Source organism: Sceloporus occidentalis, unplaced genomic scaffold, assembly GCF_023333645.1.
Source record: "Sceloporus occidentalis isolate IW3139 unplaced genomic scaffold, rSceOcc1.0.p SCAF_82, whole genome shotgun sequence".
NCBI lineage: Eukaryota > Metazoa > Chordata > Lepidosauria > Squamata > Phrynosomatidae > Sceloporus > Sceloporus occidentalis.
In genome coordinates, this window is record NW_028317062.1 from 1692280 (window position 1) to 1764368 (window position 72089).

At 39.9% G+C, this 72089-nt stretch overlaps 4 protein-coding genes across 4 annotated transcripts; 2 read left to right on the forward strand and 2 right to left on the reverse strand.

Annotated features, from left to right (window-relative positions):
* Positions 1–3861: 3861 nt before the first annotated feature.
* Positions 3862–8462, reverse strand: LOC149285235 (tRNA (guanine-N(7)-)-methyltransferase-like). Its single transcript, XM_089495599.1, has 6 exons — positions 8335–8462; positions 7696–7862; positions 6572–6756; positions 4859–4972; positions 4202–4303; positions 3862–3996 (listed from the first exon to the last, which is right to left on the reverse strand). Exons 1-6 carry the CDS (start codon positions 8460–8462, stop codon positions 3862–3864), a joined length of 831 nt encoding a protein of 276 aa, XP_089351725.1.
* Positions 8463–23261: 14799 nt separating this feature from the next.
* On the forward strand, positions 23262–26700 carry LOC149285236 (EEF1A lysine methyltransferase 3-like). Its single transcript, XM_089495600.1, has 3 exons — positions 23262–23426; positions 24429–24540; positions 26318–26700. The coding sequence occupies exons 1-3, from the start codon at positions 23262–23264 to the stop codon at positions 26698–26700; spliced, it is 660 nt and encodes a 219-aa protein (XP_089351726.1).
* A 2340-nt stretch (positions 26701–29040) lies between these two features.
* On the forward strand, positions 29041–33516 carry LOC149285237 (elongation factor Ts, mitochondrial-like). The gene is made up of 5 exons (XM_089495601.1): positions 29041–29229; positions 29905–30033; positions 31890–32012; positions 32138–32216; positions 33098–33516. The coding sequence occupies exons 1-5, from the start codon at positions 29041–29043 to the stop codon at positions 33514–33516; spliced, it is 939 nt and encodes a 312-aa protein (XP_089351727.1).
* A 3543-nt stretch (positions 33517–37059) lies between these two features.
* On the reverse strand, positions 37060–55937 carry LOC149285238 (advillin-like). Its single transcript, XM_089495663.1, has 19 exons — positions 55872–55937; positions 54125–54199; positions 53813–54009; positions 52893–53001; positions 52447–52557; positions 51488–51693; positions 49966–50044; positions 49555–49653; positions 48545–48698; positions 47670–47770; positions 46888–47025; positions 46041–46199; positions 43698–43877; positions 42513–42658; positions 40268–40412; positions 39404–39592; positions 39192–39260; positions 38276–38407; positions 37060–37173 (listed from the first exon to the last, which is right to left on the reverse strand). Exons 1-19 carry the CDS (start codon positions 55935–55937, stop codon positions 37060–37062), a joined length of 2469 nt encoding a protein of 822 aa, XP_089351789.1.
* Positions 55938–72089: the final 16152 nt, after the last annotated feature.

Consider the following 72089-nt stretch of genomic DNA (forward strand, 5'->3'; position numbering starts at 1 on the left):
ATCCTAAACAGCACAGAAGTATTGGTCAAAACTATTTCTATGGCTTACTTTGGCAGTGATTGGTAGACAAATGCTCCTGATGATATACTCTGGGGTGTCTGCGTTACAGAAATATATACTTTTGTGGGTATGTTTGGGTTCTTTGTTCAAAATTAGGGTTGCAAACCCAGGATACTAAATGGAAAAAAATCAATAATGTGCACCTTATGATATCTGCGCTATTTTGAGGAAGGGGCGTAACTAAAAACCACAGGCCCTTGGTGTGAAAATTACCCTGGGGCCCCCCAACTTCAACAGCTGGTCTGTGCCTCCCCCCCCTTCTAACATACACTTTGAGACATATATGTTAACACACTAACTCATCCTCACTAACACACGCGTACATACATGTTCATTCTAACACACACTCCATCTTAACTGACATTTGGCAAAAACAGGCGGTAGTGAAGAGGATAAACAAATACGGCACCCGTATTACATGCCTGGTACACCTTATTTTGCAGGCTACAACTCCTATCACCCTATACATTGGGCATATGCTCCTGGGGTCCATTATGCCAAAAATATATGATGTATGATAGTCTAGAAGGAACAGGCCACTCTAAATTTTTTTCATGCATCAATGCCAACGTGCATTTTTAGTTAGAAAATGAGACTTCGGTTTTATAGAACGTTCAAAAATAAACCAAAGTTTGGACTTGTCATACATATAAAACCGCTCAATGCTTCATTAATTATAAGAAAAATGTCACAATGCGCGTGTATGAGAGAAATGAATGTACATGTAGGACGTGCAGAGGGAACATGGGTCAAAATAGTAATCTTTCTATCTGACCATGACTTACAGAGGCAGGTGTGTTTAATGTGCAGCAGGCACCTGGCTAAATATTTGAGGAGCTAAACTTTTTTATATATATTTGTAAAATGTTTAATCTATCTATTAGAGTATTAAAAGTAATTCTTCCAGAGTCGAGATTTTTTTCCCCATTCTGAAGCACAATTGGAAATGGCTTCATTCTGGGGTTATTTTGCCGCCTTCTGGCTCAGCAGCAACGGTTGAGCTTGTTGGACTTTTTCAACGTAAATCATGACCCCTCCACTATATTTCTAGGTTAGGTTATTTTGAGGATCTTTTTATTAAATATCTGATTCGCCAACCACTTACCAGTCATTTCAGTTCATCAGATAGTGCCCTGGCACTGCCTAAACCACCATCTTCATTTACGTACCTTGAGGCAGAGAGCATGGGACAATTTGAGGACTGAACACAGAATTGGCCCTGCAAGAGCCTGCAAACTCTGGGCACAGCATCAGTCAGTGACCTAAAGAAGACTCCATGATCAAATTCTGGGGTACGCTTTGTGTTATGAGCTTTCTGATGATCTATGAGAAATAAAGCATTTTTAATTTTGTGTATTATATTAATTAGAAAGCGAGTTTCAGGTGTGCACCGACATAATATTTTCCTCCCCGGATGCACCACCGCATTGTCATCATTCTCCCAGTTTGTTTATATTTTTTATGAAACGGGCAGGTCTGTTGCCAAAAGTGCAAGTGCTTACAGGTTGTAATGGCTGGAGTTTCCCTTCAATAACTGCAGCGAGGTGTATAGGCCAGAGCAAGTCACAACAAGACCCCGCCAAGATGGCACAAGCAGGAGATAGGACATACTTTTGGATTGGTGTTAAACTTAGATATAATCTATAAGAGTGAGAAAGACCAAAATCATCACATACAAACCTGATGTGCTGTGAGCAGAAAAAGTAGCAAGTAGCCATGAATATCCAGGCACCAGGTCGGGTGGACATTGCCAGTTCGGCCCTGCTTGAGAGAACTATTATCCAGTGGGATGGTCTACCTTCTAAAAGCCTTATTTATAGTACTCAGTTTATGTTAACTTCAGAAATCCAGACAATACCCCATTGTGCCACATATCTGTAAATAATTGTTTTCTGCAGTTAAGGTATTTGCACAATTACACTCACGCCCATCGAAGACAAAACAGTATATAGCATTGATATTAAGCACACAAAATCCTTCTGTCATCCAACACAGTTTAACAAATGAAAAAGGAAAGTGAAAATTTAGGTGGAATGCTGGCCTTTTTATGATGCACAGTTAAGTGCCTGCAATGAAATGTTTCATCATACCGGAAGTAACCCTACAGTCTCGAGATACGTGGAAACTGAAAACGTATTTTGTTCATGACTCAGAAAGGGGGGAAAAAAATGTTCCAAAAAGTGTTTTGCTTTCCCATAAATTGATACCACAACTGTCTATGTCATGCAAAGGGAAGCACCTGGAAACCGTACGAGCTGCTTCACACTCACTCTCGATGTGATGATGATGATCATTTTTGATGCGATTTGACTTTGTACACCCAAAACATGGCTGGCAACTTTCAACAAAGAAGATGAGCTAAGCCACATAGCCTCACATTATAACAATTCTGTAGGCACAGCATTTATCCTCCATGTACAGCAAATCTTATTTCTTAAACAGTAACATACTTCAACAAGGTTATATGGACATTTCTGACAGTAAGAAATCATAAAATGCCTGATTATTACATTTAAAATACAACCTAACAGCTAATATTTTTAGGGAAGGAGCTTTGTACAAAAAATATATATTAGGACAAAATTTTGTATTAGATTAAAAACCCACAGAATTGGGAATCTTCAGTCCCGTTTATTCAATAGCAGACCGGGCTAGTGGTGCATTAAAGCACTCACTTTATTTGCAATCATTATAAAAATGGGTCAAGTGGTCACTGACTGCCAAAATAAACAGTCTCTGGAAAAGCAAGACTTATTTAAGAGCCCAAGCCTTTTCCCCACAAAGATATCAATATTTACAGTATCTGTAAAACATGACCACTTACAATTCCTGCATTCATCACATATTCAAGCAGAGGCCACCTCTTTGACAAGTGGACAGCGCAACCTATAGAGTCCATGGGCAATGTCTGCTAGCACAACATCCTACCATATAATATGGAGTCCAGGAGAGACCTTCAAGTGTGTATTCCATGGGAAACTGAAAATTCTTACCTGAGAATTTATTTTCCTTGTCGTTTCACAGTAACATGTAGTATTCGATATCTCCACCTACCTCCAGGTAGGGCAGGAAATTATGAAACGTTCTTAACAGCCCTGCTCCTTACCCTCACTGAATAACAAAGCCAGCCTCAACTTACACAGCTTGACTTTTCTGATTGTTTCTTATGATAGACCCAGTGCAAGAGAGGAAAAAGACAAACCAAGAATAAAAACGGAATTTTAATGCATAATTATCTTTTTGAGTCCAAGTCTTCTATTTGATACCTGATCAGATTTATCATTTACACTTGCATATGGCCACCATTGGGGGCATATAGCAGCAGAATACCAATGAAAAGTATGCTCAAAAAATACAAATGCTGAAGACTTGTAAAATGTAAAAGAATGGTTGAATGCACAGAAACGAGAGCCAGAAGTAACATTTTATCAACCTAACCCCCAATACATGCAGAGCCACACATATATGATGGAGACTATAGAAGGTATGTGGCACTTGGTTCTTATCACACATATTCAGAATAACAGGTCTAAATATCGGCTGGGTGCTTCATTCCTCCTACTGAAGCTTAAATATAGAGATGTATTCGTAGAGAATTTGGAATACCCAGGCATCTTCCACACAAAAAGGAAGGCCACTTGAAGCATGGAATTGTTAATGCAGTTGAGGAAGTAAGTAATAAGTTACTCTATCCACGGCCGTTTACCTTCAGCATTTAAAGTAACTGTCCACTTTGTTGCAATAAGTCCTTCAGAAAATGAAAGACTTGGATGAAAACAATGTTAAACCAAAAAAAAAATACTAGGAATCACGATCTTTAAATGTCCTGTTTTCTACTCTGGAAAACACTGCCAGGAAATTCTGGCCTTTGTTACGCTGGACCTTCTTTCCTTCTTCTGTGGAGGTTCCCAATTTATCCACAATTATATCACCTTCCTGGAGTTTCAGCAAAATAAAAAGAGAGGGAAAAATAAGTAAACATCCTTATATTGGCTTGTAGTAAACAATAGAATGTTGCACACAGCCATAGGGGCATCTGACGAATGAAGGTCTGTGGGGAAGTGAACTCCATTTTTACTTCAATGCTTTGTATTTCAGTACTGGACATTCTAAAGAGCGACAAAGCAATGACAACACTTACCAGCTGTTCTTTTGAAACCCGCTCAAAGAGTGGATGCTCTGTGAAATGCTTCACCATCCAGTCATGGACCTCTTCCACGTCTGTTATAGTGTATACCAGGCCCTGCAACACATAAAATGGGGATTCTATGTCAACGGGGGGGGGAACCAAATGGGTTCAGAGAGAAAAGTCTGCTTTGGGTGTCTCAAAATGTATTCTTTCTAGAAATCAGACCTATTTTACAGCGTGTACATAAATCTGCTCTTGTTAGTTTTACATGTAAAGTGCCATCATTCAGTCTGTGGCATCACTGGTTAACAATAATGGGGATGTTGGATAGAAAAAAATGTTAGGTTTCCACTCACAGCAACAATGTAATGGCAGATAAGAGTCCATTGGCCTATATGGTCCATCCCATTTTGTATCTGCTGTAACACCTCAAACCTTTGTTTTGATGCTTGGATTTTTGTTTAGGATAGCCTATGCATGCCAACATTCCCCCACGGTATTAATTCAAACACCTCTGTTGGAAGCTTTTATGAAGCAGATGAAAGAGGAAATATTTTTTCTTTTCTATCAAAAATGAAGGGCAGAATACAGTAGAATAGAAGTCCTACATGAACACAAAGCCGATGGATAGGAGGAAACATCAAGAGAATGGTGGAAAAAACCTCTCACCCCTACACGCAGCACATAAGCATACTCGGCTAACAGGGTAGGGCTGATAATCCTCCATTTGTGCTTTGTCTTCTTGAAGTGAGGATCAGGGAATAGGAAGAACATCTTGCTCAACTGGGGGAAAAAAAACAGAGTTTCATTACAGAACGTGAACTGGCTGGTGACAGAATAGGTGATGGCTGTGAAACCTGCTGTCCTACGGTTATTTTTCCACCCGATTAACAACCGGAAGGCTGAAAAGGGCGTCAAATACAGTTATCCAGTCTTCGGAGGAAGCCTTTTTATATACATTTAGGCAAGTCAACTGCAACTGCATGGGTTGCCAAGAAAAGCCAGCCTATTAAGAGTAACGGTTTTAGGTTATTTGGTTAACGCAGGACAAGTCGTATAAGATAATGCCTTCTCCTCACCCCTCCCTGACAAATGTTACCAGAACTAAAGTTCTGCATAAGCAAAGGGGAGGAACAATAATGCAAACCCAAACAGAAATTTAAGACACCTGCTCCCATGGAAAACACACGTCTGGTTCCTAACACATTAGCAAAATAACACAGGTTTACTACATGTACTGACCCGCAGAACAATTATTTTGAGACGTGGGGAATCTACTCAAAGGAAAGCCATCTCACGGTTTACCATTAGTAAATAGATATGCAGCTTGTGCTTTTTGTTGGCTAGTTTAATTGTTTTAGGACATCTAGTTTAAATGTTAACAAGTAGCCTGTGTCAGAGCCAACATTGTCTAAATTATTTCTGGTCCTGAAGTTCTGTCCTTTCACCTCATCCCAGCTTTTCAAGGGATCACGGAAACAATCAACAGGGCAGAGGTAACTGAGGAATAATCATGCAGATCCTGTAGGAAAACAGATAACTCAACCACCCCGACCTTTGTTGTCTCAATACATATATGGCTTATTTTTATCGGTAAACCATATTACACAGGTTTATATACTGTATAGAACTGGAAATGTGGATTGTAGGATTCGAGAACAGAATAGTGTCAGTTGGTGTTTATGTTCAGACTGTTGTTCACTCTGAACAGCAGTCAGAAAATAAGTTCTGTCTAGCTTTCCCACCTCTGGGTATAATGTTTAGCTAACCGAGATAAACAGGATGTATTTGAGATCCAAACCAAGAGCTGATCTTATAACCACAAAGTATCCAAGTGCCTTTTTTATTTTGGAAATCACCTTATATTCTGCTTAATGTTTTTCTGATGCTGATAAGCATTATTATTGGAGTTGGGATTTTCTTATTTTATAGATTTTGGAATTACCAAGGGGTGGTAATTGTCACAATGACCCAAATCTCTCCAGCAAGAAGACAACAAACTGGGGCCAATTCACTAAAGAAAGAGACAGCAGGAGAGTTGCAGTTGCAAAAAGCCAAATTGTATCAGGAACTAGCTTTACAAATACGTGTTTCCTATTTACTATTCTTGATTGTATTTTTTGAATAAAAAAAATCCACCCAAAAAAAGCAAGCAAGGTTCCTATTTAAAAAAAAAAAAAAAAGACCAGATTTGTTCTTGATGCGTCCATCTGGCATCATTCCTAATGATCACAAATGAACAGTTCAACATACTACAAATATAACAGCTCAAAGCATGGAATGGGAACCGCTACAGTCACAGCACTTCTTCCTCTACCTACCAAACTCATGTGAAAAGAGCAACTAAAACTATACTACTTCTTTGTACTTGTCACTAAGTACCTGGGCCTTCTTGAAGAAGTTAGGCAGATACTTCATGGCGTTGCTACGGATGCAAGCAATGTTCTGGTATTGGCCAGGATGAGCGATCCTCAGCGATTTGATCCGGTCTCGCACGTAATCAGACACCTTCACACGGATTTCCAGTCCAAGCATGAGTTTGTTTGGGAACAGGGGAGACAACTCAACTGGAAGCATAAAAAAATAAAGATATTCAACCCACAGCAAACCGTCTAACCAAGAGCACCATCATCTACATATCATTTACACGTCAGACAGAAAACTCAGGGAGCTGCTTACAATTCATTTTTGTGAATGCACTCAGTTATAGAAAATAGAAAGGTTAGGAGCCACCAGCAAGGTCATGGCTACTGTGGATTTACCCACTGGTGTTCTAAACATACCCAAAAACTAAACTATGAAAAGAATACTACATTAAAATGTATTGACCCCCCCACATTAACAGTGGCTGACGGAGTTGTGGGATATGCCAAGCGTCCACACATGTCTAACGCATAAGATTCTGATTCATAGCAAATAATGGGCCAATCAGAAAGATCATTCCATTTTATGATGATAAAAGTAGTTTTGCAAATTTATTTTGTTACACTGGGAACATGAAACGCAGTGTATATAAAAGTATCAATGAAGGAACCAACACAAAAAAAAAAAAAAAAAGCTCTAATCCTCCTACATGGATTGGACGGGGAGAGCGATCACAATCGCCCAATCAGATTTACTCCTTAGCACCAAGGCCTGTAATATAGTCTGAATGCCATGTCATAAACATATTATTGATCATTGAAAAAGAAGATATTCTACACTCTATTTTGTTTCTATTTTTTCCCCGAGAGAGAAAAAAAGGCTTTTTGTTCCCCAATTTGTGTCCCCCCCAACATTCTATCTCAAATTCCTGAGTGCTGACAATCTATTTCTTGTTTCCGTGCATTGATAATTGTGGTTTGGAGTAACCCATTATTTGTTGAGCACCACCCGAACGTTATTTATATTTTCTAACGACTGAGCTCGCCCATTTTCATATTCAAAACTGGGACAGGACCCAAAAAAGACTTCCCAAGCAAATATAGCATGTAATCCCCCACCTATCAGCACATAGTCAACTGTACCTAAAAGACCACCATATCCACATCCGATGTCTGCAAATTCCACCTGATGCTCTTGAACCTTCTCTTCCTCCAAATCCTTTGCATCATCATGACGGCCATCAGAGGACAAAGGCTTGAAAAACTCTGGGTAGTATTCCGACCAATCCATTAACTCGGGTTTCACCGGACTGCAAAAACATTAAGACAATGAGCACCTAGGCGTAGCTACAGACAGAGGAAAACTAAACTCTTTGGGGTTTATTCACTAAAGGGAGTTGTGGTTTAAGCTCCGTTCCCTTCACTATTCATTAAGTGCCAACACTGACAAGTTCCTTCAGTATGAAGGGCTGAGCTGGCCCTGTATAATGTATGATTGAATGGGTAAAGAGACTCTTACTGATTTAACTATTCCTTACACAGGGCCAACCAAGCTCTTCCTGCAGAAGAAGCTCAGTGGGGTTTAGGGTTGGCCATTCATAATGAGCAGTGAAGTGAGGAAGATGAAATTACAACGTTCTCTTTAGTGAATTGACCCATTTTCATCAATTACTGAATGGATCCTGGATTGTTTTGAAGGCCACTAAGAACATCTAATCTTTCGAGCCCCCGCTCTCCAAGTTGGTATCAACGATATCCCCACAGAACGTTGCTGACACTCACTACTCAAACGTGTGGTCAGCCATAGGGTTAGAGTGCGCTCTCTGTCTGTAATAGCGCTTCTGAGGCAGCGAGACGGCCATCTCCGGTTCAGCTGCTGCATTAGACCGCTGGATCTCAGCACTAGACATGATCCTACTATCCAAACTTCTGCAAGGAAACAACGTGGTGATCAAACCGGCATGCTACTACCGTACGTCGCACAGAGCGCGTCACCTCGATCACGTGACCTCCATTGAGGCAGTTTAAGCAGCCCTTTCTCCCATAGTTACGGTGAGGCCGCCATGTTTGATACTGGCAAAGGGACTGACAGCTACGGAAATATGTCGTTAGTTTTCAGCACTGCTGCGGAAATACATATTCTTATGGAACTTAAAAAGAAAGCACTTACTTATACAGATAACATTTAAGATAAAACTATAGAAAACTATTTTGGAATTGACGTTTGTATATGATTTATGCAGTTTATGACATAAGTGAAAAAAAACTGATTCTTTTCACCACAGCAACCAAAACTTAGCCATGCTATTGGTTGTCATGGTGTTATGTTGTGCTTATGTTTTAGACATAACACAATTGTGTGTCTAGTTTGAAAAGCAATCTGTAGGCGTACCATAGACCGCAATGATGAACCACTCCTTATAACTAACACACAACTTTTACGAACGGTAATTACATTGCCTACATAGAACCTGACCAGCACCCAGATTACACAAACAGATTACAGAAAAGAGGGAGCCAATTTTGTCCCCAAACAGCCCAGCGTGAGCCAACTTTGTCCACAAACAGCTCGCCCTGTGCCATCTTTCTCCCATAAACACCCTGTCTGTGCAATCTTGGTCCCCAAGGCTTTGCCTTTCCCTAAATCACATCCATGATACACATATCCATTAATGCATTCTCACAAATAATTCAAGCAATTCATCCACACATTCATTCATTCATTCTCTCACTCATTCACACAATTCATCCACACAATTCATTCTCTCACTCATTCGCACAATTCATCCACATATTCATTCATTCATTCTCACTCTTTATTTCAATATTCTTACTACTCCCTTTCTCACTATTTACCCCCCTCCCCCTTCTCACTATCTACCCCCTCTCATTCCTTCTCACTATCTACCCTATCTCATAATCTACCCTCTTTCCTCTCCTTTGTAGTTCACTTACCTTGCCGAAGTCCCGTGGTGGGAGCACAAGGCCTCTGTTTCACTGCTCTGCCCCGGTTCACACAGCTTCACTGCTGAGCGTAATATAACGTAATATTCCGGTGCTCAGTGTGAAGCACAGAGACAGAGGCCTTGTGCTCCCACCACCGCAGTCAGGGCAGCGCTGAAGCGGGTGGCTGCAGGGAGCCGAGGAGACAGAGGGGCGCCGAGCGGTTGCTGAAAACTCATGAGCAACAGCTTGGTGCCCCCCTCTCTCCTCCGTCTGGGTGCCGTACAGCGTTTCGATTGGGGGGGCACAGCATGGCCCCCCTGCCGACGCCACACGGGGAGTACACTCACATGTGCTACCTTAGTTTTGGGTTGGTTAGGGAGATCCATGATTTTCCCAACCAGTCCTGCAGGATGCAGCTTCTGATTGGGCGGCTGTGCGCCCCCTCGCAGCTGCATCCAAGGCGAGTGCCTCTCTTCCTCCCTTCCTGCAGGCCACGGACCCCCCCCCAGAAGTTCATGGCGGACATTTTCATAGTGGCTGGACTCAGCAAGGACACTATAATGTTTTATTTTTTTTTTAAATAAAAATAAATAGTGCCCCTGGGTTAAAAGTGTTAAAGTGAATCAGTCTATTTGGTAGAATGTGAAAATATACACATATACACAAACACTCATCTACCCCCTATCTCATACCTTTCTCTCTTTCCTTTTTTCTTATTTTAGTCATGAGCGCAACGTCTGTTTCTTCTAAGCACCAGGATATGTTAAGTGCTGGGTAAATTGTTGGCGCTATATAAATAAAAGATAATAATAATAATACGATGTCATATCCTGGTGCTCAGCATCAGTTGCCTGCACACAGTCTTAGGCAGTGATGAAACAAATGTCTGATGGGATAGACTTCACATAAGTTTGGGCCCTCCACCTGACACCCACAACTGTCAATTTCCCCAAGACCAGTCCTGGGACAAGCTCCCAAATCCTGGGACTCTCCTGGGAAAAAAAACAGGACACTTGGTGACTATGCCAGTAAGCACTAATGTGGGATTTTGCAGAAGAGTTAAATGTTTCAACTGTGGTATATCATTTTAAAGTAGGGCTGGATTATCCACTAGGCATGTGTCGAGATGTGTCATGTGGTGCCAACTGTGGACAAAACATTGTCTGCAGTAGTCCTCAGGAGGCTTCCCATCTTCCATTAGCTGTTGCTAGGTGGAAATCCCTTTCCCTAGAAGAAATGAGGTTTGCAGATCATGGATTCCTGCATACACTGTTAAATTTATAGGAGTTTTGGTCTGGTCAAAGTAAGAAGTCGGCCTCTTTCTATGCGTTAATCTGGCAGGAAACCAGTTATAACCTTGTATCATCCATTTCAAATATTTCAATGTAGATTAAATAATCAAGGGTCTCAGAACACTACTCTTTGGACTGCTTTTAAGATATAATTAACGAGAGAGACTTTGTTAATGTTTCAGTGAAGTTTTTCTCTGTATTGCATTACTGCAAGGATAACTCCAGGGGTTTGCAGTTATTTATTAACACCATGGTCAGTATACTACTGTAATTTACCGAATCATATTGGACACCTGTTCACACTCGCCTATCAGAGAGTTACCTATTTGCTTCTTCTTGATCTCAATATAATTCTATGCACTCTCATACATTGTTTAAGTTGTGTAAAACTGGATTTTAGGGCTGGTTGTGCACCAAATGTCTCCCTGAATGAAAATTAGAGTGAGTTCACAAATTTCCCCCCGTTAGAACTAGGAGCACCAAACACACTAAGAGGTAAGGCTCAATTGCCCCCTGGGCTAGTCCAAAAGCCTTCAGAAAGGGCTGGTCCGACGTGGACATGGGAAGGCAGTGGTATTACTTGTCCCTTTGAATACTTGAAGGGTAAAAGCGAGGCTGCATGCACACTGTGTGAGCAGATAGAGAGAAAGCGGCGAGTGAGGTAAGGGGAGTAAGAGAAGAAGGGCGTGAGCGAGAGGGTTAGAGAGTATGCAATGTATGAATGTACGTATGGATGTTAGAGTAAGAGTGTATGTATAAGTATGCGTGTGTGAACATGAATGTGTAAGTGTGTCAGTGAGCATGTGTTAGCATGAGTATGTAAGTGTCTAAGCATGATGGTGTAAGTGCGTGTTAGTATATGTAAGCGTGTGTATTTGCATTAGCTTGGGTGTGTACATATTTGTGTGTAAGTATGTGTGCCAATGTAAATGTGAATTACCGCTGTGGGGGGGCAAGAAGCCGATGGGGCCACTTGGCTTTATCTGTCTCCAGGGCCAGAAAGTGCCCGCCCTCCTTTGGTCTCCTGAAAACATGAACAATTTTTGAGGGCCAAACATTAAACGAGGGGGGAGTTAAGCCAACTTGGTTATAGCTTATACCTCTCTTCACAAGCTGGTGTATAGTCAGATTGCTTTGCCGTTCCCCAATAACCGTATGAAATTTCTGCACCTGGACTGCTGTACATTCATAACCCAACATGCCTGCAACAGTTCCACTGTTATTGAAGGGACATGAAGTGGCAGGGAGTACTGCGTGCAGTACTGTGAGGGGCTTGGGACCCTCAAGAGGGTGTTTCAGGCATAACCCTCTTAATGGTGGGTATAAATTCTGCTACTTACAATTTACACTCACTGTCAGCCCATGTAGGACATCTTACCATGCTTCCTGGTTTCCATCTGCAGTTTGTGCATTAGTACTAGAATTGTTTACAATCATGTACAATTGTTTACAATCACTTGTAAAGCTATTATCACAAATATCTTTGTGAGATGACAACACACACATAAAACACTACAGAAAATAAAGTATATATTCATATTAATACTTAATGTAATGGCATAATCCACTGTAGGCAAGTAAATCAGTATTGACTATAAAGGGGGCCCCTAGACCATGAGGTCCTGATTGGTCAAGTGTGGGGTTGGGATAGGGTTATATGCTAAGGATCTAAGCAGTCATGTGGTCTGTAGATACATATTTTATTCTGTCTCATTCACCCTCATCCTCATAACAGAATGTAAGCTTACAAGAGCTGTGCTCTGTTGATTCTGTATCACGATGTAATTGCATATGTTAATGTCATTGTCAATTTTGTATACTTTTATTTTCACACTTCCCTATTGTAATTGTGCTACAGAATCTGTTATACATCTAACAAAATGTTTTTTTTAAAAGTTGTTTAATCTGATTAATGTATGAACCTAAGAAGGATCATATGTGATTTCTTTCTTGACACTATTATCTGGATGTGGGAGGGATGGCCTTAAATATTAATGATAATTTTTTAAATATTAGTAAAATTAATAATTGGTGTTGTGTTTGAACACAAGAACTGGATGTAATTGCCACAGGAACTGTACAATGGGGAGAGAGGACATAACATGTAGTGGATAACACGACAAAAATCTTCTTCTCGGGAACATAGCCAAGCCTAATTAAACAGTAATTTCTCTGCTAACCTTGACCTGACTCTAGGATTCCCTGGATGAGTTAGCACAAACCTAGTCAGTGCCAGCTAAGGTCTTCACATAACAAGGAATATAGGAAACAGGATTATTCATTTAGGGTTGCCCTATCAGATAGTGATTTGTAAAGAAAAAAACGCCATACTGTATATGGCCTTATTATTTTACCGCACTGTATACATTCAGGGAATTAATTATTAAGTTATACATTCTACATATTGCAGGGAAGCACTTAACATGTGCTTGTCAGCAACACGTCATTAACATATATATGTGTCCTGGTAAAGATGGCCAGTGTGGCTACCTTATATACTACTTGACAGTCTTGTAGGCCTGTTGGTGGGAATCTACCCACCAATGACATGGAATCCAAGGGAGGGCTGGCACCTTCTGGTCAAGTAAAGCCAAGTGCCCCCAATAATTATCACTAACACTTCCATACATTCACTCTAACACACCTCGTCTGTAGTCTTCCTTCATAGCTGCTCGCTCACTGTGAGCTGCTCCGCTAATACCACGGGGTCAATAGCAAGTCATTTTATTATCTCCGTATAAATGCACATAACTGCAATGTTAATACTGAAACTAAATAATTTAAACATGTTGCTGCCGCCGTGCAAAGAAATGAAGTGCACGGTACCCTGTCTGTGCACAGGGTAATCATAGTTTAGTAAGTGTTAAACAATAAAGGCAATTTTTCGCCGGCGTTCTTTACACATATTTACCAAGGGTGTCAATATAAGTGGGGAAAATGAAATAAAAACAAAAAATATTTTGGTATTTGTTCTGATTTTGGAAACAACTCAATGCCTGGTATTTTCATATATCTTGGTAGTTACATGGCTAAATATGAAAGATCACTGCTTCACTGTTTCCATGTGATATTCTGGGAGTTGTGCCTCAACAACGGCTACAAAAACCCCAAATTCTGTACAAAACTATATACTTTTGGAATGTTGACAACCCATTTTAGGAGGGGCATTTTAACATTTTTTATTGAACCATTTTAGAACTGATAATTGCAGTGAATTTTAGGTTGTTTCCATTTTTAACAAACACATTATATACCTAGCAATATTTCAGTAGATTTATTTTTCAGGGCATGTGCAAGCACAGACACAACTGTGGCTCCGAGTACAGCAGTGCCCCACATGCATGGAAATGGCATGTTTTTTGATGTTGCTGGGTCAAAATTGGAACTTGTGCATTAGAGATGGTACTTTGAAAGATCACTCTGATAAGTGATCAGTTAGTAATAATGAATTATGTACCGGTATTTAAATTTTTTTTTTTATTTTTTATTCATAGTTTGTGGTGGGTTTTTTTATGACTATTGTCACATATGAGAGGTGAGAGGCATCAGGTGGTTGTAGTATTAAATCAGATCACTTCTATTAGTCAGAAGTGATCTGATCATCAATGACCCACTCGTGATTGGCTCTGCATCCCAGGCAGACAGCAGCAGCAATGCCCCCACAATCGCCACAATTAAAAAAATTATCCATACTTATCTAGTTAATTGGTCAGCACAATATAGATTACTTTTCAATAATTACAAAATGTCTTTTTGGAATATTTTCATTCTAGTTCCGACTGACCCAATTTTCTAAGTCTAACACCTGCTGTCAAGTGTCTACCTATATATATCTATATCTATATCTATATCTATAGATATAGATATATATAGTAATAAATTTGTTCAAACAATGCCTCTGCCCTCTTCTAGACTGACTGTAGGCTCATTAGAGCAAGGCCTTATGTTTGTGAAGCACAATTTTTTTTTTTTTCCTCACTGCCTTATATGATGGAGCTGTATAAATCATTTAATATTAACCATTTAATTTTTGCTAGTTTTGCCTGGAAATTCATGATAGATGCAACAAAAAAAATCAAGCACATGAAAACTATACCAGATGTTTGAAGTAACACCATTTCACATACACAGAAGGAATTTCTGATACAGCCGGTGCTGGGCTGTGTTTCACTTCTGATCTACTTGTTGAGGCAGGATGACTGCAAGTTATTCATTAAGTTAAAACAGTGCTGACTGATACACTATTGTACTATTACTTTCATTTAATGCTGATTTAATATGTGGTATGTGATGGCCCAGGGTTAATAGGTGCTGTCTGTGGTAGTTATTGTCTGAATTCTGTATGTCCCAATGGCATACCTCCCAACACTTCAAAATATGAAAGAGGGACAGTTTTTTTTTTTAATCTCACCAATACAAGCAAATGCACTTTAAAATGTCGCCCTCGCATCGCCATTTAAAACACGCATTCATTTTTGTCAGCACAGTCATGCATATTAAAAATAACCAACACATTGAATTTAATTCCCATACGGCTCAGCCAGACATACTACTTCCATGATGCTGGCTGAGCATCATGGGCAGTGCAGCAACAGTAAGCTGCTAGCTGTGAACTAAAATTCCTATGATTCTCAGCCAGCCAGGTGTCCACCATAATGCTGGCTGACCATCATTGGAAGAGTAGTCCACAGCAGCAGAGATTTTTTTTTTAATTAAAAAAGCCTAATGCTAGCCTCCCTCCCAGGACCCCTACACACTGCCCTTACACACACCTGCCCATAAACACACATATACACATACACTGCCCATACACATATACACGTACACTGCCCTTACACACACATATATACACGTACACTGCCCTTACACACACACACACATACATGTACACTGTCCTTATAAACACATACACTGCCCTTACACACACACATATACATGTACACTGCCCTTTGATTTTGGATTTAAAACATTTTCTACTGTAAAATATTTTAGATGAAAAAGTTCCATTTTATTCAGTGGAACAAAACAGTGATCACATTTTTCTTAATGATATTCTTGTAAGAAACTTATTTCTTTATTAATTGTAAACTATTTTTCATATTTAATAAAAGCTATGATTGAGAAATGTTTGTTTTTATTTCCTTTTATTTGCCAACCTGCCCCCCCCCCAGTTATGCACATCTACTTGCCACTCTGCCCCCAGAAATGCCTTATACCCCCTATAAGACACTCTGCCTCCCTGATATGCCTTATACCCTCCTATATGCCACTCTGCCCCATGATATGCCTTTTAACCCCCTATATGCCACTCTACCTCCAAAAATGCCTTATACCCCCTATATGCCACTTTAAGGCCAGTGGCCGCATGTTACATTTTCATGCTCACAGAGTGTGCGACTGGGCATATCCAGTCGGCAGCCACACGCTGCAGCACCTCATCTCTGCTGCATATTTTTATATAATTTTGTTACTTTCTTTTAATAAAGTTTAACAAGCACACATAAATTCTGAGCAGGATCTGTCCTCGAAAATTGCTCAAATCAAAACATACTAACAACCACGTAAACCATGCTTAAGACTCAAGTTTGGATGTAAAGCTCTTGCAAAACAAAGTCCTGATTTTATTTTTTGTAAAATAAATTAGTTCCTTTGAATATTATTAATATTTTGTCTTTAATAAGGGGTCTTTTCTTTAATTAGAGCTACTATAGGACTATGACAAATCTTAACCACTGCTTCAAAATGTATTAGCAAAATATATTAGAAAAATTGTAAGCATAATAGAATTTTTTTTTAATTCATAATAGTACTATTTGTTTGTGTGGGTTAGCGATATTATAATTAGATATATACAGAGACGTGGAGTGTGGCCATTTTGCTAATGGAGTGGCAGAGAGATACTAAGAGGCATCTCAAGAGCTCTGAATCTCCTGAGGAAAAGTCTCTTCAACCCTGCATTCACTTTGGCTTGGTTCTTCATCAACATACCTGGGAATTTTCAAAGAGACTCTTTAAGTGTTAACCTTTTCATAGCCCAATGTGAATATTCTATGTAGTGATTTGCCAAATGTATTACTCAAACAGTGGGGTCTACAGGGGTCGCAGCAGTCGCACTTGCGATGGGACACTAGGGCACCCCTTGTTCCTGTCTTCTCGTACCAGTTAAAAATTGTTTTAAAAGGGCCCTTCCGACCTGGACTGCATCAATCTAGGCCGGAAGGGCCATTACTAAACTACCGTATTTGCTCGATTATAAGACGACCCTGATTATAAGACGACCCCCCAAAATCTGAATATTAACTTATGAAAAAAAGAAAAAGCCTGAATATAAGACGACCCTGTAGGAAAAAAGTTTTACCAGTAAATGTTAGTTCATGTAAACTATGTGAACAATTGTTTGTTAATAAAAGCTATGATTGAGAAAAATATTTTGTTTTTATTTCCTTTTTTTTTTCAACCTGCCCCCCCAGTTATGCACATCTGCCCCCAGGCTTGCCACTCTGCCCCAGAAATGCCTTATACCCAATATATGCCACTGTGCCCCATGATATGCCTTTTAACCCTCTATATGCCACTGTGCCCCATGATATGCCTTTTGACCCCCTATGTGCCACTCTGCCTCCAGAAATGCCTTATACCCCTTATATATGCCACTCTGGCATTTAGGGGGTTAAAAGGCATATTATGGGGGAGAGTGGCATATAGGGAGGTAAAAGGCATTTCAGGAGGCAGAGTGGCATTAAAGGGGTTAAAAGGCATTTCACAGAGCACTCTGCTTCCATAAATGCCTTACCCCCCCCCATTTAACACCCTGCCCCCCCCCCCATAACACAGGAGGATCCAGGTCCCCTGCATCTGATCCCCCGGTGCTTAGTCCGGGCAGCATGTAGAGCTCCACGCGAATCGCGTAGAGCTCTACACGCTGCCGGACTAAGCACCGGGGACTCAGAGGCACCGGTAAGTTGGAGAGGGGGGAATAACACAGGAGGATCCAGGTCCCCTGCATCCTCCTGTGTTATGCCCCCCCCTCCAACTTACCGGTGCTTCTGAGTCCCCAGTGCTTAGTCCGGGAAGCGTGTAGAGCTCTACGCGATTATATCGCGTAGAGCTCTACACGCAGCCCGGACTAAGCACCGGGGACTCAGAAGCACCGGTAAGCTGGGGGGGGCATAACACAGGAGGATCCAGGTCCCCTCCATCTGGGTCCCCAGTGCTTAGTCCGGGAAGCGTGTAGAGCTCTACGCGATTGTATCGTCTAGAGCTCTACACGCAGCCCGGACTAAGCACCGGGGACTCAGAAGCACCGGTAAATTGGGGGGGGGGATACCACAGGAGGATCCAGGTCCCCTGCATCGCTGCGGGGGATCTGGATCTTAGTCTCATAATCAAACCTATTTGAGGTCTGATTATAAGACGACCCTGATTATAAGACGAGGGGTATTTTTCAGAGCATTTGCTCTTGAAAAAACCTCTTCTTATATTCGAGCAAATACGGGTATTTTGAACCGGCATGGTGAGACAGGATCGTATCAGGGTCACGTGACGTCACACGACCCCACGAAGAAACAGAGGCTGCTCACGCAGTGTGAGAACAGCTGGACAGAAAGCTACAGGAGCGGTGAGAGGTAAGCAAGGGCGGGTGGGACTTGGGATATATGTGGCATTTGTATATATGTATGGATGTTTAATTGTGTGTGTTTGTGAAAGTATAGATCTGTAATTGTGTGTGTGAGAATGGATATGGAAGTGGTTGAGATTGTGTGTTAGAATGAATGTGTATGAGTAAGTGTGTGTAATTTGTGTGTCTACATATGTGTGTTAGAGTGTATGTTGGAGGGGGGGCAATGATAGCACAGACCAGATGTTGAAGTTGGGGGCCCTGGGGCAATTTTTGCACCAGGGCCCTGTGGTTTCTCGTTACGTCCCTGTAGCCAAATGCCTCTGATACGGGTCCTTATGGAAATCTTTACTTAAAACTGAAATGGTAAATATTGCTTCCAAAGCATAGTAGACACGTGAGCTAGTGGTGACCTGATAGATGTGAATGTTTAACAATGAGGAGAATGACCAGGGCATGCAAGCTGTCAAATGTTATACAATCATCTAACCTGGAATCTGTCCAGAGCCATTAGTCCCCCAGAAGGCAAAGTCCCAAGTCTCTATTTGAGCTGATTATTATCCGGCAGGTCTGACAGCTCTATCCTGCATTACAGACAAGCTTAATCGCTGTTCAGGTTGATAGCCTCACATTCTGTCTTAAATGGCTGGGTGAACATGTAACTGTAGTCTGACATGGCCTCTTCACCTTTAAAGGGAAATTATCAGTGAAAAATACTGTATTAGGAGAAGAAGAATATTTTACTTGTCTTTCTCTGACACTGTTGAATGCTTTGCATACAGAAAGCATGCTTGAGTTTTTGAAAATAACCATTTTGTTTCTCTAATAGTGTTGAATTTTCCCTTTTTGTAAATACCCATTTTTTAAACATGCCATTTTTTCTTTTTTAAAACATTTTTATTGAGGTTAAAAAGACATTTGTTTCACAACCATAAGGAGAGGGTAAAAGATAAATGACATGTAGCCAAAAACATCCCCACACCAGTACTCCCCAGTAGCAGTCTTATTTGGTCTTCAACAACCGGTAAAAGGGCCAATGCAGCCATTTTTTTTTCATTATTTTAACCTTGTATGTGGTACATTACTTGGGGACCTGACACGACCCAATGGATTACAGGAGCTGTCAGTACCTTTTACCCTTTTATGTTTTATTTATTTAGCAGATGTTACAAACCGGATACATATTTACAAAACGAGGTAAACCGTTTTCATGAATCTGCAGAACATAGGCAGAAATGGGTCAAGCTACTGATATCCTCTTCCCGTCACATGAAGTCCCTTAATAAACAGCACATTGGACCTATCCCTTGTTTACTTAATGGGGAGTGCCGACTAGCTGCAATGGCCAAGCAAAAAAGTCACTTATGCAAAGAATTGGATTAATAAATAATACACTTTGTGGATTATTATTTCTCCTAATAAACATCACTGACAGACCCTTCAGATTGTAGTCACGGGCGTTATTTTTTAAAGCCGGTGTTACTTCAGAAGGAAATAAATATAAAGTGCTCTTATAGAATGCCATCTAAGGGCCTAGTAACAAACCGACATACAGGTTCACCCTTTGGTGATGTGCAGATGCCTACATAACCCATCGGATAAAGTTCCCCTTCGGCCAAGCACCTTCTCTTGGTACTCTTGGAACACTAGTGTCTGTTTTTCTCATCTGCAAAAGAAGCGCTTATTTAGTTCTTCATTTCCACAGTTTTTAAAATGAAATTGAACTCAGACTACAGACCGTACTATATCAGCTGATATTGTATTAAATTATAGCATAATTCCATATGAGACACAGATCAAAAATAACCTTGAGAGACAGGAATATATCTGAATTGCAGCGGAGATTTGCAGCATTAAGAGAAGCGCATCTGGTTTATTTTGACTTAAGTGGACAAATAATACAATTCTGATGCACAATCTCCTTAAAAGCAGCCCTCTGCCTATATAGTGTTTGAATGCATGTAGACTACCATTAAATCTCATGCGCTCTTGTCGATTCGTTACCTTTCACATCGTGTATTTGTTGTCCTAAAAATAAGCTGCGCAGATAGCATATTGAGTTTACACGGCCCTGAGCTCATGTACTGTGAATCGTTCAAAAGAACATAATTATATTAAAAAGACATTTCACTAATTCCAACATTGAAGAGCATTTGAATTCTACTTTATCAAAACAAGCGAGAGCCACTAAGCATCAAGAGGCTTTAGAGCGGAAGAATATATTCTCTCTTTTATGAAAATAGAACTGAATAGCCAAATGTCTGTGTGCCATCATAAATGGAACTGGCTTGTTTGGTTCCATTAGATTTTTAATTAATCTTTTTATAAACAACACAATTCAGCTGCCATAATGTCCTGTAGATTTGGGCTACAGTATTAAAGTTATGGCATTATATAATGAACAAGAAATCATTTTAATTATGTGTTGTCATTAATTCATCAGGATATTATTTTCTAACGAATGTTTTAACAGAAAAAAGTGACACTACAGTGTTTTTACTTTTAATCAGGGCCAGCCTTTGTTCCAATTCAAAAAACTTTGAGAGCTGCAATGAAAACAGGCTCAGGCTCCACACAAGGTGGATGAGTGTTAGAGTGAATGTATGTGTAAGCGTGTGCATGTATTTATGTGTGTGTTAGTTACGCACAGGGGGTGGGGGCTACTTGGCTTTACAAGCCCCTGGGCTAGAAGGTGCCATAAGAGTACCTCTATCACTACTCAGTGTGCCCTGGAGATGAGTTCCAGGGATCCTGGGCTCAATCAACAAGCCATCTAAAGCTTAAAATCGAGTTAACGGTGGTCTTCTGTTTTAACTGTTTCTGTTTTGCGACCATGGAACCTAGACAGTGACCGCTAACAAAGTTACATAGAAATAAATAAGAAGCAATGTCACCTAAGGGGTGCGCGGAGTATTAAAAAATTTGAAATCTTAAAATAGATCTAAACAAATTTAATAGACCATAGAAAAGTGGAACAAACACCCAGCAAATGCTTGGAGAAGTTGAGAAACAGTAGAATACGAGCAATGTAACCCTTTCAATGCTGTATTAAATTCACTAAAAACAAATAGTGAAAGACACACATCTGAAACCGTTTTCCTTTGTCCTTTAATATGGATATTGATCAAAGAGATTTGGTCTGGGTTTTCTTCTGCTCAATTAAATTAATTTTCCAGCCAACATGAGCGTAAGCCAGCAGCACGGGCCCTCACTCCAAAAGAAAAACCATATCATCATAGCATACCTCCAAAATGGAGGTCTTCCCCTTTACTAAAACATGCTAATATATTATAATCCCAAAACATGCCAATATCCTCAACACTACTGAAACCTTTAAAATTTTCCTTTTTCACTTTAGCCCTTTCAGTACCGTGGGTTAGTTACTTAAAGTTTCTCAGTTTCTTCACGCTGATCAATCCACCATAAATGCTGCTGCCAGACTTATCTTCCTCTCCCCTGGCTTTACTAACACCTCTCCCCTCTGTCAGTCTCTTCAATGGCTGCCTGTGCACTTCAGGATTCATTTCAAAATCCTCACTCTTACTTTCAAAGCCCTTCACAGCGGTTCCCCTCCCTACATCTCCTCACTCATCTCTGAATACACTCCTAACCGGTCTCTCCGCTCATCCAATGATCTCCTTCTATCCTCTCCTCTGATTTCTGGCTCTCATACAAGATTTCTCGAGGGCTGCCCCTATCCTCTGGAATGCTCTCCCCCGGTCTATCCATCTCTCCCCCTGCCTTTATTCCTTCAAAAAATCCCTCAAGACCCACTTCTTTAAGGATGCTTACAACATAGCAAACTAATACCCACTAGTAAAATTATTTCAGGAGAGGGACTAGGAAAGGTGAGCTAAAGGAGTATGTCCTTTAGCTCACCTTTCCTAGTCCCTCTCCTGTAATAATTTTACTAGTGTGTCTGGTCCATCCCTAACAACGGCACTTTTACCTATTGTGTAATACACCCTAAATCCCTCTAGATTGTAAACTCGTTTGAGCCGGGCCCTCCTCACCTGTTGTCTCTGTTAGTCAATTTGTTATGTTACATACTACTTGTTATGTCCTGTCTACCCATTGTACAGCGCTACAGAATTTGATGGCGCTATATAAAACAATAAATAATAATAATCTCCCCCCTACTGACCACACTTTGATCAGCAAGCACGGCTCCATAACCTTGAAAAGACTGATTGTAATGTGGGCGATCATCCAGCAGGGTCTATGTATGTATGATTGTTAGTATTTATGTCTAATTGTCTGTGTGTTTGCAAATGTGCCAGAGTGTATGTTGGAAGGGGGGGGGCACAGACAAGTTGTTTGGGGGCAATGATAGCACATACCAGCTGTTGGGGGGCAGGGGAAATTTCATTCTCACATAACTCCTTTCAGCAAATGCCCATTCTGTATGGCGACTGTTTTTTGGATTGATGGTCAGTCTTACCTGGGCCCGGCTAATATGTCTGCTTTTGTTACCATTTTACCAAACTTACAACAAATGATACTTTGAATAACTATGAATAATTTCTCCTGTAGGCCTACACGGTGCTTTATTATATATAATCCATGAGGTCCTCCTTTCTGGGAACACATCCCTCTACAAACACCAGCAACTTTAGGTCCACGCGTGGGAGCCAAATAGTGCAGCCTGGAGACACGCAACATATACTGTAAATAATTAGAAAGCCGCTTTCCCGATGGCTTCCACCCAAACTTATCACGTGACGCGCCAAAACACACGAGATGCCACAAACTCTGCGCTAAATACCGTGTCAGTGTTAACACTGGAATGACGCGGTGAGGGCGGCGGGTGACCGGTAACTGTGCGCACGCCACACCCTCCACGACGCACAGCCATGCAATGGGAGAGCGGCCTGAGCGAGGTGCTGCCGCGGGACCTGGGCTCACTCTTCTCAGACACTTACACGGAGGAGAGCTGCTACAAGTTCTGCGGCCAAGAGCTGCGCATCACCCAGCTTTATGGCGCTAACCTCGGAGTGGCAGCTCCCGTGTGGGACGCGGTGAGTATTGGGGCTCACTGGGCTGGAGTGCCGTGAGCACCGTGCAGCGATACTCCGACGTCTCCCTGGGACGCGCGCTGCTCAGCCCGCAAAGCAACGTGGCGTTTGTTGTTGAGCGCGCTCTCCGTGTGTTTAGTGAGCCGCTCCTCCAACACGCGGCCAAAGCAGTTCCTGCATCTACCCCGCAGGCACAGCCGCCGGTCACGCACAGTGTAGCCCCGAATTAAAGCGCGTTTCACGTATGATCGCTTGAGAATGTGCCGTTATTACTGTAACCGCACCGGGAATGAGGCTCCAGACATCGTATGCGAGTGATGTGTAGGATTTACATATATACTCAGCTGCATTAAGGACCCTTTATGCATATGCGGGAAATACGCCCGTTCATTACCATTGGAATGATTTCCTGTCGCTGATTGGCTGCAATCAATCACCAATCAGTGGCAAGAATTATTTTATTTAATGTATATTATAAAGATTCCTATGCATTCTTACCAGCGATGTCACGGACTATAAATTGGCCCTTTAATAACCCTCTTAGTTTCAGGCCATATTTTTTTAACAAATTGTTTCTAGATACTTAAGTTTTTTTTTTCAGATTTTATGTTAAAATGAACTTTAAAAAAGTAAATGGTTGTTTTAATGCACACACTATAATTTTCCTGCGGCATGAATATTGGGTGGTATGTGGCTGAATTGCATTTGTTTCGATCATCTGTTTCTTCTAGTGGCTTCAAACCACTTACTTTGTACCACAAATGTTTGGATTTCACCTTGATAAATAAGGCCCATACTACTGACTCATCTACAACAAACCTAATAACTTTTGGCTAACTGGGCTAATCTACTACCTTGTAGACTTCGATTCTACTGCAAGAATAGATTACAGCCATGGCCCACCCTAACAAAACTCATGTGTAGAAGTACATTGTTCTAAAACTGCCTTCTTAATGTAAATGGCCAGTGATTGTATTTGGGCTTCATTCTCTTTTTCTTCCCCAGGCATTGTATCTCTGCAGCTATATTGAAGAGCAGAAGTTGAATTTTAAAGGGAAGAAAGTAATCGAGTTGGGTGCTGGAACTGGAATCGTGGGAATTCTGGTGTCCTTGTTGGGTATGTTGGCATCCGCCAAAGTATACAGATTCTCAGTAAACAAAGGTTTTGGACAAATCAGTCCCTATTTATTTTCCAAATGTACGCGTCTGTTATAAGTTTGTGAGGGCAAAACGAATTGTTTTGATGCAAACTAAAACTTGTTGCCTTTAAATGCTTGGGCTGTTGCTGAAAATGTAATACTTTGTATCAGAATTACATGGGAATTGTCTTGATAAATAAGGCCAATATTGTTCGACTGCTGCTCTTAGGATTTATGGGGCCTATGGCAATAAATACTTGTTGCAGCCCATTGGCCCATCTTCACAGAAAGTATTGAGTTTGGTGCTTCCCAATTTCTGCCCTGTACATATACTACAGTATACACACACACACTGACTCCATCACTATACATATACACTATGACACTACAGTGTGTACACACACACACTGAATGACACTATTGTATATACACACTCCCATACACTACTCCCCCTCTCACCCTGTGGAGACCAGCCACGCCGCTGCCATCGTTAATCCCGCACCCTATGCTTTCCTGTGGGGTGCTGTGCCACTTTTTAAAGTGCCACCTCAGACAATGTGAGCTAGTCATGAAAGCCTGCCGGTGACAGAATCTAACAGATTATGTGCCCAATGTATTCATAGCTAAACGAGGTGGTAACGTTTTCTAGGTTGTAATATAATTTGAGCAGAGCCCTTCTAACCTTTTTCCAAAAGTCTAAATTGTTCTGTGATATCCTGTTTTCCCATTGTACAGCACTACAGGGCATGATGGCGCTATATAAACGACCAATGTTTTCTTAAAAAAATGCTTTCATTGAACAAGAGTCTGAACCCTTCAAGCACCCCGGAGATACGCTAGGCATAATTTGGGCTACGTGTTGCACAGGTTAATGTTTGTAAGCGTCAACATTTCCCTGCTGGGCAAAATGACCTAGTAAGGGCCGGCAGCATAGCGGTGCCAGCCAGGAACTGCCATTCAAGCTGTAATGAGCGAAAGCGCTGTTGTTGCTGTTTCTATGGCTGCCGCCAGCAGATGTATTTGAAGTGTAAGTGCCTTTTAGCTAAGAGCCCGGCTGCCATTATATTTTGTTCTTCTGTTGCATTTTTTTATTATTTTATATATAAGAAAAGCCTAAACAAATCATGAATCCATCCGCGGTACCTGTCAGCAGCTCTGAATAACCTGAAAAGACCACAAAGACCACCTTGATGTTAATTCCAGCTACAGTACATCACAAAATAAACAGACCTATTAATTGCTTAAATGGATCTGTTACTTTATGCAGTCGTGTTTTATATGTTTAAAAATAATTCATGGCGATAATAGGATAATGAGGAAGTCTGTCATGCAATGCATAAGAGCAGAATGAAGTTCAGTATAGCCACTAACTTATTTCCTACTCCTTTATAGCCATAATTCGTGTGTCTTGAAGCGTCTAGCACAAGGAGGTTAGATTTTATTTATGGTTTCATATAGTATGTTCATATTCCGCAGAGCTGTGCAATGGGTAAACCGGACATAAAAAGTTATTTGACTTACAGAGACAAGAGGTAATGCCGGCCTTTCTGAAGCCAGTTTACAATCTTTTAAGCGCATTGTTTTAATAGCTGATATATATCTGCTCGATATGCCGCAAACCTGAATTAGATTGTTTGTGAGATCGGCTCTGTGGCCGATATTGATGAGCTCGTCATGAGGTCCCGTCAAATTAAACGCATTGTATAAAATTATTTGTTTTCCTTTAATAAACATGGTCTCAATTTTCCTGTGTAGGTGGGGATGTGACTGTGACAGATCTTCCGCACACACTGCCACAGATCGAGAAAAATGTGCTTGCCAATGTTCCACCAAACCAAATCCCACGCGTCTGCGCTCTGTCATGGGGCCTTGACCAAGAGCAGTTTCCTCAAGACTTTGACTACATCATTGGTGCTGACATAGTATACCTAAAGGAGACATATCCCCTCTTGATTCAGACTCTTCAGCATCTTTGTGGACCTCACACAACTGTATTGCTGTCCTCAAAAATGCGTCAAGAACACGGCACAGTGGCCTTTTTCCAAAATGTCTTGCCCCAGCATTTTGCTTTGGAGCTTGTTCAAAGAGATGAAGATGAGCACATCAATATCTACAAAGTGACCCGCTGTCAGAACTGAATGAAACGATCTAAGCTAGGTTCGCTGCAATTTCTGAAGCACATTTCTACATAGGGTTGTAGCTCTAACGAGTGGGGGGGAATTAGTATTTTTGTAATCCCTCTTAATATGGCCTGTTTCCCCTTTATGTATCAAGCCACCTAAATCTGCCATTAAAAGAGGGATATATTTTAAAAGGTGTTTTTGTATTTTGGGACCAATCTAGGGCATCAATCTCAGTCGCTTCTCCATGGTTGGCCAGGGTTCAATAAACAGCGTGCCAGGATATGCCAGCACAGCTTCCATAGTGTAAATATGCCTGCCTAGAAGATCAAAGATCTCCCCTGTAACCGGCCCACTGGGCAACAGGACACAGGGGGCTTGATTGGCCTAGGCCAGGATACATTATTCCTTGCTGTGCGTTTTCTACTGATGATCCAATAATCTAAAAGACAAATTTGTTTGGAATTTATTATGTAAAATAGTGAGTGAAGTTACCTTTTCTTATGATGTTACAAGAAACTAACCACATCTTAATCCTTTTTACTACCCAGGCCCTAGTTTTTGCTTTTCCAGCACCCATAGGGACTTCAGTGTACCAGGCTGGGTGAGATTTCATTAGAGGCGATATGTCAATAAAATGTCTACCACAATTTATTTAGGAAATTTATTTAGATAAACTGGAAATATATGGATATTTTATAGAAGATTTCCAAAATGTGAGCTTTTTATATGTTTCTTAACAAATTGAAAATTAAATCAGTATTTGCTCATTATTGTTCTTTGTCATTGTTTTTGGTTTATGTAAATGTTCTTATTTGGAACATCATGTAGAATTGTACCAAATGTAATTGCATTTTGCAACCCTGTACACGTTGACGGTTGTTCAGGATAGTTAAAGCTCAAGCTGTCCACCTACATGTTGATACCAACCACTCAAAGGACCGCTCCAGTTTCATGTAAAATGCATTGTGGATTGGATTTTGCGTGGACTCCAAATGTATTCTTTGGGACTCTCACTTTCTTCTTTACATGCTCAGCAGCTCTCCCATCAATGGCACGTTTTTTTCTTGGGTTTTTTTGTCAGTAACTGCAGAATGTATGCAGTAGAATGCATTGGAGTTCGTGTAAAATGGAATGCAATGGGTACTAAAAAGGAAACCCCCATCTGTTTTTCTAGGCTTTCTGTCTTTAAGATTTTTGGGAGTAGGGGTCTTATTTTTGTCCCTCTTGACATATCACAAGCCGATGATACACAAACCAGTAAATGTTTTCCCGCTTAATGTAGACATGTAACCTAAACTACGTAGAGGAACAAGGAAAGGTTTGTGTATAAGGGGAAAAACAGACAATTTCAAGTCTCTGTATATGGGTCGCTAGGAGAGGAAATTCGACTTTCACGTATATGACCAGCAAAGGATAAAGGTTTTGCAGACAGTGAACAGAACCACACTTAGAATAGTTAAGATTCAGGCTTATTAGATTTAGGATAAAGGAGGACCTTCTAAATTTTTTATTTTTGTACTTCCACTGAGCTGACTGTGATTACTTGATTATGATTACTGCTACCCACTGCAAAGCAGGAAACCAGAGAATGTTGGGAGGTCCTGCTAAAATTGGTACTGTCTCCTTAAAATGGGACAGTTGGGAGGTGTATTACCCCCCCCCCCCCCACACACACAGACACACGTGCTCTTCTCCATGCCTAGAGCAGAGCATGGTGTATTATACCAGCACAACTGGCCACCACAAATAAATAACTAAAACACCATTTACAGGCGAATAGTTAAGTGTCCCTGACTTCTCTCTCTCAAAATAGTCAAATAACGTTGCATTCTCGTTTTATTTTTAAAAATAAAATACTAATAAAAACATCATGGGTTCCACAGAACTGTTGGATAAATGACACAGGATACACATAGAACCCGTTCCCATCTACAAACAATTTCGTACTCATTCAAACACACCATTGATATGTAACTATGTAATGGTTGGACTTTTTTCTTCTTCTCAAATATAACTTTATTTGTAAAGAACATGTTCACATTGCCTCAGTCTCTGACAGTAAGGGTGATGTCATCAGCCGGCGCCTTGTCATTCATCACCCGGTGAAGAGATAGCATGGCTTCGCTGTCCGGATTTCTGCGTGCCAAGGTGAGAAGGGACAATCGTAACGATATTGCTAGTTCGGTACCGAGCCGTACTGGGAGGCAATGCCAGACTGTTTTGTTCGGTAAAGTATTGACTGTGAATAACCTTGAAGACAACTCGGGTGCGTAGGAGGTTCGCGCGAAGTGTTTAATGCTCGTACACGTTACAGGTATGTGTCTGGTGTATAGCCGTATCTGTCACCGTCGTTAAATGCCGGTGTTTTTGTGTTCTCAGCTCATCTTCTGGCAGCAGACCGGACTCTTCCACTCGGGTGTCAGATTATTGGCAGCGGACAAGGACCTTCTGGTGAAACTAAGGAAGAAAACTGGCTATTCGTTTATAAACTGCAAGAAAGCACTGGAGAAGTTCAGCAATGATGCCAAGCAAGTAAGAGGATGTGTGGAAGTGAGACAAACCTCGCAGAGGAGCCTGAAAAGATTCCTAGCATGAAGCGAGGCTGGGGGCGCTTTACGCTGCTTTTGCGTTGGCAGCCGTGGTTTTCCCCTTGACTTAGAACTGCGTGAGTTTCTGCCCAGGTGATTGCAAAGTGTGGTTTAGTGTTTCATGAGTTAAGCCTTAACCTTTTGAGCCCCCCCTGCTCCTTCTACACAGATCATGTCTGAGAGTTTTTGGAGCCTTTATAGACAATCAGCTTGCTGGGTTGTGCATTTTGGGCCACCATATTACTTGGCCATTTGGCTAGTATTTTAGTTTCTCTGACTACTTGGTAGCTGTACTTCACCTACCACCTGATAGGAAAATTAATATTTAATACTTATTCATGTTTGCATTGCTGCTTATAGGCAGTTTTACCAATGCTTGCTATAGAGCTGCATTAAAATTCTTCCCCTGCATTATATTTATTGTTGTTATGTCTTATTTGTATGGTGCCAATGGATTCCTCAGCACTGTACAATGGGTTATACTGACAATCACAAGAGACAAAAGGTGTGGAGTGTCCTAATCATTACAAGTTCCAAATATATAAGAAACTTAATATTTAAACAGTTTTAACCTAGGAATTCTTTAATTGGTGTACATACATTAACTGTTTGTCAATTACACCCCCCCCAGGCAGAAACATGGCTACATCAGCAGGCTCAGAAGGAAGGATGGAATAAAGCTTCCAAACTACAAGGAAGAAAGACTACAGAAGGCCTTGTGGGACTGTTGCAGGAAGGGAACACGTCTGTGATGGTGGAGGTTAGCATTTACCAGTTTAATATTTTTTGAGCCATGAAGCTGGCAGATTTCCATCAGAGCTGCCGCTCTGTTTCATACCTGGCAGACGTAGAAACAAAGTTAAAAAAAATTAGCTTTTAGAAGATTATGTGTGTGTGTAAGGCCAACAGAATCCAACATTTTTAGAAAACCATTCTTTATGGGGAATCATTTTGGGGGCAGCATCAAGTAGTAGAAAAGCAGTTTATGTGTAATGATTGGGAAGATGGAGTGTTTAAAACGAGAACCTAAAGATACTGGACTTTCCCAGTCAAGTTCTAGACAACTATACAATTGGGATTATATTTCCATTCAACCTGACAGAGCTTCAGCATCTGCAGATGGTAGGAAGTGGCATTGAGTTCATTGCTTTGTACCTGTTTGATAAATGATGCATATAGTGTTCTTCAGACAGCACTATTAACCCCTTAAGGACAATGGGCGGTTCCTAAACCAGGGCTTGACAAATTTTTTTAAATCTAGGAGCCAGCTAAAAGAGTTAGGAGCCAGGACTTTTTTTTGCCCCCAGCACTCGCACTTTGCCCCCAGCACTCGCACTTTGCCCCCAGCACTCGCACTTTGCCCCAGCAATTTGCCCACACTAAAAAGCACCAGTGCATACTTTTTATTACCATTAATTAATCCCATTAATTAACTCTGTCCCCAGTTTCCATAGGCATCTTTGTCACTAAATAGCTTCCCATAGTCCCATGTTTATTGACAAAGATGCCTACGGGAAACTGGGGACAGAGTTTGCCTTTGCCCCCAGTCTCCCATAGGCATCTGGGGAAAGAGTTTACCTTTGCCCCCAGTCTACCATAGGCATCTTTGTCACTAAACATTAGATTATGGGAAGCTATTTAGTGACAAAGATGCCTATAGGAAATTGGCGACAGAGTTTGCCTTTGCCTCCAGTCTCCCATAGGCATCTTTGTCACTAAACATGGGACTATGGGAAGCTGTTTAGTGACAAAGATGCCTATAGGAAACTGGGGACAGAGTTTGCCTTTGCCCCGAGTCTCCCATAGGCATCTTTGTCCCATCCTCCCACTGCCAAGTATGCCCCCAGTTACTTCCACTTACCTCACCCCGATGTGCACTCCCGCTGCTGCTGCCGGTGGCTCCGCCCACCCTCCTCACTGAACGGGGTTGGCACCGCCCAGAAAGGTCAGTGAGCAGTGCTGGTGCCGCCCACGAAAGTTATTGAGCGGCGCTGGCTGACTCACTTCTATTTTGAATCGACAGGGGTGATCCGAAATAGAATTGAGTCAGCTGGCCAGCGCGACTCGGTGACCTTGGTGGGCGATGACAGCCCCGTTCAGTGAGGAGGGTGGGCGGAGCTGCCGACAGCAGCGGGGTTGTCTGCATCGCACAGACGCCCACTGCTGCCAGAAAGGAGGATCCAAGTCCCCTGCAACGCCGCGGGGGATCTGGATCCTAAACCCAATTATAGGTTTGGCTCACAAACACCTAGGCGCCAGGACAAAATTATCAGTCGCCATGGGATTTGCCGAGCCCTGTCCTAAACCCATTGAAAACAATGCATTTTGATCCCGTACATGTACGGGCTTTGTCATTAAGGGGTTAATAATGAGTAATGGAATTCTGTATGCATGGTTATTTTATTTACACAAGCATAATATTAATATAAATACGAGTAATGATCCATAATCCCCCTCAATGCTGATAAGTAATCCTTTGTTGTCTACTTCATAAGCACATTGTTAGGCCTTTTCATTTATTCACACTATTAGCAAAATTCAAGTGTAAACATTAGCAGATTATTAGTGAAACGTACCCCCGAGAGCCAGAAGTAATAAATCTGTAATTTGTTTCAGGTGAATTGCGAAACTGACTTTGTTGCCAGAAATGTGAAGTTTCAGCTGCTGGTCCAGCAGGTGGCAGTAGGAACACTGAGGTACTGCCAGGGCCGCGAGCAGAACCTGTCTTCCTACCTAAAGGTGAGCGCTGCTGCCTTAGATTTATGGGAATTATTTTCCATGTGCTTGACTATGTTTTCCGGGTTCTGAATACACGAGTGAGAATATTAAAGTGTTTAAAAATGTCTTCCCTTTATTATTTACAGGGGTTTTTGAGTGCCGATGAGTTATTACAGATGAAAACAGATGAGACATTAATTAAAGACCAGCTGGCTATGGCAATAGGTAAGTGTTTAGGTGTTTCCAGTCTCCAACGTCTATCTTTCTATGTGATTGGCTGCTGCTATTCAATGGCAGCTCAGCTCCCAATTGGCTAGATTGAAAGTTCTACTGACCGTGTATAAGAAGCATACTGCAGTATGGTCTCTGTTTTTGGTAGAGGCAGTTGGGAAAGGAGTTAAATGAGCAGAAGCAATGGTATTTCCACTGTATCTGTATTATATCTTTCCTAAATAAGACTCTGATCTTCTTTTTTATAACATTTAGTGTATCCCATCAGGTCCCACAGACTTTTCTGTTTTTACTTTGGAACGTTCAGGTAGAACTTTCTCTGTAAATATACATTTGTCTCCCTGTTAGTCTTTTTTGAGGTCCCGTTCCCTTCACCTTCCTCTGTAAAAGCTGAACAGAAGTACTTATTTAGGCAGCTGGCTAGATATTTATGATTACATTTCATTTATATAGCGCCAGCAGATACAGTATGCTTTACAATCAGTCGGTTATGCTGCCCTAGGAGAGGGTATCAGTATACTGTAGAGATCCTATTTATTAAACTCTGTCTTTTTTGTGCATTCCTCTAGCGTGCGAGCCTTATCTATGGATGTCTAGCATGTATGAGCTGAATGTCTCTCTTGTACATCGTGTATAGTGTAATAACCAGCCATTATACCCCTATGTAGTATTCAGTGATTATTAATAGCTGTGATTTGATGTGTTCTTAAAAGTTTGTAACACAGATTTTGGGTTGAGTGGATCTTTTTCTACCAGGAAAATATAATCCCATTTTTCGTGTAACAAGTATGCATCCTTTAAAAGTGTGCTAGTCTATTTCTGTATACTTATATTTTCTGTATAATTATGTTTTTGACCCTTCTCATCCTATTAAGGAAAGCTTGGAGAAAATATGGCGGTGAAGAGAGCTGCCTGGGTGATGACTCCTTCCAACATTTTCATTGGTTCCTACATGCATGGCACCCTACCCGTGGACGTCGCCTCCCTGTCAAACATGATGTTTGGAAAATACGGGGCTCTTGTTTTATACCAGGCAGCTGACAGCAGTGCCAAAAGCAGTATCTCTGAACTTGGACGCAGGCTTGGCCAACACGTAGTGGGCATGAGTCCTTTGTCAGTGGGATCCATAGAGGATGAGTCAAGTGGAGAGATGGAGACCAGGATGCTGGCCCAGCCCTACCTTCTAGAGCCCAGCCTCACTGTGGGACAGTATGTGCAGCCAAGAGGGGTGCAGGTACTGGACTTTGTGCGTTTTGAATGTGGGGAAGAAACAGAGCCTACAGAAGCCAGATAACTTGTTTACCTGGAGGATCCGTGAAAATATTTTGAATACTTTTTGCAAATGTAAAATAAAGTTAAGATGAAACAATTAAATTCTGCTTTTCCTTTGTTTGAAAACGTTTCATGGGGCAATAGAGTAACTTCTAAAGAAAGGCACCACAAGAAAGTCTAAAACAGGATCTATTTATAACATAAGAGAGAAAAACTATTCTATCCTGAAAGGTCTTTTCAACTTGTTACATTAAAGCTATTACATTAGTGGGAACACTTAAAAGCTAATGGGTTCACCGCACTTTGTGCACTGTAAGTGTGTGGTGTTTTGTGTGTTAGCACATGTTATTAGAGTGAAGGTTTGTTAACCTATGGTGTTGAGTGTTAACATAAGGCGTCAGTGTGAGCGGGTGTATGTTGGCGTATGGTTTAAGTAGACTCTGTGGGTGTTAGAGTGAGTTTGCATGTTAGTAGGTTTTAGTTTGTGTGTGTGTGTGTGTGTTGCTTCCAGGGGTAGGGGGCACCCAGGCGCTAGTAACATTAGGCTACACACTGACAGACTTATTTAGACAATAAGTGTGATAATAACTTGATACATAAAATATATTTGCGAGACAGTTTACAATAAGCAGGAGTTATTAGCGCAATTGGACACCCTGGAAAAAGGGAGAGTTAGGCTGATAGGTAGGACTGCCTGTTCCCAGTGGAGAAAAACATGAGAGAAGGAGGGTGGTTGGGGAGACATGCAAAAAAACCATGAGACTTGAAAAACCATAGATAACATACGTGGCACATAACACGGTGGCAAGTTTAAATAAAAACAAAATATTGTCTGACACAACTGAACACTGAAAGGATGATCATTACAGTAGTTAATATGAAGCAACCAGAAGAACAAACTACTCCAAAATATCCAGGAAATTAATCAAATTTTCTTTGAGATATGGGGTATAATTACAATAATTTAGGCAAACACACATGGACCGCAGCTGGTTCTGAACAGGAACAAAAATGGTGGAAAGACGAGGTTTGAAAATCTAAGCAGGTCTGCGACTGTGAAGGGTTCAGAATAGAGAATATTACATATTGCAACAGCTGTAAAAGAAACTGGATGTTCTAGTTTAGGGCAAAAATACTAGCATGGTGACACTACGTCTTATTTTTAGTTTTTAGACAGTTTATTATAGCGTATATAGAAAGTGGTCTGCTTTGTGATCTATGTAGATCTGTGCTGAAGGTTTGGGGTATCAGTATTGCCTGTGTTACATTGTCCAACTAATACATTTTCCTTTTTCTTCTCCAGTCGGCCGCACATTTCTTATGATGTCACTTAGGGGTAGGTGAAATTCTACTAGAGAGGAACTGGAATTGAGCAACATATTTTTTTTAATTTTTTTTTTTAACAATTCACATTCCTTTATTTGAGCCTTTTCCTTCTCTTCATGTTAAAGAACTAGAAATGGGATATATCCAATTAGATTAACTGAGAATATTATTTAAAAATGACAGATCATAACCATATAAGCCGTGTAGCTTGCAAATAGCCATGTCTTGTAATCATTCAAGTGGCGAGTTTGAAAATAAAATAAAAAAGGCAGAATAACCATTCCTTTATTGGAGCATTCTTCCTGGTTAAAAATTCTCGTACATTTTGTGCTGTGATTTAAAGCACTTCAAAGAAGCATTGAAACAAGGCTTAAAAAAATGCAATAGATGAATGTATACAGAAAGGCTTCTATTACACATAAGTTTGTTTCATAACACATTCGAACACAGCCTAATCCCCAAGTTATATTTTTATTACATTTTTTTCAGCATTTTGGAGTAAATTTTACATGGAACCCAATACATTTTACTGCATGCAAATTTTGTTATTGGAGTTAGAAATAAGACTTCTATCCTATTTAACGTCTCCCCTGCCTCTATTGGAGCTCAGTAGCACTCCCATTGGTCGCAAAAGCAGCAGCCAATCACATACAAGCTTGCAAAACCTCATTGTTTCGATAGATATCATACATGTGATTGACTACCGTCGCTCCAGTGGACTTCAATATAAGCTCTACTGAGCGTGTGTAAGACGTGTGCTCAAATACACTCTGCTTTTCAGTAAGGGCGGCCACGGCAGGACCTAAATAAGACATAATTCTCATTTTTTCACTCTAATAACTAAAGGATGCCTGCAGAATGCGCTCTCATATGTATAAGAGATAGAACCGGTGCTCCTTTCAGTGACAGTAGATAAGGGCATATTCGATGAAGAAAACAAAGTCATTTTCTTGGAGAGAGAGAATGCAAATTTGATAAAAAAATATATGACCCTGGTGCATAGTTTTACAAGTGGTCTTATCACTTTAGTGGTTGCTATAGTGATAAGACCCCTTTTTTCAATTACTGCACCAAAGTTACTTTTTCTCATAACGCCAAGTGTTCTCAAGATATTTGTTGCAGGAGCCCAGAAATACATGTGTTATGTTTTGCATTAATTTGGCAGTCGTTATGTATTTCACTGCAAAAAATGGCATGGCGCCTATACATACATACATACCGATCTGGAATATTCCATAGAAGCCCACCGATGGCAATGGCAATTTATGCAATATATGTTTTTCAATTGGAATAAGGCACTCTACAGCTGAATGTTATTGGCACATCCAACCTCATAATATCCATACCCAGCGGTTGCTTTGTCCTATCCAATCTACGTCCACCGTGCACCGCAAAATCTATCCAGTTTAAGGCTCAGAACTACACAAGCTAACTGCCGGCAATTTTTAGCATAACCGTGAGGCTTTCTTAAAGTTGTCATACCCTAAAACCATTTGGGTTAAATACACTTAAATGGACACTCCAACCATCATGTGCACTTTAATGCATATAATAGGTGAGTGGGCCCTTTATATTTTCGTGTGGTTTCCCTTCTGCAGACGTATAGAGGGACTCTGCAGAACCCCACATTCTCAGGCTTGGTCTTCATGTATTCCTGACAGTGCGGAACACTTTCACGATCTCCTCGTATGAGCATTGGTGGAACTAAGTAGCGTTTGGTTCCAAGTTAGCCATGGAAAAACAGGAGACAAGTTGAATCAGGCAGACACCTTTATTGGCTGAGCAGAACTAGTTAAATTAAGCTTTTGACACAATGTAGGTTGCTTGACTGCATCTAAAGAGACGTACATTGTCTCAAAAGCTTGCACTCTAATTCTGCCATACCCCAACTGCTAATGGATGTTGCCAGAAATGTTACCATTCTTATCTTGTTTATATTATTCAGGATTTGTAGTAGAATGTATTACATGTTTATGGGTGATTTGTTATGGGCTATAACTTCTGCGCAGAGGATTTGTTGATGAATTGCTATATGAAGCTCAGAAGGTCACGTCAAGCAGGTGTAATATTGGCAGGGGGATCTTGCACACAGAATCTGACTCGTGCTTTACCTGCAACGTCATCCAATGCAGCGCCATGCCTCATGACAGTAAAATGTTTAATTATTGGCTTGATATTAATAAAAAACAAATACAACATTTTGCTAATGCCCATGTGGATGTGCCAAATGCAGGATCTTTTAAAATAGTCCTAGCTGTTTTTTGATGTTCAGTTGTTTCCAGGAAGGCAGTGCATAAAACTCTCCTCTGGTGATTCCAAAGGCAGCGAAGAAGTCCCGATCAGAGAGGAAACTCTGTAACAGAGACAAATAGTTCTCAGCTGTTAATTTAATCAAAGAACATATTTCTGTTAAAACACACAGTTTAAGCTAGTTAGTATATACTTGAGAAGAAAACATAATTTATCATGCCATGTGTTTTATCTGCAGAAACAATTAGTGCTCTACAAAATTCTTTCATTCCAATAGGATGTTTGCATTGCTATATGTACATTCTAGAAATCCTGGAGCCTTTCCTGGCCATGAGCCATTGTGTCTGTGTTAAAATGAAAGCACTTCTGTTTTGCCAAACAGAGCTGGAGTTTTGGTCTGGTTTTGGCAAACGCCATCATTCAGCCAACCTGTTTACATCTGTAAAACAGAAATCCATTGTCCGCCAAAAACCTTTCTATCCGATGCTGTACAAAAGGCTGGTCCTATAGGACCAAGTCCTACCTCGTATGTCATTGTTGCTGCACTGATCACGCATATTTAGAATGCAGGTAAATATGATGCCTCTTGGTGGCACAGATTCTTACAATCAAATTAGCCCAGGGACATATCACATGTGTTTCCATATCCCACAACATTTCAGGGGTCCAGATTGGGGCACGTGGTGAACGTGTGGCTAGAGGCAGAAGTGGAGCGAGGGCAGAGGCAATACCCACTCTCTATACTGACCATAGCTGCAGAGCGTTGCATGACGGTCATGCAGCAGTTGTAATGGAGGTTTCTACCGCAACTGCACAGACCTTCGTTGATTTTACAACTCCCTCGTAGGTCAACTACACCCACAGTGCTCAAAAAGCAGGAACGTCCCACAAAACCAGGACAAATGGCTCGTTCTATGGTATGCGTACCCATTCAAGTTCAGCCAGAGGGACAAGGGGTACTTCAAGACGCATATAGAATAATAGGTGGTACATATTACAAAATGGTTGAGAAATACATACCTGGGGTTTTTCAGCCGTATTTTAAATTATTTGAAGATATAAAAGATGTTTATTGCATCCTGATTGAGTTCTCATTCTCATAAAACATGGTCAGATGGATAATTATGTCAACAAGATGCTTTGCAATGTTTTTACCACCAATTCCACACGTTCTATCCATTTTTGCCCTTCTCGTTCCACCTCACCTCTTTCCTTGCGGGATCCACGCCCTCGGGGAGCTCATGTTTCTGTCTGCCTTTCAGGGCTTCCAGGGGAAAACACTGGTAGGCGCTGCTAGGGATGGGGCTTGTTGGAGAGACAGACACACCGTTTACATCCTATAATAAAGATGATGTGGTTTCAGCTGTCAGCAATGATTATTTAATAGTGAAGTTAATTGTTTAAATGAAGTCAACTTAGGTTAGTGAAACATAATAAAGCAAATTTGTATTTAGACCAAATGCTCTATTGAACAGCTTCATATCTCTATAGGAAGTAAAGTATGGGACTATATAGTCTTCACCTTCCAGATAACTGGGAAGTATTAATCCCCTTCTTACCAATTCTACTATTTCTACTTACCAGTAAAAAATAATTTATTGTTTTATTTAAACAATAGTCACACTTTATTAAACGGCCAATCAAGGTTCTTAGTCTTTAATTGATTTACAGACCTCTAGTAAGAAATATGGATACTGCCATATTGATCAAAGACAAGAAGTCTTTAAATGTACGTGATATCTTTTACTGGGACAACATAGCATATGGGATTCTATATCTTTTTTTCGTATTGAAAAAAGAAGGTGAAAAGAAAAGGTACATTCAGCTAAAAAATGTGCTGCTGCGATATATGATTGATAGAGAAAACGCTATGTTAAATAACCCATGGGTGCAAAAGGCTTTGTATGACATCGACACCTAGTAAGGTTATAAACAGGCATTTTTAGGTTAGTAGAGGCAACATGTAAAACTTCAACACGATTATTTAATTAAAGCCGTGAGATTATAACTGTGCCATCTCAGCAATTTAGGCATTGGCGAGTTGAAATCCTTCTGCTTACCACATCTCACCTGCCAGTTCACAGTTTAGAGAATAAAACCTGACATGTTTCTGATCTTTACCTGCGTAAGCCTACTGATGGCCGCAGCATCTCCCAATTCCTTCTTCAGTTCTTCATAAGTTTTTCCACCCTTTAAAAAAAAAAAAAGAGAGATATTCCTAGAATGTATTAAAGAAGAATGCAAACTGTTTTTCTTATTTTTTTTTCCGCAATTCTCTGGAATTGTGTGCAGAATAAAGATTCAAATATGGAATTGCAGATTGTGTGACTTACACTCCATTTTTGTGGGTCCCAGGCCAGAAACCACCCTGTAAAGTTTGGTGGCTCAAATCCCTGCTTGATGATGATTATAGGAGTCTCAGGGTCTCTACCGCCGGGGTGGGTCTTGAGATATTCCTGAGAAATCACTGGTGCCTCCTTTTTCTCTGTTTCGTTGGCTTCGGACCCAATCCATAGAAATATCTTAAGGGAACAGTAACAATAACGAATCATTTTTTGTAATCTAATCCCATTTTAATTGTTCTGGTAGCTGTTTCATGTGCATTGTGACTAATATTGTATGAATGCAGGCAAATGCTCTGCCATTGCATGCAAGACTGCTGGGGGCTGCAAGATAAGCTTATTATTATGAGACAATTATCTATTTTACTTGATGTAACAAGAACTGTAGTTCTATTGTGCTTTCCCGTACCCATGTTTCTTTGATGAAAAACATCTCTCAACCATGGAAAAGCAGAAAACATTGTAATAAGGTACAAACAGAGTGAGGTTGTCTTTCAAGTCCCCAAAATACATCAACAAAAGTGGAATGCTCATAAAAAGCTATAAAATCTTTACTCGACAAACAAAATTACACCAACAGATGTGAAGGCCTGCTTTGCTATCACCATACTGGGGAACTTCAGAGGAAAGGGTGCTTAGAGCATACTCTTCCTGGAGGTGTGGCTTCACATAGGGGTGGGGCTTGCCAGAGACAGCCTTTATTAGGAGGAAGTGGCCATGGAGTGGGCAAGGCCACACAACGCTCTCTTGGCCAGAGAAAGAACCAGAGCCCAACCCACAGAGTTCCAAGGTATGCATATCACTCACTATATTGGTGTAATAATAGTCTTAATAAATATTTCATTTCTTTGTCACCTGATCCCAAGTGTCTAAAAGCATGACATCTGTCGGGTCCAAGTCTTCTTGGGTGAAGTTGGTAACTTCAGTTACAATAAACCGTCCAGTCTTGTTGGAGCATTCAAACAGGCGTGGGTGGATATCTGCCTCCTCCTGCTGAAGCCTGGAACAAAATCCATAAATTTACCATCAGTTTAGCTACATATGTGTGTGTGATCTGCACAAATCCACACTTCTGTGTATAAAACAGCTTCTGCACGCACCTCGTGGAAAAGGGCTTTCTAATGTAACATACTATTGTTTTTTTATGGAATAAACCTTTATACTCTGTATGAGGTCTGTCTTCTCCTTTTCATCTGCTTTATTTTGAAGGTTTCCCATTGCTGTTTTAAGGTGATCTGTGTGATCACCCCTAAAACCTCATCCCAATTTCTACACAAATAGAGCTGCATAGCTCTGCGTAATGTGAGTGGGAATTTGTCTTAAAAGAAAGTACAACTATTTTACTTAACACGGAAAGCACTATGATGTGTTGATTTGTGCAGATCACTTTGTTTTATTTTATTAAATATATGTGTTGTGAGGTGTCACATTTTTTGGTTTTTTCTGTACTTAATTGATTAATTAATAACTTGAATTTCCAGTGCTTTTTCACTTATTAACTATATACACTCAACGGCCACTTTATTAGGTACCCCTGTTCAATTGCTTGTTAACACAAATAGTTAATCAGCTTATCACGTGGCAGCAACTCAATGCATTTAGGCATGTAGACATGGTCAAGACAACTTGCTGAAGTTCAAACCGAGCATCAAAATGGGGAAGAAAGGGCATTTAAGTGACTTTGAACGTGGCATTGTTGTTGGTGCCAGATGGGCTTGTCTGAGTATTTCAGAAACTGCTGATCTACTGGGATATTCACGCACAACCATGGCTAGGGTTTACAGAGAATGGTCAGAAAAAGAGAAAATATCCAGTGAGCAGCAGTTGTGTGGATGAAATTGCCTTGTTGATGTCAGAGGTCAGAGGAGAATGGGCAGACTGGTTTGAGATGACAGAAAGGCAACAGTAACGCAAATAACCACTCGTTACAACCAAGATTTGCAGAATACATCTCTGAACGCACAACACATCAAACCTTGAAGCAGATGGCCTACAGCAGCGGAAGACCACACCGGGTGCCACTCCTGTCAACTGAAAACTAAGGCTACATTTCTCACAGGCTCACCAAAATTGGACAATGGAAGACTGGAAGAACTTTGCCTGGTCTGATGAGTCTCGATTCCAGCTGCTACATTCAGATGGCAGGGTCAGATTTTGGAGTAAACAACATGAAAGCATGGATCATTCTGCATTGCATCAACGGTTCAGGCTGGTGGTGGTGTAATGATGTGGGTGACATTTTCTTGGCACACTTTGGTATTGTTGCTGACCATGTCCATCCCTTTATGACCACAGTGTACCCATCTTCTGATGGCTACTTCCAGCAGGTTAATGCACCATTTCACAAAGCTCACATCATCTCAAACGTGTTTCTCGAACATGACAATGAGTTCACTGTAATCCAATGGCCTCCACAGTCACCAGAACTCAATCCAATGAGTAACTTTGGGATGTGGTAGAACGGGAGATTCGCATCATGGATGTGCAGTTGACAAATCTGCAGGAACTGCATGATGCCATTATGTCCATATGGACCAAAATGTTTCCAGCACCTTGTAGAAAGTATGCCACAAAGAATGAAGGCAGTTTTAAAGGCAAAAGGGGGTCCAATGCGGTACTAGCAAGGTGTACCACCTAATAAAGTGGCCAGTGAGTGTATGTGCTGGAGATTCTGTGGAGATAATCCTCTCTCTTCTCTATCCATTCTCTCCTTTCTTTTTTTTGCTCCTTTCTCCAGTCTCTCCTTTCTACCTTATCATTATCATTTTTCCTCTCTATCTTTTTCTTTCTCCCACAAGAGAAAGAAGGAAAGTGTTTTGGCAGTATTACTATAGTGTTCCTTGTTTCTCTTGTGGGAAAAAAAGACCATGAGATATCCAACATTTCATCTGCCTTTATTCACTCATTTTAACACAATTCACCCATTCGGATGCGTCCTGTAAAAAGTGATTTCTGCATTACAGTTCACAAATCCTATATTTATACTACATGGAACATCATACTGAAGATGTAAAACAGGATCCACAGTATAACCAAGGCATGTTCACTGTATTTTCACTGCTTAGTAAATCTATGCTATTGAGTACTTGGTTTCCATTACCTCTTGTCATTAGCGTATGGAGCCTTTCCACCTAATAGTTCCCAAAACTGCACAGTCTCTTGTCCTTCTGCCAGTGTCTCCTCAGCACCATCAGATAGGATGGCAGCCAGCTGTTTAGACATTTCACGTTCATCTCCACTTGAACCCTTTTATAAAGACAAGATCCCACATAGAAGTGTTTATTTATTAAAGTTGGAAGCGTGCAGGAGGGCTGCAGTCTGAACTAAGTGACCTCACTATGCATTTCGAAGGGCCAACCCCAACGAGCTTCCCAGTGCAGCACTTTATATGCATACATCTGTGCAAGGGAGATCTTGTTTTAAAAGCCATCTACTAATCATTGTGTGGAAAGCATTGTGTCTCAATAAACATCACTCTTCGCAGACACTTAGATAAGCCGCAGAATAGTTATCTGTGACAAAGCCATTGCATCAATAGGCTCCTGTGTTTGTCACTTCGTTAAATCTCTGAATTTCTATTGGATTGCATATTACAAATAATAATGAAAAAAATAATGGGGCACAATCACAGTGATTCAGCAACCAAAAGTATCAGTTGTACTTCACTCTGCCTATCTATCTGCTTCACTTTTTACCATCAAGTCACCAAGCAAAAATATAATCTTCTGTTGGACGCTCAATAACTTAGAATTAATTTCACAAATATTAAAGGCATTTTTGAGGTTGCCTGTATTTAGAACTGTTGTACCTAAATGCATTGGAAACATAACTCCTAGTACTGTTAAGTGACATAACTTTTCCAAGAAATAATTAATCAATATCATGTAGATTTGCTTGGAGCACTTAATTATTATGTAATACCAACGAATTCACTGGCTCTTGCCATAGAAACGGAAAAGCTTCTTAAACATTTCTGTGTTTTTGTGAATAAGCCTTTAGAGGAAAGATTAAAATGATAGCTCTGCGAACGGTTCTTTGCTCAACATTCTGGAGAGTGCAAGTAATATATTGTCTATGTGTAACAACACATTTAAGAGTAAGTTATGACATTAGTCCATTCAGTTGAACCTTTTGAAAATTTATTACCATTAAATGACATTTCAATTTATAGCATAATGTAAACATCTTTACCACTCATGAGATATTTTAGTGACTAAGCGTTCTCTTCATTACTGGAGCATGGCGTTCATTAAAGAACAAATTACCTTATCCAGTTCCAACTCACCTTCCCATACCACAGGTAATGTTCTGACTGTGTCTTGAGCAGGAACACATCATTGGAATTTAGGGATGAGGCGAAGGCTGGAACCTCCACGGCTTTGGTGTTAGATGGTTCTGTTCCACGGATCTGAAAGAGCCTCACTGGTGGTTCAGGCTCATCGTTCCCTTTTCTTGAAGTGCCTCCCTGAAAAGAGAAGAAAGCAAGTAAGAGATGATAAGAGAACATGAGCATTGATTTATGTTTTTGTGAGAACATTTTTATACCAGAGATACAACACCCGGAAATTGTTCATACAAATAATACAGATAAGGCACATGCAGCAACGCCCATATTACCTTTCCCTTGATTTCAATATTTCTTTTTAAACTTGGTTTATTCACTAAAGGGAAAGTTTGCAGGGAGACACTGAGAGAGAATGTAGAGGAGCATGTCAAAGAGAAAGAGCGAGGGAAAAAAATTAACCAGGTTCAAATGAAAATTATGAGCTTTCTACTTACTTTTCATTTGTTTTGTTGGAGGTTCCGCCTCATTTTTGGACATTTTTACTAACAAAATTGCAGAATTTCAGTTTGTACAAATCGGAATGCACAAATCTATGGAGTAGCCTTTTTGACTTAGATTCCTAAGCAGCAGTCACAGTGCTGGCCCTTACTTTGACAGGGGAGCAATTTGCATGTTCTGCCCTTCTCTTTCTCAGGAAATCTATCTGCACTATTCTGGCCCCTCGGTGCACTTTTGCATGGGGACTGCTTTCAATGAGGGGGGAAAGGGAGTGTCTGGAAGTGCCGGTCTATTGTGGAAGTGCACTGGGAGGCCAGGTTCCCACAGAAGTGAGAGAAAAACAGAAGAAAGTAGATCAATAAAAGGCAAGAGAAGAAACAGCGTTGCGAGAAAGGAGAGAGGGACACGGCAGCAGTCGTGGAGAGCGTAGGAAGACATTGAAAGAGACCGTGAATGGAAGCGTGAAAGAGAGAGTGTGAGTGAGAGTAAATTTATTAATCATCACGATATAAAATAATGGATGTGGCCGTGGTTTTGGTGGGTGTGTGGGGGCAGTATTTTCTCCATGGACCCAGGCAGCACAATGTCTCGGGCCAACCCTGAGCAGTCAGCATACCATACATTACGATTTTAAAGAGTCCAGCACTGCAGCAGTTTTAATGCAGTATGCCTTTCTTAGTGCTATACCCATGTTCAGTGTTTAGTAAATCAAGTTATAATATATGACCCCCGAGTCATGACACTAGATATAATTTATGTAATGTAACTGGATTGTTAGACAACTAATTACACCATAATATCTTTTTTTTCAGCTAACAGAGAGCTTTTCCGTCACTGATCTAATTTACTACACATTCTGTTAATGGATTTTCTGCATCTGCTTCCTTTGTGATCATATCTAGAATCTAGTGATAAGCATACAGCTTAGGAATAGCCGCCCTATCGTGTAAATCTGAATGTACCAAACAGACAATGAAAGTTACACATTTTAGTAGAATAAAGCAAAAAAATGACATCTAAGTAAATGTAATCAGATGTATTTGTCCATTTTTGGGAGGCTTTCTAAACTGTGCTGGGATTGTGTAATAACTGCTGTTGAGTCAGAAAAAAGTACTTACTGGTTATAAATTGTATCAATGTGGTGTGGCCCTTGCATTTGCCCATCCCCCAGCTATTTTCCACGCTGGAGATGTGTCCGTCAGCTCCAGCTTGGTGAGGTGAGCATTGAGAGCGGGGGCCTATTGAGACCCCCATGTGAATGCACAGAAGGTACCCCTACCGATTTCAATGGTTTTTTTAAAAAAAATTTCATGTTTAAAGATTGCATATTAAACTACTTTATTATGCATTCTTCTTTAGTGTCTGTAAAAACCAAACTACTGAGCAAATATTAACTAGGCAAAGGTTTGCAGAATGGTTTCATTTAGTGTGTAGAAGAAAAAACAAAACACTTTAGTTACTTGTTGTCTCATCCCTGGTCTTCAAAACACAAGCCAGTCTCCAACTGTACAGGAGGTAGTTGTGTCCAAAAACCACCCTTTGTTTCTCAATGTTGTAACGTATTAAGCACCCAACAGATTGTAAGCTTGGTCCTCTTATCCTTCCGTACCACTATGTCTTATATGTGTTCATTTTATTGTTAATTTTCTTTATTGACAATTTTAAGGTCATTGTTAATTAATTTTATATTCTCCCCAATTGTAATAGGGGACCCTATAAATAAAATGTAATCCCCAGTTGAGACCCCCTCTTTGACACCCATACCTGGGAACTCCCATCTTATTTTTCTTTAGCAATTGAAAATGTTATGTGTGAAACCCTTATAACCTGTGTAGTAAAAGTTACCTCAAATATGATAAGCTTTCCTTTGAAGATGGCCATAAAATGACGGGGCTCCTTGCCCATACAAACACGCACTTGTACTGGCTCCCCGTTGAAATCCTGATCAAGCTGAACCGCCAGGTATGCCGAGGCTGCCAGCTCATCTTGAGAAGCATGACGCCCCTGCACCAGAAACAAGTGACATTTGATCACTTGACAGACCACACATTACAAAGCAGTAATCAGAAAAAAATCTGATTTTTTTTTTGCTGTATTAAAATGTTTAAATTGTTCCACACTTCTCAAAAGGTTTATTATAAATGGATTTGCCATGATCTCACAAAAATTTTTATTTCCCAGCACACACCTGACTGCCTATTCCCAATTTCCTCATTAATATCTGTAATTTTCTTTTTTTAAATTTAGGGGAATATGTTCAGAAATGTAGCATAATTTGGAAGCTATCTTCCTCCTCCCTCATTCATCTATTAACCTGATAACCATATCAGGGAACCTTCCTGGTTTGATGCGGAGTCTCTGGGTGAAGCTCTGCTTAACCAGGTCTCCGGGTCACTTTCAGGTCACTTTCTCAGGTCAGGAGATTAGTGTTTGGCCATGCCAATTCCTTCCCCTACTCCTAGTAAATTCAAGGAGATATGGGGCTAACCCTGGCCCTCATGAAGTTAGCCATGCCTTTACACATAGCTAGTTCCATCTCTTGGATACCTACATACTGCCTCCACATGAAGCCAAGCTCCCAGAAGAGGGATTGTCCAGGAAAGTTGTATGCTGGGTAACCCTATGTACTACTAGAAACATGGGAATGGATTTCATACAGGCTGCTTATCATTGCCTCATTTGCCAGACTTACCTGCCATATGTAGAGAATATAGTGTGCTTTCCTATTGACATGGTATGTGTACAGCACCAAGTAACAGTCTCCTCCATAGAAAAATCCAAGCCACTGAGACTCCACAGGAACAAGCTCAAGGTTCTCAATTCTCCAAACCTAATACAATACACATTTATGTAGTAAATCATACATATCCCTCTGCAGAAAGGACAGTACACCTCTTTGTGCCCCAAAATGCCCCCTTCCCACCCCCTTCTTTTATAGAGACCCACAATGTTTGCTGGCTATACTATAAAATAAATGAAAATGTGACTAAATTGTATTATTCCTCTAAGTGTCTCAAAGCGGGCCATTAAACTGCATCCATTACAAAGCATTTTTCTTTGTTGAGAGGTATGCTACTGGTACAACAGTAGAATTATTATTGTCTGCAAGATATATTTCCACTGGTGAAACAAAAAAGTAGAGATGTGATTGAACAATGTTACATTTGCCTAAAATCTAGCGGGCATTTTTTGGGGGGGAGAATAAAAACTCCAATTATAAAGACAGTAATGTGACAGAAGCTGTGCATTACTGATAAAGACTTTTATCAAAGCTACACACTCAGCAACAGTGAACAATAAATTTAACTTAATTAATAAAAGATGTCTTTGCTCCCTCTATCCTCTATAGCGCCTTCCTTGAAGAACTGTATTTATTTTTTTTTAACAGTGTACGTTTTTATTTGCAGATATCAATCAACTATAAGTAGAGGTGATATCTAAGAACAATTTTTTGTGTGAAATCGACATTTATACCTCTACACTGCCATTCCCATCATCCACCATTCGCTCCTGAGCAGCCACAGCAGGCTTAGCATGGAGCAAAGACGCATCAAACTTCTCCTGGGTGATCTTTGCTATGAAGAGAGATTGATATTGGGTTAGAATGATGGAATTAGTTACCAGTTTAGTGAATTTAGTGAAAATAAGTTGGTATTCTAGTTCTTAGGAAATAGGTAATAGCTCCTCGGTTAATAGGAAAGGTACCAATTCAGCATAAAATGTAACACTTCAATAACTAAATGCACCATTTGTTATGCCATTCCTAGTACAGCTGGATTCCAAAACTGTTAAATTATTTTATCAGGTAAGATTTTGCCTCATTCATATATTGCTCATTCATAAGGCAATACTTGATGGGATGTTGCCATAGAAACAGGGAAAAATCTCTAAGGTTTCTGTGTTGTTTTTAAAGTGATGAAAAGAGGAAACAATAAATTGTCAGATCTGCTAAGCTTTTTTCATAAGCATGTCATAGAGTTATTTGTCTACAAAACAGCAAATGAAAATTCCAAAAATTTACTTATTGTATGCATTTTTTTTAAATGTATATGTTTTTGACAATAAGCAAGAACAATCCATTAACTGAATCAAATTATTTTGCATTGTTAACCCTTTTTTAGATTGGGTTATTATTATTATTATTTATTGTTCTATTTATTGTTCTATATTACAAAATATAGATTTCCTTACTATAATTGTCTCTATAGCAGAAGCAGAACAAACAATCGGTCTCTGTTTTTCGATGTTCTATAAAGATATATTATAATATGCCATCTTACTAAGTAGCAGAATTAGTATTTCTAAACAGTTCCCTACAGCTAATAGTGAGCTGAGTTAAATTTACTTACCAATCTTACTGGCACTAAAGGTCTTTCCCATGCCCACAGACTGGTCTTTTATTATCCATTTCTGAAAGAGCTGTTTGAACATGGCTGACTCTGCTCCATCATTCACTGTTTCCACATTGGTGCTGTGTGGATAAGCTTTCATCTTTATGAACTCCTATGATATTCAAAACAGACAAAAGCAACTCATCATACGGTGAAGATAATTAGATTTATTTCTGGTAAAGCAAGAGGAACTTTATCCCAATAGACACACTGACTAGCAACACAATGTGATCAGCCTTGGGAAGACTACTGAAAACATACCTGGGTTATATTGTGCAAATCAGTATATGCTAATCACCCTCAGCATACTAAGGGCTGGATCAAAAATTTTGCCACGTCCAATTATTACCATCTCCTCCCTGAAAACCTGAGAGGAGAATGATCAGGGTGGAAGACATGGCCAAATGTAGGTAGGAGTGTGGAAAACCGGGTGACACAATGGTAGCAATAGAAGAGGCTAAAATCCTTAAACTCATGTGATTCCCCTTTAAAGAGTAGGGCTCTAAGAAAGTGCCTATTCTGCCTTAAGGTGAATCTGCTGCTGGTGACAACCAGCAAATGCGAAGTTCTAGATACAACAACGTGCACCAACAAATACTATACATGATTATTTGGCACATATCTTTGTGCCTTGGTTGTGCACTTGTGTTTAAATATTAGAATGCTGTGTAGTTCCATACAATGAGCAAACAAATACCAATGGGTCCAATATATTGGCACATACTGACCAAAATTACCCAAATATGACCTGCCCAGTGTGAAACCAAACTAGGCCAATGCCCGGAAGCAAGGGGCATTTTGCCGTTACATACCAGTTAAGCCAATTACTGAGAGTCCTACCAAGGGTCAATGATCAATGCCTTAAAGCAGCTACGGTCAAAATTTTAATCGGTTGTTAATTATTTAAAGGAAAACCTGCAAGGAAATATAGTTTGTCAGATAAATGGAGTTTGTATTGATTTACTCACCAAAGCTTTAGACATTGCCGTTTGCTTTTCTGCCTTTGTGGCTCCTTTTCCTTTCCAGACATAGATTTTGGCTCCCCCTTGATCCAGAATATAGCAGTCCTAGCAGAAACAAATGACATAAAAAAGATGACTTGCAGGGAATAAATATCATTACCCATTTACCAACCATGTATTTTTTCTCCAATTTGCTTACATCACCAAATTAAATATAGTACATTTCAAAATTACGCAGATCGCTATGTAAGAATGTGTATTTGGAAACGATTTATTGTGAGCCCCTATGTGCAATTGTGGCCCTTTGGCACTGGCAGTTAGGATGATTTTCCTGTATTTTACAATATGTTAATTATTTATGTCTGACATTTTGAGATGTAGACATTTATGGCACACAAACTTATTCTAACCACTTACTTGGTGATTCAGAAGATCCTGAACCAAAGGCCGAGTTGCTACTTCCTTCACCTCCATTTGCCCACCAGAATCAGAGACACTGAAAGGCATACATTAACGTGTTCTATTAGGCTGTTACACTATTCTGTAGAGTTTGAAACAAAATGTGACGATTATGCACTAAACTAGGAATGCATTAAGCCAAGGGTGTCCAAGTTTTTTCTGCAGTGGGCCACTTCATCAGAATTGTATACGTGCGCGGGCCGCACTCATTTTTCACTGTGAGAAAATATGGCCTTTAATAAAATATGCAGATTAAAATAAAGTAAATGACACAAAACATTTACTTTTCCTCTCACTGATTTCTACAAATTCAGGATAATTAAAAATGAAATATTTCTATTTATTCTAGGGATGCACCAAAATGGAAATTCTGGACCAAAACATTCACGGTTCACTTAGCCAAAACCGAAAATGACCCCCCACCTTTAAAAATAATAATACATTTTTTTTTATTAAAAGTAGGTAACACACCACAATTGGACAAAAAAAAATTAGCAATATGACTTGACATGACAGAAAATGCTGGTGCCTAGGCATGATAGGACTGTGCTTGCTGTTAGCAATCACACTCCTATCATGCCAAGTCAGCCAGTACATGCTGGTACAGGGTGGCTGTAAGTGATGTGCAAACCTCATACTGCTGGCAGCATTAATACACAAGGGGGGCAGCTTGCCAGGTTTCAGCATGTGCTGGCTGACTTGGCATGATAGGAGTGTGATTGCTAACAGCAATCACAGTCCCATCATGCCTAGGTTCCAGCACTTACACATCCATGCTATGACACACACTCATTCATTCATATACTCATTCATTCACAGATTCATTCCCTCAATCACGCACACTCATTCAAACACCCTCCCCACCCCCTTACCTGCACTGCAGCTCCTTGATGCCGCTCACAGACTTCAGCAGGGGGCGCGGCCTCCCTCTGCGTTCTCTGGTAAAGAACAGAGGGAGCAGGAATGGAGCAGAGTCATGTGATGTCACGTGAACTCTGCTGGGTTCCGCTTCCTCTGTGCAGTACAAAAGACCCTCCCACAGGTAAGTAGCAGGGTTCTTGTTGTAGCAGGGCTCGAGGTGCGGCCCTGGCTGCCGATCTTACGCGGGCCGCACCTCGAGGTCTTGCGGGCCGCATTTGGCCCGCGGGCTGCATGTTGGACGCCCCTGCATTAAGCGTATTGATCGTGAAAGACCCCAGAAGACTCAGTTTTGTACCCTTAAAGACAGAACCACTATAGACTGCCAAGTGGAGTCCACAGCTTCAGAAGGGATCTGGACCTGTAAACACATCCATATTTTGGGGTGTTACTGCTGTCAGTCCCTATACATACCTCATCATGTACATACAAATGATTTACTACATCTACAGGGTCCTTAACAATTAATGGCGTAGAAGAGTGAGCACAGAGGCTGTGATGATATTCTTTCCATATCTCTAATAGACCCTTCTCTGCCCACATAATACTGCATGTTGCTTACTGGTATAACATGATATTAGCTTTCTGTGCTTGGTCTGCAACTTCGTCGGGAGTTCCTGGTCCAATTTTGTGTGTTCTCTCTCCAAGTGTACTTATCAGGAGCTTCATTAGCTCTGGTGAAGCCTGCTCATTATCTCCTTCAATCGCACCAATCTCCGCTCGTCCTCCCCTCTCTCGGTCACGTATATCTTTAGCCAGCAGCATTGCCTGATGACGAGAAAGCACCTGATGGTTAGCAGTACACATGAATCACTGTACCAGTTTACCCATCACAATGGAAATCACCCATCTGAAAGCACAATGGCTCCGAAAACCTCAACTTGTCCATCAACCTTCAATCCAAATAAATGTAGTCTCTTCCCTACAACAAGTCAACCAGCAGGGAAGAGCAGAGGAAGAGAACAAAAAATGAGGACATGCCTTGACACAAATTTTAAACTAAAACATATCTGATCAGTTCTGAATAGCAGCATAGACAAATGAATCACAGAATAATATCTAATATGTTATGTACAAAGAAGTCTTTCTATAGTCCTGGTGGCAATAATGATATCTTATTGATTCTAATGTCTTGGAAATTCTAATAATCTTTATATTTCCATAGGTTCATCAAATTCATTATGAGATGGCCAATTTTATGGACAAGGGAAAATTTTATTGCTGTGAATACCAGCATTGGGCATTCTTTATCTGCCAGAACCGGTACGGAACAACTGGAGCATCAGCATTGCCTGCCGGTTCAAAAGAGTACAGCTACAGATGCTATGGAGCCCTGAATGTCAATGCTTATAATTGTGGGTTTACCCCTATTTAGTGAGGATAAGGAGGGTTGAGCTATATTCACCCTTTGTGGATCTTGGATTACAACTGGAAAAAAACAGATTATAAACCTGTGACATAAGTAAAACCATTAAATATTCAGCCAAATATAAATGTCATTAAATCAAAAAGAATAGGCACCTTCATTTTCTCTGATGTGTTGCTTTCAGGTCCATTCCACTGTATAATAACTCTGCCAAGATCCAGCAGAAACACATCTCCAAGATTAAAACTGAGCCAGCTCAATTCAACCTGTTGAAGTAAAAGCCCTGTTATGTAACTAAAAGTGAAAAGGAACACTTTGATTACAGTATATAGACAATAATGTTCTATAAGCCCAAAAGTGATACAGCCTCTGAGAAATCTCTGGTTTGTTAGTGGTGGCAAAGGTTGTCTCCAATAGAGTAGGTTATATTCTCTAGCGTTTGTTGCAGGAGAAACTAAACACAGATGGCCCAGCATAATTTATCATTAAGGTGGAATGCCCCATGCCCCCCAATTCCGCTAACATGCCATTCATGAGAATGAGGTAGCATTCATTCTTTGTTTTCATTTGTATCATTCCTTGGATGGAGTATGGGAAGTACCTCAGTAGCTGTGACATTCCTCTTGCCCTTAACATGTAGAAGCCTCTTCACATCATATGTGTTAGTGTCAATATGTTTCATTCCCGATGCAACACCTCCTTTTTTGTAACTACAAAGAGGAAATTGTTAAAGAGGACACAAGGGGACTTCTGTAGTAGAATTAGTCATAACATTAATATTATTTCCATTCTGGATATCAACTGTTCGCTACTGGTTTTTACATCAACATTCAGGGCCACGCCGATGTGGGTGCACGGGGTGCATGGCACCCAGGCGAAAGAGATCGGAGGAGAGAGAGGGGTACCGAGCTGTTCATTCATAAAAAAGTTTTCAGCAACCTCTTGGATCCCCTCTTTCTCTTCAGCGCTGCCCTGACTGCGGTGGTGGGCGCACTAGACCTTTGTCTTGGTGGTGGTGCTGGCGCTTCATGCAGGGTGCCGGAATACGACGTCATTTCCCAGAGCTCAGCAGTGAAGCCATGCGCATCACGACAGTGTAGCGAGACAGAGGCCTCCCACCACAGGACTTCAGCAAGGTAAGTGAATTAGAAAAGTAGAGGGTAGATAGTGAGAAGTCTGGAGAAGTAGAAAGTGATAAGGAGGGGGTAGATAGTGAAAAGGGGGTAGTAACATATAGGGGAGAGATGAGGAGTAGAAAGAAAGGTGGCAGTTCCTCTGAAAAACTCTGAAAATCAGCATCCACTAAAAGTAACTGACTGGAGTAATATGCAAACTTCATAACTTCTCGTGTGTTCTCTTTCTTGAAGGAGCAACTTAAGTTTATCATAACTGCACCTTTAAAGACACAGATATTTTTTTTTTATTTTATTAAAGTATTTTTAACATTTGTGCCACTAACAATATATTTTTTCACTCTATTCTGTTCCACATCCTTACATTTTTACAATTTGCTGCACTCACATTATACCCTGCTTAAAATAGCCTTTGAAGGTGTCGGACTCATGGCCCTGGACTTCCCGATGCTGCACTGGACTACCCCCTAGATAGTCATCTAGCTGGATAGTGTAAATTGCGGCCGAGCCTTGCTCATCCTGTGAAGAGTCATTTCCAATCCAGTAGTGGACATCGTACACAAGGGAACTGCCAGATTGCTTTGTCTGAAGTAGAAGAACAAATAGTCATTGTGTACATTTATTTACAATTGTATCAAAAGTCACAAATCAGCCTTTTTTTCTGATAGCTCAGTACTTCCAAGCTTGTAGGAATACTTACAGAGAGTAGGAGGTAACAATCACCTTCAAAAAAGTTTCCATGGGCTTTTGGTGGCACTAGCGCTAGGTCCATTTTCTATAGGGTACAAAAAAATGACCAAGATTATTAGTAAATAATCAAACACTAAAGGCATAAAAAAGTTATAGTTACTTGTCTTATTTTTTGAAGTTGTTAAGTCTCCTTGATTATGAATAGAGTTGGGAATTTAGCACGGTTAGTGTCTTCATTGTTCGGTCAGGGGATCATTATCAATAAGTCCATTCTCTGCAAGGTTTTGCCCTATCCTACCCAGGCTCTTCCTGTGCTTGCCTACTGACCACCCATGCCCCACGGCTTTATAGTGTAACTGGGGCTATCCCAATCCCTATGTGCAGGCCCATCCCTGTGCAGGCCCATATACCCTTCCTGCACCCTAAAAGGAGCAGAGGAGGGGGGCTAAGGGCAACCAGCCCCGTGAAGGTCCCTGATATGATTGTAAACAGTATGTAAAAACTGCAGAGCACTGAAGAGCACACAGGCAGAATTTCACATGATGTATATTTTATACACAACAGATCATTAGCTAATTAAAATATTTTTTCTAATAACTTAATAAATTGATAAGCCTAATAAATAACGTTAAATACGGTATAAATATATACTTCGTGGTGTAATCTTCATCAGAAATGGTTTTGTTTTAGATAATGTTTCTAAAGTGGTTGAATGTGGGGGTCTCTTTTTATATAATAGAATATGAAATCTGAATGATAGATCTTTTAGAGAGGTCCATATTACAGAAAATTAGCATGGGGCAGACATAATTAATGAAGGAAATACACTGCCAAGTCTTACAATGACCAGTCTTAAAACGATAAGGTAGGTAAATGGTTTGCGACTGTAATCCCTGACTAGAATCTAGATAGTGATTGTATGATGATGACTAAAAAAGCTAAATCAATAGAAAACAATCAGACATCTAATACCATCTACCAAGTAAATCAATGTGTGATACAGGACAATATAAAAAAAAACTGATATAAACACATTACACGTACCCAAAGTGTAAACCATTAACAATGTTACCAAATTTAACTATTTAAAGAAATATATAAGGGATAAAGTTTTTCCTTAATTATACGACACTGAATTGTGGGTTTAGGGCTGTATACTGTCCATTTAATTGAGTAATATTCATGACAATACGACTAGCCTCCATGTAGATACATTGTGTTGCTGCAGGGTAGGAGGCCTGACACTGGGCCAGGTGTAAATTGCGACTTGGCCGACTGTTGTGTTTATATACAGCTGTTCATCAGTGGATGTTTGGCACAACTGTGAATGGGAAAATAAAGAGTAAATCTGCTCTCTCATTACTGCCCTACATAAAACCAAGCTGAAAAGTGCTGCCTTTTAAGAGCTAAGCAAATTATGGGGGATTTACACTTTGAGTTTTGTGACCAAAAAATAACATTTGTGTAGATGTTTGTGGTGTGAAATTTAAAGAGAACATCTGGTGAAAAGTGGTAAAGCAGAGCAATCAGCAGAAACTTTCCTCTGGAGACTTTATCACGTTTACCATGCTGCACCAGACTTACCCTTTATACACATCCTCAGGTGATTTTGATTATTACTATTTTTATTATTACTATTATACTATAATATTATTATTATTATGCTGCTTTTGCTCTAGCAATTCAGCGTTACACATTTGTAGTTGTACGCGGCTGGAGATATTGCGCATTAGTGTGGCATTTTGCAGGTCCTTTACCTCGATTCTCCAGATAAGGAGGCCGGGGGTTTTGGTAACAGCTTTAAACGCACTGCTCAACGACATGGCTTCCAGCTTCTAGATCGCACGCTGTTAAGAGGCACCTAAGTAAGGAAAAAATATAAATATGTATATATATATATATATATATATATATATGTATACATACAATGTAAATGTTGTGGAGCATCAGTATTAGACTTTAAAAATAACTTTGGTTTCGGAGATGTTATACTGTACGTCATGTCCCATTGGGATCTTCAGATAACATGATATATATACTGAGTTACATCTCATTTTTACGGCTGCCTGACTACAAGCTAATGAGCTACTGAAGTGTCAAAAACACAGTGGACAAAAGACTTCTGCAGCGAGGAGCAATTATTTCAGATGGGGCAGAGTGCTGGCAATAAGTAGCCCAGGGGGACAGATCAAACCTAATGCTGGATTTAGCTGGATTAGCAGACCAAAAACATTTGGCAAACATAATGCACAATATGCACTGTCTAGTCGTGTTCAAAACACATTAACTCATAGGGAATGCATGGAAAACCCAAGGAGCACAGAGAGGACCCAGTTATTGTGTAACATCATTGATACGCTACAACCCTGGTGAGGAACTGCAAGTGAAACACGCATGAAAACATTCTAGCATGAAATCAGAGCAGCCCGGGGCACATCTTCCAAATTTGTCACCCCGTTCTTGATGTCAGCTGACCAACTGTAGAGGAGATCTAGTTAAGATCCCCTCTATCAATTTTAGTGAAAATCTTGTCACTCACTGCAGGAGCAATCAACAGAAGAATTTTGGAAAGTTGGATGTCTGTTTTATTAGACATCATGTCATGACAGCTATGGCAAGCCATAGGTCACTTAACTGTGACGATACATAATGGGCAGTAGCAAGTATTCCACTTCTAGCGAAGGTAGTCTCTTCACTTCTGCCTAACACACAATGCATCATCTCATCATAGCCAGAATTCTAAATATTAGAACTTCTTCTTCCTTCAAGCTGAGACCTTTGTTTTCATCGAGTTAGTTTGCCTCCTTTGTTTTCCAAAACAATGAACACTCTATTTTTCAGACAAAATAAGCTTTATTTGCATCAGAGAATCTAAAAATTAGGCACTTTGTCATATACAAAATATTATTGTATTGACAGGTGTGTGAATGGTGAAAGCCCCCCTTCAATGTAGAGTGACCACTCCTGCCATGTTTTCCATGACATATACTGTTGAGACATTTCTGACCAGTACAGGTCCAGTTCAACAGTGTACTGGTCTGCCCCTTAATATAAGTCAAGTAAATAAAAAAAATAAAATGTAAAAAAACTATTGATATAATATACAATTTGCAAAACAATTGACTGGCATTTGTTCATTTGTTTTGCAAATTGTATATTATATCAATAGCTTTTTATATGTTCAATTATGTCTTTTACATATTGATGCATCTATTTTTATACTCTGTAACCTGTTTATTTGTTTTGGAGGTAGGGCATACACCAGAATTTATAGATTCAGTACAGGTCCAGTAGCCGAATAATAATAACAGTAGTCCACAGATTGCTGTATGACTCAAAGATCAATTACTGGGGTGGTTGCTCTTTAAGATAGTTACATGGTCCCACTGTCCGCAACAATGAGATATTGGGGCAGTTACCCTGGACAGTGGGATAGTGTCTGAAAATCTAGACTGTTGGCCATAATGGCCCCCCAAAAAATGCAACCGCAAAACAGTTTAGTTTAGCCGTACATATAAAATGTCAGTTGCATTACTATGCCGATACTATTGTATTGTACTGGCAAGAATGTCAAAAACAGCGATTTGTGTGGACAGAGACCGGCAAAAGAGAAGAGAGACCTTGAGAGCCACAGGGCAACGATGGAGTTAAATCATTTCCATCTGGGGAATCAGACCTCCTGGCCATATGCCAATAATTCTAATAAAATAATATTCCCAGAACATAATGCCTTTCTAAAGGACATACTTACCAGAAACCCCAACCCACAAACTATGAAAAGCTTTTAAATGCAGGCATCGAATTCTTGTGCATAATTTAAGCAACAAAAGCAGCGCTTGTGTGGGTTCTTTTAATTTAGTTATTCTCACTCAAAGTTTGTTTTATTAAAAATGCAGCTCCAGCACTTAAAGCAAATAACTCCTGTAGGTGCCAACAATAAAGCACCGGTAGTGCAGAATACTCCAAAGACCACTGTGTGCACCCAATATTGCTCTGTCATACCGCGACATTAACGCATGCACATAGGGTCTCCGGGAGAAAACAGGAGAGTTCCCGGGTATGCATATGATAGCTGCATCGTCCCTTCAAATTTTCTTGTGGTTTGTTGCATACATTTGCCCCCAGCTATATGCCCTACACGAGGCTCGATCAGCTAAGTACATCTCCCTGCACGTGATATACTCCCCATCCAGTTAGCTCCAGCACTGGCTCGGGGGAACGCTGCAAACAGACCCCACTTAATAATCATGTGACACAAAGGCAGACATTTTTAGGTTGTTTGCATAGAAACTGGAAAAAAAATGTCTTAAAGGTTTTTCCAAGAATTGAATAAAATGACAGCTCTCTTTAGCATACTAAGGAGTGTAGTTTATTTGGATTGATTCACCCAAAAATTGTTTGATTTGGTCTTAAATCTGATATGCGTAAAATATTGCCCATCCTTATAAAATATACTTGTTAATAGTTCTTTGTACCCACAGCTAATTTGTTAATTCTGTTTTAAAAAATTGATTTGGTATTAACAGATAGCGATACTTCAGCTTCAGATATATATATATATATATGTAAATGTAATATATATATATGTAAATGTAATGGGACCTGCCGTTTTACTGAACAGCAGTATGGCAGAATGCCATCAGTGTATTATTTGGGAAGAAGCAATCATACATGTAGTTTACATTGGAAGGCTTTTATTAGTTCAGTGATTAATGTGCAAATTGCATGCCGTCCCCAACAAATCAGGTATCCAATCAGGACACCTGTGTTGGAGGTGTGGCTAGATGCAATTTGGGGCATGGTCAAGTAGGCATGACTGGACCCGAGAGGGGACGTGGTCAGGGCAGGACCACTTGCCCACTATACCTGACGAGCCACCTCTAGGCACTCAGCTACAGTGTGTCAGTGAGGTGGCCAAGTAGGCTCCATTCATTTTACAGCTGCCTGGGCCAGTCAAGGTAGATCGGATGATCTTTCCAACCGGCCCATTATCTGCATTGCCCACAGGATCGAGACAATGGGGCCGTTATGGAGAATGGTGGGACAATGCCTGAAGATCACTGGGGCACTTGGGAAACTGTTAGAAACTGCTGTCATTAATGGAAATTGAGATACTAGTGGAATTGTCAGCACTAGTCCACCACAAAATACTCTTAGTGAGTTGATGGTTGTTGGACCTGCTGAGCCTCTCTTCCCCAGTGCTATTAGTATTTGCATAATTGAGAAGTGAGCTATTACTGGTGCTACTTGTTTGTCCAGGATCATTTGAATTAACTGGCAAAACATGCAAAGTAAAGGTATTTGAATGTGTTTGAGAATGCTTTCTTTGGATTCCAACAACATAATGTAGTTTACTTTTCTCTATAGATAAATGACTCACCCGCTCACATGGAGCCGATATAGAGAAATGACGAGCGCTACATTAATCAGTGATGCTTATACAATATATGAACACTGCTCTGCATCACGCACTTTAAAGGCGTCCCAAGTCATTAGATCCATCTGATCACCCCAATAAAGAGACACTCCTTCAATAAAACGTTTATGACTGCTTGCTGATTATTTGACCATATACTGCATACAGTTCATGAAAATCAGATTGGATCAAATAATTTAGAAGGATCTGGAAAAAATACTATTACGTTGCAGAAAAAGTGCTTCCATTTTCTGAGGCAAATAGGCCAGATTACTCATAAAAATGTATAGGTTTTAAAATTCATTGGCAGATACAAACCCATCTGTTCTCTCCATTTCTTTATCTGTCATTAAAGCATCAAAGCTTAATTTGCCCTTGGCCTTCTCATATGCACAGATAGACTCGTGTCTATCCCTTGTATGCTTAAAACCCCTCACTCACCATATTAACATTTACCGCTTGTACCTGAAGACTGTTGGCTGAAGGTTGCATTTACTATGTTCCGCTTCATACCCTCTTATTAGAATGGGATGTCTACCTATGACATTACAGTGAGGAACTGCATCCCGAGTCTCCGAGAGGGAGATTGTATAGCTAAAGGCGCAGTTCCTTGTCTCTTAGCCAGAAGCAATTTAGAAGGGGACTCTTCTTTCAGATTACACTCTTGACAGATACCATTAAGTACTAAATCCTCAAAAGGGTGCCAAATACTCCACTGAAACTGAACTTGACTCACTAAACCATGGGTTGTATTGGAACTGCAATGATTGGAAACATTGATTTTACTGTATTATAAAAAGTACTTATGGAGGACATTCCTAGTTGCATTTTAAGGCTGAGGAGGAGAAAGTCCAATCTGAGTGCGTCACTGGGGTGTTTCTGAGGAGCCCTCCATACACAAAACGGTGGCTCCATTGAAGTACACTGTATGCACCTATGGACCTTTCCTTTTAGGGAGCGCATCCCCAGAAGACGACTGGGAACTCAGTGATCCACTGTAAAGAAGCATGAATTATCTCACCTTCATGTTCTTCACCAGAAACATGGCATCTCAGACATGAAGAAAGATTTAAAAAATAAATAAATAAAAAGAGGGGAGATGGTCCTCCATAATGCAAAGCTATAACAGAACAATTTCACTTAATAGTAACTCCATCATGCTAATTAACGAACAGCTATAAAGTAACATCATGCATCTCATTTTAGCAACCAGTAACTGTGGGACTTGATTTGACCCACGTTCAAGAGGTGAGTGTGTCACATCCCAAATAACCACGTATGCGTTCAGTTTTTTCATATCTTTAGTAACAGTAATTACCTGAACATATATAACATTGTTTTATATCCACTAGCCCAGGAGTTTCCAGGAAAGTTAAATCTTTCATTCATTTGCATCCAGCCCAGTAAAAAAAAACTGCGACAGAATACATTTAAGTAGAAACACATGTTACAGAAATACGTGTAAAGCCAGTAAAAGGAGTACAGAATGGATCTAGTTGTCAGGCAACAGCCGCTGAACATGGGATTGCTAGTAAAACATCAATCTTTTTCATTTAATTATTAGGTATGCAGGTCCATCACAGTTCTTCCTACATCGGCAGTTTAGTGTGTGTAGTAAAGGGAGCTGAAATTATCTACTTCTGTACAAAATCTATATTGTAAGTGCCAGAGAGAGAGACACACAAAATATATGTTCAGATTTATACCTAAACCTCCCCGAGGCACAGAAATCGAAGGCCTCCTTTCACTTATTTTATTTGAATGTACAAAAAAAGTAAAACACTTATGCAGACCAGAACAGATGTCATTGTCTAATGTTATCTTACCGTCTGTATTTAGGTGATCGGGTTTTGTGCTAAGTAACAAAAGAAGTTTTAACTTTGGGGTAAGGTTTTTTCTCAAGGTTGCAAAAAGATGAGAGATGCTTCTAAACAGCATTTACGAAATAGATAAACATAATTTGATGGCAGATAAGAGCCATTCAGCCGATCTAGTCTGTTCTTTTTCATGATGTAAGGCTTAGGTCTTAACCTAGATTTTGTTTTGGATTCAGGCAAGTTTAAATTCCACCAATGTATTAGCATCTACCCCTTCTGATGGGAGGCTGTTCCATTTATCTATCACTCTCTTCGAAAACTACAAATCCCATGATGATCAAGTGTCCAAGTGAGTACTACAGTAGAATGTCAGAGGTTCCATATTCCTGTTCACAGCATGACATATATACATGCAGTAACTGTCTACTCCTTTTAAATCCTTTTAAATAGAAACAATATAACGTCCTTACATGCAAGCATTCTAGATCAATAACATGTTGAAGCTTAATTTATTTCATATGGCAGTTTCCTGTCAAAATGACTTATTTAAATGCTACAAACAAAAAAAAAAAGGTGGCACCTGTAGGGGGTTTGCTGGCAGCCACTGCAGAGGACAACGGTGTTGACCTAACCCTCTCTGTTACAAAAAAACCCCAAAAAGAAGGTCATGCTCTGAAACTGTATCAACCATCAGTTAAAATGTGACAATTTGCAAAGGTCCTGCATACATCTGCTCTTACTGTACAGTGCTACCCACACGAAACAAGAAGAAATATGGGGACTTACTGGATATGACGAGGTTTGTGCAGAAACAAAGAATACAAAAAGCTGTCCTTCTCGAGTTATGATCCAGTGTGATATCTCAGAGTGCTAACAATGCCAGCAGGAGCATGGGGCTGGCACACATAACGGTTACACCCAAAGCCACGTGGAATAAGCCAAACTGGCAGACAACTTCCAATTACTGAAGTTTATGGTCTACCACACAGCTCATAAACCCCTCCTGCCCCTAGCATCCAGAGCAAAAGAAAAATCAACTGGCGGTTGGGTCCACACTAAACTACTAATTAGACATCCAAGTGGATTAGAGGGTTGCTAATAAAGGCTTGAAACAGGGCTTCTGAAAAGTAATGAGTTAACATTTTTTGATTATAATGTAAGCCTGCATTGCTTATTTTTCATAAGCGAACTCTTTAATATAAGAGATTATAGGGCATCAGTCTGAATCCTTTTACAAAACCTTTCAATAGTCCATCACAAAGATTCTATTTGTAGTGACTCGCTAATGGTGGAAACATATGGTCCTAATTGGAGATCAGAATGATTGGTGGTTATGAATGTATAACAGTGCTCTACATCCCTAAAAGTCACAATAATATGTGTCAGCATAGTTTATAAATTTAATTGGGCAATACATTACATTAATTAAACTATTCTTGTACGTCTTACTCAGTTACACAAAGAGCTATCAACAGGTCACAGTAACATAGGTACCCTAATTGACCAATTCAAATGTCGAGGGTACAAAATCAGTCCCAGGATATTGATACATTCAGAATTCACCTGTAACCAAGCAGTCATTTTAACTGTGATATGCCAGCAATCAAAACACTAACTGGGTGATAAAACGTAGTGGAGAAAATAGTGATTTGGCTGCTGAGATACCCATACCTGGGAACATGCCAGGGTTGGCAGCCTGGCGATTGTCCTGCCCTGGGGGTTTAGGTACCCCCAGTTAGACGTTGACAGGTTGAGAGGTGTGTAGACAGGTGTAGGTATAACAAACATCGCTCCACAGCACCGAATTGAAGGCATTAATTCATAGTCAAGAGGTATGCAGATGTCATTAAATCATATTTACAGGCATATGACTTTGAGGACCTGCCCATTAAGTTCCCAGGTATGCTTAATTTAATCGCACAATGTCCCTCAAAATTGTATAGCTGTGTGCAGACATTGCTCAGGTCTTACTTTATAGGGACACAGATGTTTACATGGGATTTAAAAGGTCAATATATGAAAGCGGTATAAGTCTGTATTGTACATAGAGAGTTAGTTTATTCAGGGCTGACATAGTGGGGCCAGTCCTGGTGGGGCAGCAGCACTCCTGCCCCAAATCCAGGCTCCCTGATGTGCTACTGCTCCATAGGCCAGTTGAGAAAATCAGATATCTCACTTTTAATTGGCCCATGAACACTATGGAGGTCTTTGCCTAGCCAGCCAGGCTCCATAAGGCTAGGTTTCCACTTGGGTTTTTGTCCTGCGTTTTTTTCTTGATGAAAAACGCTAGGAAAAACGCCAAGAAAACTGCCACTGCATTCTCCTGCGTTTTGGCGTTTTTTCTGGAGTTTTTTCTGGGGTTTTAGCCTTCCTGTGGAAATTGCTTTTTTTGACTTTAGGCAGTTTTTCCAGCCTTTACAAGTTAGAAGTTTCACCCAGCTAAAAGGGGTTAGGATAAATGGCAAGTATCTGCCCCCTCCTGATGTCATTTCTTGGTAGAGTTCTACTTAAATACACCCCGGCGGACCCTTTTGTCTCTTTTCTGTGGTTTGTAAGGCATGCTTTATTCCGAATGTCTGCTCCTCTAGGAAGATTGGCCCCAAATGATGGTGCAAATTGTTTGCTGTTGCTTTTGGCACGCAGGATCCAGTTGATGCGTCGCGTATGTTTGTTTGTAATGGCATGTTTGTTCCAAATGGTGTAAAATTCAATATGAACTTTGTTTTGTGTGAATACTGTTTGTTTCCAGCCTATTTCTCCTAGGACACACAGATACTGGGTCCATCCTCTGCATTGTAACTGTGGAAAATAACGCCATAAAAAACGCCAAGGCAAAAAACCCACATGGCTTTTTCATGGCGTTTTTTCTCTCCCATAGACTTCTATTGGAGAAAAACGCCAAGATTTCCTTGCAAAAAACGCCAGAGTGTCAACATGCTGCGATTTTGAAAAACTGCCACAGAGCCCAAAAAAGCAGAAAAACGCCAAAGGGGACTGAAAAAACACCAAACAGAAAAACGCCAAGTGGATATGGCATTGTGCGATTTCCTATTGAAGAACAGCTAACATCTGGCTGCAGAGTTTTTTCACTAAAAAAAACGCCGTGTGGCTGAATTGGCGTTTTTATGGGCGTTTTTAGCAAAAAAAAAACAAGTGGAAACCTAGCCTAATAAAGTTACCCTGTGACGCACATTCTCAAAATGCAGCGTACAGGGGTATGATGTCATATGACGGCGCTCCGCATACAGGGCGGTGGCCACAGAGGTAAGTGGTGGGGGGAGACCGGGAAACTGTCCTGGATCAGGCCTAGGTCAGCAGTACGTCCTGCCAAAATACACCAATGATTCAGAAGATTCAATTAGATTTTTTTTTTACTATTTAATCTGCTGTTTATTTGAAGATCCAGTTTCATAAACCAATGTTCTAAAGTCTAAGTTATGTTTGAACTGGAAACATAGTTAATTAGAACTAAGATCTTAAAAGAGGATAAAATATAATTAAAAAAATATATATATAGGTCTATTCATTAAACCCCAACTTTTATGTTATAGTTTTAGGTCCCTAAAACACTTCCTAAGTTTCATTTTCTGTGTATCCAGTCAACTGAATGTACAGACCTTCGCATTGCCTCTAGCCAACCCAGTTTAGGTAACTATAAACCTAAAAAAAAGAATTCCCAAGCAGGCATTCATTAAGAATAAGCAAAAAAAAAAAGCAGATACATAATTATTAAGCAAATCAGAAAAACTACTAAAAATATAGAAACAAATATATATTTTCTCTTTATAAAAAATAAACAAACATTTTTATTGGTTAATTGGTATGTTAAATATTTACTTTAATCCCTGTACTGATCTGAATACAAAAACAATTCTCACAACAGCAAAGCTGAACATAAAAAAGGAAAAAAGACAACAATATTAAATACAATAAGATTTAGTTAAAATAAAATGTCAAAAAAAAAATTCATAGTAGGTTGTTTAATAATCAAAAGCAGTGTTTATTTTGCCTTGTGACATTTGTTTCAACAGACAGTACAAATAAACTGGATTCAAGAAAAAAGTATTTGTTTGTTTTTTTAATAGTTACAGCTCCAACATACAGTATATAGTAGTGGCGTACAAATGGGGCTACATAGAATACAAAATGACAACTTAATTTTTTACATCTAGGCAAATGGTGAACACCAAAATAAATGTACAATAATATACAATACCTGGATGTATATATATATATATATATATTCTTACTGGAATGCAAGGCTGCATGTTATTTAAAATTTAGGCAGATTAAAACTTCTTTGTTTTCAAGAAAAATATATTAATATACATCATATATTCCAGAAATATTTATATTTTTCATGCACACATACATAAATATTGAATTGTTTTAAGAAACAAGTACTTTGTACAAAGCATTATTTGAGCTCAGAGAGATGCATAGCAAAGCTTACCTTCCACACAGGACCATCAACTTCTTCAGCTTGGCAGAAGACAGACTGCCCTGTGCTGTATAGAAGCAAGAGATGACAATAAGAGGAAAATGACCCTTATATTCAGTGTTTGTGTGTCTGTGTACTCAGGGTCAGCGTACTCGCCCTGTTGTGTCAATTTGCCTGTGTTTGCATTGTTATATGTCTTCCACCAATCAAAGATCAACTAAACCGAGCCTCAAAATATTCAAATGAGATGAAAAACCTTTATTTGGCCATATTCAAAGCAGCTGCAGTAGAGAGGTGCAGTCTTCTCTCATTTTTCTTCAGGGTATCCACACCCTACTTTGATCGATTTTTCCAAAGTGCTCTTTTAAACCAATCAATAATTCATGATGACAAATATATTGTGGAAATGGCCAACAGCATTCAATTCCAGAGTTTATTTTACACTCTTAATGTTCTAGAATCAAGTGTGTTGTATTAGAAATGATAAACCAATGCATCTATATTATTATTATCTTTTATTTATACAGCACTTCTTACCGTATATACATTCAAAGGGGATGGCAGACTAAGATGAACTAATGCATTGGTTAAAGAGGATCCTTCTAACTGATCACAAAATATAATTAAATGAACACAATGTACATGAAAAATGAACAAAACATTTTTTATTTTGGAAAATGGGTAGTGTCAGTTTTCAGATTGTGCAAATATCTTCAAATGAAACAAATTCTGTAAAAAAAGAACAGCGTGATTTTAGCATTTTCAAATAATAACTTTTTTTCTTCAATCTGCATTGAAAATTAAACTCTGTGTGCCCCTCTCTGTAAAATGCACACTAGCCATGAGCAAATGGGCCAAAAACGAGTCAGATAAATTTTTCGGTTCGCTTTTGTCCCATTCATTTTCAGGCAATGATCTTCCTTCCCTGTCCATTCATTTGGGCTGCAAGACTTTGGGAATGAAATTCAGTGCCTTGTGCTCACATTCACTCGTCCACTCTCTCACACTTTATCTCTCACTCTCTGTAAACGTTTCCTTACCTTCTCTGCTGACCACTTCCACATCTTATTCTTCGTCCTCTATCTTCTCCATTCTCTTCTCTATTCTATCTTCAGTCCTTAATCTGCTATGTTCTTTCTTTGTCCGCATCTCTGTTGAATTTTTTTTGTGGGTGTCTACATTTTAAAGCAGCGGGTGCCAAATACTCTAGGTGCGCCTCTGCCTCCCGCGCTGGAATTTCCATTAAGCATACGGACCATATGTTTTTAAGTATGACATAGAAGGCAATAAAGAGGGGTTTCATGGTGGCCACATTCCATATATGCCCTGCCGATCCTTTATTTTTTTGTTACCAAACTGCCTATTTTGAAAATATTCTTCACACTTTCCAAATGCAACTGCGCTAATAAATAAACCAGTCATTCTGGAGATGAGAATCCTGCATACAGCGCTCTGTCACATTATCATTTAGAGAACATTATTCAACAGCATGTTGGCCACCATTTAGATATTTAGTCAGCCTCCTGGGGGACCCTCTTAAGAAGAGACAGACGCTCTTTGGAAACCAAATCCATTTGTCTCTCTTTCCACACCTGATATGCGTTCTTGTTCTGATTTTTTTGCTGTATATGAGTATATCACAGTGCTTTAAAGTCCTAAAAGCCTCAATAGTATATGTGAACTGAAGAAAATGTGTTTATTATTTGTTAGAATAGAAGAACATGTAAGAAATGTACATGTAGATTTTTAGCCTTATGTTCATATATATTTTTAATCTTAGTCAGATTTCCATGTTTATGATAATCATGATCGTTTCATTTTTTTTAATTTTTTTGGTGAATTTAATAAACACTGACTGCATTTTGCTTCATGACCATATTGACCACTGATGGGATCTTGAAAGCATCTGGTTTTTTTTTCTGTTCGGTTATTGAGTTCTGGGATTGACCATAATTGAAGAACTAGAATTATCATAACAATAAGGGGAAGTATTGTGTTACCCTTCTATCTTAATTTATGTGCGCAACTACTTTCCTTTCTTCATTGGTTGTTAAATCTGTTTAAAATCTTTGTATTCCAGTGGCATCATGTTACATGCCATCCACAACTAGGCACAGCAGTGCAGGGAGTAGGATGCTTGACCTATACATAGGCATTAGAACCTAACAATCTATACTTACTTGGTTAATCTTGGTTAATCTTTTACCTTATTTTTTTTACCTTTTCAAATTAATCATTTTTATAAATGAATCGGAGAATAGGAAGGATATATCTTAGACTTACCTAGTGTGGCAATTGTGTTGATTTCTATAAATGTACAAAACCAAAGGGGGGCCCCAAAGAAACAAGTGAAAAGAGACCTGAAAGCTCTGAATTTTTGTTTGAATTTCATTTTCTGCACTCACTCTCTGTCACCCTCTCTCTCTCTCAATGCCTCCCTACCTTCTCCATTTCATTTTCCACAGCTCCGCTTCTTGTTCTCTGCTTCTTCATTCTTTGTTGATTTTACGGCCTCCTGGAGTATTACTGGGATTTTAGCCCCTTAATTAAATTTGTGATTCTTAAAAAAAATCGTTATATATCTTGAACAACACATATAATTTGTATGTGCTTTTACATTAAACTGACATTATGTATGAGTCAAAGTAAGCATGCCAGGCCTTTTTATCTAGATGAAGAGGCCGGAATTTATTTTATCCCAATTGCCACAATATTTTTAAAGTATTCTAGGCTAATTTCAAGTTTACCAAATTTGTACTATTCCTTTATAGAAAATCGCATTATTCAACAGTGACACCTAGTGATATTTTTGTAAAGCAGTGACTTTCTTTAACGTTTATGAAATAATGCTGTCTTTTGTAGTAATAATAATAATAACTACCTTTTACTTACTGACAGACTATGACAAATCGATTAATTAGGTAAAGAAGGCTCTGCTTGCCAGCTTAGAATCTAGAACTATAATTAAATTAAAAGGCTACATAATATATGTAAATAGTCCGACATTTTAGGTACTTTCGTTTATTGGAATACTGCTTTATAAGGGTTTCATTAATGTTCTGTAGACCACACTAGATACAATGTGATTTAAACAAGCTATTGAATGATAATACAGCATATATGTTAGACCTCTGATACCTATAAATTGTTATTTTTTTTAAGAAATCTGCCAATTTTCTTAATTCATACAAATTTCAAAAATGAGACGGGATCCCAGTGCAACAAATGAAAAGGAAGCAACGATTCAAAAACGAATGGACCAAAAACTAAAACAAAAAATGTGTCTGCTATATATTCCAAATATGTTCATATAGCCTTTGTTTTAAAGTTCTTGAGGTGCGTCCCACATAGTGGGCATTCTAAAATATAAATTACCGTAGTCGTATTACATGTCATAATTTTTTTTTATTTTAAAGTGTTTGCCATTTGCAAATGAAATAATTTCTGTGATAGGGTATTTTTTAGGTTTAGATAACTGGCAGATTGAACACATTTTACATCCATAGAAACCAGGGGGGGGTTGGTATAAGAAAATGGTTCAGATTCTTGTTATCCTTTTCTACCCAAGTATAACTTTTGGTTAATTTTTGTTTAAGATTAAGTGCTCCTCTAAATACAACCTTAGGATATCATCTTTTAATAATAGATTCCAGTGTTTTTGTAACTACTTAATTTTTCTTGATCATTGGAATCTTATATGCTTGATTTTGTGTTTGGTCTTTGTATTCCAGTAAAGTGTCTTGAGATGTATTTGCTAATTTACTTATAGTGTTATCTAAATCAATTTCTTCATATCCCCTTTTCTTAAAATCTTTGAGAAGATTGGCCTGTCGAAAGTAAACTTTCTCATCTGTGCAATTTCTTCGTAGTCGGGTATATTGGCTTTTTGGAATTCCCCTCAACCATGGTATGTGGTGACCAGGGTCGACCTTAGGTGTTCAGGCACCCTGTGCGGACTACTTCTCTGGCGCCCCCCTCGACAAAAAAGAAAGGGAAAAAATCTTGTAACAAACAACTAGTTTTAATAAGAGATTATTTATGTGCAAGTGCAAACAAGTACAATAATATATAACTGGAAACACTGGTAACAATAATGTACCTTAATTACATTAAATATAGGAAAACAACAATCTTTGTAACAAATCTTTGCGATCTTTGTAACAAAAACATTTTTCCTTTAAATATTGAAAAACGTGGACCCTAGGCAATTATTTCCTTTGCACCCCCTCCACGCACCCTAGCATGCAATCACTCCTTCTGCTCCCACACCAAAAAAAAAATATTTGCCACAGTGACTGCAGATCAGAGGAAGACTATGAGAGTCAGTGCAGTCTTCCCTCCTCCTGACTTTACCGTGACTTTTAATGCTCCTCTCCCTCGTAATCATCCCCAGAGTCCCTTTGTCCCCTCATTTACTAAACCACACCTCTGTTTTCCTTCCTCCCTGCAGTTCAGGTATAGATCAGATAAACACATGTAAACAACACTTGCGTGTATAGCACTGCAGGTATAGTCAAACAGAATAACACACAAACCCAGCATTGCCGGTATAGATCAACTAAATAAGATATACAAACCCAGGTATACATAAATAATGTATGGAAACATAGCATCAGATTAACATACAAATCCGGCTTTGCAGGTATAGATCAACTGGAAATCACATATAAACTCAGCATTAAAGGTATAGATTAAAAAGAACAAAATTACAGGCATATATCACAGGTTGCACACCCCAAAGCCAGCCCTGGTGTCTACACAAATTACAGCCCAGCCTGAACCATCTTTGTCCCCAAACAGCCCAGCGTAAGAAAGCTTTGTCCCCAAACAGCCCAGCGTAAGACATCTTTGTCCTCAAACAGCCCGTCCTATGCCATCTTTGTCCCATAAACACCCTGCCTGTGTCTTTTTTCTCCCATAAACACCCTGCCCATACCACCTTGGTCCCCAAAGCTCAAACACCCTGCTTGTGCCATCTTTGCCTTTCCCCAAATCACTTATACATCTATGATACACACAAAACACTGACAAAAAACTGACTCATTCACTGTCATTTACACAATTTCTTCACACAATTATTCATTCTCACCCATTCACACAAATCATTTATACATATTCATTAATGCATTCTCACAATTCATTCATCCACACATTAATTCATTATCTCATTCACGCAATTCATCCAAACATTAATTCATTCATTATCTCACACATTCACACAGTTCATACAGACATTAATTTATCTCATGCATCCACACAATTCATCCACACATTAATGCATTTATTCTCTCACGCATTTACACAGTTCATCCACACACCAATTCATTTATTCTCACTCATTCACACAATTCATCCACACATTCATTAATTCTCTCACCCATTCACACAATTCATCCACACATTACTTCATTCATTATCTTACTCAATCATTCAAGATTCTCACTGCCCCTCTTTCTCATGATCTCTTCACCCTTCTCACTATCTATCCCCTCTCCTCCCTTTCTTACTATCTCCCCCTTCTTACTATCTACCCCCCCTTTGCAGTTCACTTACCCTGGTGAGCGCCGCATGAAGCGCCGCACCGCGACCAAGGCCTAGAGCTCCCACCACCGCAGACAGGGCAGCAGTAGGGAGCAGAGAAGTCTAAGGGGGCCGAGCGGTTGCTAAAAACTTTTTCATGTGCGATCACTCAGCGCCCCTCTCTCTCCTCCTCTCCCTGCCGCCTCAGCGCGGCCCTAGCTTCAAATAGTGGTCTAACCACAAGAATAGGACCCAGATCCCCCGCAGAGCTGCAGGGGACCTGGATCCTACTCTCTGGCAGCCGGTGGATGTCTGTGCAAGGCGACTGGTAAGTCGGGGGGAGGGTAAGAGTGACATATGGGGGGGGGATATAGGGACTTTCTGGAGGCAGAGTGTCATATAGGGAGTCAAAAGGAATATCAGGAAGGCAGAGTGGCATTTAGGGGGTTAAAAGGAATATCACGGAGGCAGAGGGGCATATAGGGGTGTATAAGGCATATCTGGGAGGCAGAGTGACATACAGGGGGTATAAGGCATATCTGGGGCAGAGTGGCAAATAGGGGAATAGGGGGTAAAGAGACATTTCTGGGGCAGAGTGGCAAATAGGGGGTCAAGAGGCATTTCTGGGGGACAGATGTGCATAACTGGGGCAGGTTGGCAAATAAAAGGGAAAAAAAAATTTACATGTGAATTTACTAGTAAAACTTTTTTCCTATGGGATAGTCTTATATTAAGGCTTTTAATTTTCTTTCCTAAATTAATATTCAAATTTTGGGGGGTC

What these genes read in the sequence shown, in the direction of transcription:
- LOC149285238 (XM_089495663.1), bottom strand. Translation starts at nt 55,937, where the DNA reads ATGTCGTTGAGCAGTGCGTTTAAAGCTGTTACCAAAACCCCCGGCCTC. An exon ending in ATTACCTGTGGTATGGGAAG is followed by an intron (nt 42,659 to 43,697) that starts GTGAGTTGGAAC and finishes TCTTTATAAAAG; the next exon opens with GGTTCAAGTGGAGATGAACG. An exon ending in GGGACCCACAAAAATGGAGT is followed by an intron (nt 39,261 to 39,403) that starts GTAAGTCACACA and finishes TTTTTTTTAAAG; the next exon opens with GGTGGAAAAACTTATGAAGA.
- LOC149285236 (XM_089495600.1), top strand. Translation starts at nt 23,262, where the DNA reads ATGCAATGGGAGAGCGGCCTGAGCGAGGTGCTGCCGCGGGACCTGGGC. An exon ending in CAGCTCCCGTGTGGGACGCG is followed by an intron (nt 23,427 to 24,428) that starts GTGAGTATTGGG and finishes TTTCTTCCCCAG; the next exon opens with GCATTGTATCTCTGCAGCTA. An exon ending in AATTCTGGTGTCCTTGTTGG is followed by an intron (nt 24,541 to 26,317) that starts GTATGTTGGCAT and finishes TTTCCTGTGTAG; the next exon opens with GTGGGGATGTGACTGTGACA.
- LOC149285237 (XM_089495601.1), top strand. Translation starts at nt 29,041, where the DNA reads ATGCCGGTGTTTTTGTGTTCTCAGCTCATCTTCTGGCAGCAGACCGGA. An exon ending in CCAAGCAAGTAAGAGGATGT is followed by an intron (nt 29,230 to 29,904) that starts GTGGAAGTGAGA and finishes CACCCCCCCCAG; the next exon opens with GCAGAAACATGGCTACATCA. An exon ending in ACCTGTCTTCCTACCTAAAG is followed by an intron (nt 32,013 to 32,137) that starts GTGAGCGCTGCT and finishes TATTATTTACAG; the next exon opens with GGGTTTTTGAGTGCCGATGA.
- LOC149285235 (XM_089495599.1), bottom strand. Translation starts at nt 8,462, where the DNA reads ATGTCTAGTGCTGAGATCCAGCGGTCTAATGCAGCAGCTGAACCGGAG. An exon ending in CTTATGTGCTGCGTGTAGGG is followed by an intron (nt 4,304 to 4,858) that starts GTGAGAGGTTTT and finishes TATGTGTTGCAG; the next exon opens with GGCCTGGTATACACTATAAC. An exon ending in GGGTTTCAAAAGAACAGCTG is followed by an intron (nt 3,997 to 4,201) that starts GTAAGTGTTGTC and finishes CTGAAACTCCAG; the next exon opens with GAAGGTGATATAATTGTGGA.